The sequence below is a fragment of the Pyrus communis genome, chromosome 3, assembly GCF_963583255.1.
Source record: "Pyrus communis chromosome 3, drPyrComm1.1, whole genome shotgun sequence".
Classification (NCBI taxonomy): domain Eukaryota; kingdom Viridiplantae; phylum Streptophyta; class Magnoliopsida; order Rosales; family Rosaceae; genus Pyrus; species Pyrus communis.
The window spans coordinates 5,584,078-5,645,025 of NC_084805.1; the positions used below are offsets into that span (position 1 = coordinate 5,584,078).

General features: G+C 35.3%; 2 protein-coding genes and 1 long non-coding RNA gene across 4 annotated transcripts; 2 read left to right on the forward strand and 1 right to left on the reverse strand.

Annotated features, from left to right (window-relative positions):
- The first annotated feature begins 25,645 nt into the window (after positions 1–25,645).
- Positions 25,646–26,574, forward strand: LOC137727618 (uncharacterized). Its single transcript, XR_011067829.1, has 3 exons — positions 25,646–26,000; positions 26,311–26,391; positions 26,499–26,574. It is a non-coding gene; the product is annotated as an uncharacterized lncRNA (long non-coding RNA).
- Positions 26,575–27,478: 904 nt separating this feature from the next.
- LOC137729938 (probable fatty acyl-CoA reductase 5) lies at positions 27,479–35,521 on the reverse strand. The gene is made up of 10 exons (XM_068468988.1): positions 35,266–35,521; positions 35,057–35,160; positions 34,744–34,946; positions 32,559–32,659; positions 32,069–32,258; positions 31,689–31,850; positions 31,408–31,489; positions 28,151–28,417; positions 27,822–27,949; positions 27,479–27,724 (listed from the first exon to the last, which is right to left on the reverse strand). Exons 1-10 carry the CDS (start codon positions 35,342–35,344, stop codon positions 27,568–27,570), a joined length of 1,473 nt encoding a protein of 490 aa, XP_068325089.1. The 5' UTR covers positions 35,345–35,521; the 3' UTR covers positions 27,479–27,567.
- A 5,457-nt stretch (positions 35,522–40,978) lies between these two features.
- On the forward strand, positions 40,979–42,575 carry LOC137730160 (uncharacterized). 2 transcript variants are annotated; one of them, XR_011068094.1, is made up of 2 exons: positions 40,979–41,484; positions 41,724–42,575. XR_011068094.1 is itself a non-coding variant. In XM_068469222.1 (2 exons), exons 1-2 carry the CDS (start codon positions 41,095–41,097, stop codon positions 42,289–42,291), a joined length of 1,020 nt encoding a protein of 339 aa, XP_068325323.1. In that variant the 5' UTR covers positions 41,019–41,094; the 3' UTR covers positions 42,292–42,575. The 2 variants fall into 2 exon arrangements, 1 of the variants encoding a protein (XP_068325323.1); XM_068469222.1 differs by having other exon boundaries at positions 41,019–41,484; positions 41,662–42,575.
- Positions 42,576–60,948: the final 18,373 nt, after the last annotated feature.

Here is a 60,948-nt window from a genome sequence, read left to right on the forward strand (position 1 = left end):
ACTTATGCACTAAGTTACTTAAACTTCTTATTATCAAAGAATTGTCACATATGGGTTAAGTCTGCATTAAGTTCTTTTTCTTGCCTTGTAAACAAGGACTTTTAGTTCATAATCTTGTATGTCCAAAACGAAGGGAGTTGAAGGCCCTTCTAACCACTTCCTTGATCACAGTTTGTTTTTAATGAAAACAGATTGACTAATCTTAACCAAATTTGAATATAAGTGGAACTTTTAAGTAGAAAACAATTGATAATGACTTGAATACATGATGGAAAGTATATTAAGTGACAGATCTACTAAGTATAAGTACAAACAAAGAAACTCGGGCAAGATTTCACCTTGTCGGGCAATGTTGAACTTCTTGTAGCCACTGCTCTTTGAGTTTATAGAGGTTGTATGATAAAAAGGATGGAAGGTATAGGCTTTACATGAGGGAATCAATACTACAACACTAAGGGAAGGTAGCAGAGCTTTTACATTAGACAAAATATAGCTTTTCTAAGGGAACTATAGCTAAAAGGACTGAACATGGACAAGTTTCAGCTTTCTGGGTTCGAATTAGCTTGAGAGCAAAGTTTGTATGTCTTTTGATTGGTTGGTTAAGTGTCTGTGTCTCTGATGTCTCTTTCTCCTTTTATAGACAATTTGGCCTGACTGTTTTAGCTTTACTCTTGGCTGATGGCTTTCGAAGGGCAGTGAGTCATCACTTAATTACTTGTCATGCCTTCAAAAAGGTGTTTTTGGCTAGTGGTGAGTTGGTTTCTGTCATCCATCACTTCAATTATAGGCACATGGCCTATGCCTTGGCTGAAATGGCTTTAATTTGCTTCAGGCCTTTTGACTGGGCTTTGGGCAATTCTCCATTTACTTTGGCATCCTTATCATAAAGCTCAATGTTAAATATTAACCCAAACAGTGCCCCTTTTAATCATTGTTAAGTCTGCTAATCAAGACATTAATAATGATTAAACACTAGTCGCATGCTTTAACTCGGGACTTGCACCAATTAAATAGCTGTTTTCGAATAAATCTTTGCACTAACCCACGATCTCCAACGTTAACTAACTGCCTATTATATAACCTTCATTTAAATTTCTCGGCCAACACCTTTAGCAATCTTTATTCTCTAAGTTTCCAGAATTTTTAGAATTCTCTTACCTTTGCGGTTCTTTCTTGTTTTTTGCCTTTGATTTTCTTCACTTCCTTCCCAAAACTATCCATGGCACCCAAAACTCACCCTGTATGTGAGTCTGGTGAGGGGATTGTCAACTTACGCCCCCGACTCAACGACCTTCATTGCCCTCGAGCTGGCCTGAACTCATCAGTTTTCTTTGAAGAATGAGGTGTTCACTCCCTAGGGCTGAGCTGGATTACTTGAGTCTCAATTGCAGTGGAGAGCAACATGTCTGCTGACAATTGGTTCACCCCCAACCCTTACTTCGCCGATAATGGTATCTCAGCCTCCAAGTGGTCTAATTTCAGAAAAGGTTTTCCACTGATGAGGGATGAAGCCTGGTCACAATGGGTGGACGAGCTCGAGCCCAACTGGAAGCAGAAGTGGATGGCTAATGCGATCATACTTTCTAAGGTCACTGCTATCTCCAAGTTCGAGCTCCTAACAACATCTCTCATTTTCTAGAACAATGGGACTAACACATTCGATTTTAGAATGGGTCTCATGTTTCCTACAGTCCTCGATATGGCTCAAGTCTTTGGACTAAGGCCCTCAGGTAGTTGCGTGGATGTCATCCACGATTAGTCATCCCTTTTTTGCCCGACTGTTGAATGCTCGGGCGCATCTAAGTCCATCACTCGTTTGGAGCATAACTTCTCGACATTTAAGAGCTATGAGACGTCCTTTGTGGGCTTCATCCCATTTGTAAAGAAGACTTTCAGTCCGCCCTTCTCCACTGCATATAAGGCTCAGGAACACATGTACTTCCTCTTATATTGGTTGAACAAACATGTGTTCCCAAACAAATCCAAATGAGTGAAGCTGGAGTGGATCCCATTGGTGGAGGCCTTACCTTCTCTTCCGTGCTTTCTCTAGTTTAAGTATAAACTGATTCGCTAACTCGCTCTTTTCTTTGTTAAAAAAAAAAGAAGAAAAGGCTTATGGCGAGGGCTCGGGCAAGTCTCTTCGGCCCATGGCGCGCAAAGTGGTCATTTATATACCTTTTAAGGCCTCTGGAGTTACAGGGATTCCTATCCCTCAGCCCAAAAAAACTGTTGTTGCTGCCACCTTTACCTCTGGGTCTCCTCCTCACATCTCTACTAAAGCTGCATCCACCACTGCTGTCTCTGGGGGAGCTGAAGTGATGCCTCATCCCTTGGCCTTCATTCCAGCTATAACCTCCTTGCCCGAACTAGTCAAATAGTTTGGGCAAATCAGAACTAAATCTAGACAAGTTTCAACTTTCTGGGTACGAACTAGCTTGGGAGCAGAGTTTGTATGTATTTTGATTCGTTGGTTGAGTATCTTATTCTCTGATGTTTCTTTCTCCTTTTATAGACAATTTGGCCTGATTGCTTTGGCTTTACTCTTGACCGATGGCTTTCAGAGGGCAGTGAGTCATCACTTCATTAATTGTCATGCCCTCGAAAATGTGTTTTTGACTGGTGGTGAGTTGGTCTCTGTCACTCATCACTTCAATCATAAGCACATGGCCTATGCCTTGATTGAAATGGCTTCAATTTGCTTCAGGCCTTTCGATTGGGCTTCGAGCAATTCTCCATTTACTTTGGCATCCTTAGGCCTCCTTATCATAAAGCCCAATGTTAAATATTAACCCAAACAACTCCAGTAACCAAAATGGTCTTCTTTTTAAGATATCCTTGAATGGTCTTCGACTCCATTTGTGAAACTCAGAATTCTGTGAGGGTGAGAGAGAAGTATTTTGGTTTGTAGTTCAAATGCTTATGAATCATGAGTATTTATACTAAAATTTAGAATAATGAGGTTTTAGATTCGACTCTTATGAATGATGAGTTCGCCACTAAATTATTGTTAGCTAATATGCCTAATATATAACTCTGTTGCCTAGTTAATATGCCTAATTAATTTACCAATATAAATTAATTGTCTAATATGCCTAATATATACATGTTTTATGTCAATTTTTTTTAAATAAAGCGTGTGTAATATATTTAATAATACATACAATATAAGTTACCGACAAAATAAATGTGTTAAGAAAACATGCCTATAAACTACTGTCGAGGATATTGTGGTCTTGCTTGTTGTTTCAATTTTAGGAAAGCAAATTTTGTGACTGATGCTTTAGCTCACTATGGTCTCTCCCATAAGAATCCTCATGTTTGGGACCATTGCTTGCCTCCTATTGCTCATAATGTTTTTACTTTCGATTGTTCAGGAAATGGTTATGCAAGAGGTTATAGCCTTTAATACATTTTTCTTTCTTGATCAAAAAATAAAATAAAAATATAGGTCAATTATTTACACAAACTAATAATACTTGCAAATAATTTACCTAGAAAAATAAATAATGTGATAAAACATGTCTAATATATGTAATAAATTTATTAGGCATATTAGCCATGTTAGGCATAAGTCAAATATTAGGCACCTTATGCAATGAATAATATGCTAAAACATGCACATGAGTCAATAATAATAATTAGGCATATTTTTATATATATTAGGCAATGAATTTCTAACATTAATGTTATTTTCTTTTGTAAAGTCATTATTTCTCTTTTACAATTCCCATGGAATTAATTGTGTATATTACACATTCAAATAGGAGTGTTTTTGGCATCCATAAGATGTATAATTTGTAAAATTAACATAATTAATGAATTTGCTTATGTATAGTCTGGTCACTAAATTTTATTCGCGTAGAAAAACTATGTCAAGTTTTAAGTGACAAAAATTAAATTTCAGGAGCTAAATAACATTTTCAGTATAATCTAGGCTAGCTTAGAAGAAAGATAGTTTCTATTGTAAAACCTTATGATGAAAACATGGTGGGAAAAGTAGAAGCTAGCTAGAATTGCCCTAGTGAACATACATGACCTTGTATTATCTTGTCACTGAAGATACAATTCTAGTAAATCCTAACGACTTTACATTCGTTTTCATATATAATAGTATTGGGGGAATGTATGGACTATGCTACATAGTTGAACACGTATAGTTAAATAACAAACTCTCTATCTATGCCACCTATAGAAGTTGTGCATGAGTAGTCTCACTTACAATTAAAGAAGAATAACACTAAACAATAGTACTAGTGATATAAATCTACATCTTAGTATATATGTTATGTTTTGTATATTTTCAATTTGCATGTGAAATATTAAAGATAAATATTATGCGTACAAACCTATAATCATCAAGATGGGTCACCCTAAGAGCACTTCTAGTGTGTAAAGGCTCCCCTTGGGAATAAGCAATTCAATCCCCTTAAGTGAATAGTAATTGCCTTTAATGTACAGTAATTGCCTATTGCATCTCTACTCCTATACTGAATAGCCTAGGCAATTCGTATTAAAATTTTAGTATTTTTTATTTTATAAAATAATAATAATTAATTTTATTTTTAATTTCGAATAGGATTTTTAATCGATCTCGTCACGGCACGTGTCATTATTTGAAAGTACAATTTTTGTGGATAGATTTCAATAAGATTTTTAACCAATTCTGTCACGTGATGTTTGCTTATATATTCAGAATTGTTGAAAATATTGAAATGTGGTGTAAGGGGGGAGAAAATGGTAAAGTATTTATAGAATATATTTTTTTGAATTTTGAATTATTTTTATTAACTTAATTAATATGAACCTTTGGATTACAAAAAATTTGAAATCCAACAGTCCAGATTGTCGTAACATTTCTGATTTTTTTCCTTTTTTTTAATTTTCTTATTTTTTTTAAAGCTGAAAAACTTGGACCGTTGATATGGAAATCAAACGGTCTAAATTCACTTGTAACTGAGTGGGTTGACACATGGGCCCCACTGTCTGAAATTATGTTGAAGAAGCGCCCCCACGAGCATGTGTTGCCAACACGCCAAATTTTTTAGAACATGGCTGACGTCAGTTACCCCTCAGGCACTCGAGCCTTGGACTTTAGCTTAACCTTTCCCACAAGCTCCTCAGCCCAATTCCCTTATTAGGCTGGCGTAACTTTGGGGGCAATTTGATTGGATTTGCTGCAAATCCCCATGGCAAACTACCACAGTGGAGCTACTCTAAGGGTCTGTTTGATAAGTAATTGATTTTAAATTTTGAGTTTTTTTTATTTTTGTGTGAGAAGTGCTAAGGAGATTCTCTCAAAAGTAGAACTCTCCATGGACTCTCCACCACCTCATCTTTTTGGCAAAATTCTCGTGTCAACATTACTTTTTTTTTAATACATCGATATTTTTACACTAAGGGGAGGAAGAGTTCGGCTAAGCCACACAATGGGCAACCTAATTTGGTATCGAATTCGCCATCTATGAGATTCGAACTTAAAATCTCTCACTTCCAAGTGAAGAGAAATTAGATCGTAATATTGAGTGGTTTCATTCATTACTTTTTATTTCTTTACTATTCTCCCATCACCATTATTCATCCTTCATTTATTTCCATGTATTTTTTTTCATATCTAACCGGAAACAATTAAAATAAATAAAATGATTATCAAATCCTACAATATGTTTTTCTTGCTAAAAGTTTAGGATTTAGGCAAAAGACCAAACAAAATCCAAAAACTAAGGATGGGGGTAAAGTCGTAAAGGAGCGGGAACTCAATCTAGTGATCGTTTTGTCGATTTTGATTTTGTCAATCAACGTACCTTCTTTTTTTTTTTTTTTTTTTTTTGCCCTTTCTTTACTTACCTTATTTTTTTTATTATATATATATATATATATATATAATTGAATTAAATAAATCAAATAGCAATAATTCACATTTACGGAAAGAAAAAAAAGGTGAGATTATCATTTTCATTTGGTACTTGTGTTGTAACTTTGCTCATATGGGTAAACGTGTTGAAAAAAGAATGTGTTTGGGTCAATATTCTCATTAAAGTGGCTACGCTTTTCTATGAGTTTCATGTTTTTTTTTAGTGCATTGGGGTTGTGCATGTGAATTCCATCTACAACAACTACAAAAAGGCCTGGCCTCAGCTGACTTCAGAACAATCAAGGCCCACTTTGCTCCTCTTTTTTAATTCCTTCTCTTTAATAAAGGACGGTTCTATTCACATGTTCATTTTTACTTCTCACATATTTCTCTTATTTTTCAATCGTTTGATTGAATGAATTGAAAAAGATCATGAAAAAAATTAATAAGAGTATGTGGGAGGTAAAAAAGGGTATATGAATAGCACTACTCTAACTATATATTTATAACTCAACCCTCTATTTGTGAGTGTTACTAAACCCACCCAATTATTCTATATTTTTTTTTTCATCCACATTGTAACGAAAAGATTAATGGCATTTATCTTTAGGAAAAAGAGTTTTAGAACCTTGTGGGACCATGAATTTTACTGGGTTGGAGTAAGACAAATCGCAATACAAGTGCCTCAGAAGTCCGGTCATGGACTCAACGCCTTCAAATCGAACTAAGCAGTCTAAATGGACCAACGATGACACCCAACTATGTTGGACTCCAAAATGATAGGCAAGGTTCTCAAGCCTTACTGAGATCAACTATTCTTGCTCTGCAAGACACATATGCATGATCCAACTAGGGTTTTAGATTGGTTCCCTATATTCTTGAATATTCATACAATCTAGAAATTGACATGCCCTGCAAGGAATCATAATCCTAAAACTGTGGGGCCATGAAGTTTTGGCCCCCTAACATGTGGCACCCCGAGTGATGAGAATGATCAGAATGCACATATCACATGACACTTAGATGATCAGATGCTCCGGATCATAATGAGATGCTTAGTCTAATTGGAGCACTATTCTTTTGAGTTTAGTCGGATCATAGTAAGCTACTTTGATGCTAATTTATATCAGAATAAGCTACTCTGATGAGCTTAGTCAAGTTGAAGTAAGCTACTCTGTTCAGAGTAGTCCGACTTCTACGTCTAGATCAAAGGAAGCTAGTTAGATTGGGGTAAGTTGGTTAGATAAAAGTAGTCATGCTACTCCAATGAAGTGACTAGTATAAGACTAGTCAGACAAACTTAGTCAGTCAGACTAGGTTGAAGCACATTATAGATACTAGCATATGGGCACACACAAAGTGTGAGAAATTTTTTTATTTTTGTTTTTGAAATAGAAGGAGAGAGGAAGGGAGCGATAGAGAACGTGGGAGTGGGAATTTTTATTTTTTATAATTTTTTATAATTAGAGATATGTTAGGATTACATGTAGGTGAGGCTTTGAAAAAAAAAAAAAAACAGCAAAATTTGGTTGTGTGAAATTACATTTCTGCCCCATATATCTTATTCATGTTTTGTTTTAATTAGAGGGTTAAACTGGTAATTTCATAGGGTTTTGGTTGACAATGAGTGGTTTATTAATTAGTAGAGATTAAATGTCTCTGAAGTAAGAAAAACCTAATTCATGTCAAGTTGGGATATCTTGAGATTAGGCAACATAATCATAAGCCTACAAGGATTGGATATCTTATCCTAGATTCCCTCCTAGATACTCTTTCGATCTATTTTTTATTACTCTCATCCAAGGACTCTCAAGATCTTTATATAAACCCTAGCTTGGGTATTCTTTACAATCATCCAATGGTCTAATAATCTCTATGCACGCTTTTTCTACGAGGAACCACATATTCTCTACACGTCGTGGTCTACGCGTAGACATATACATGGAGACTCTTCTCTTCTACATGCCCCACCTTAGGCTTATGCACCAAGGATGGTTTATGGGAGATTTCAATCAACCATCGTCGCTTCCTCCAGTTGTGAAATTGGTTCCATTAAAAATGAAGCAATATCTTATGTAAAATCTCCACTAAGATTCTCCCGTTTTAATATGAGTTCTATTTCCTAAAAGAACTCTCTCCCAATTAGTATAAATACACCTATCTAGGGTAACACTATCATAACGCATACTTTGCTTTCTTGCTTGCTGCTTGAGTTCTAAGGCTTATAATCATTTGATGGTTGGAGAGCCTTTGACTGGTACTACACGGGTGCCTTAGGTTAATCATCATTGTTTGTTCTTGTTGGTAGGTGGTTGAAAAGAAAACAAACAAAAAAATCGAAAAGTTTCCAACATTCTTTCCCCTGCCCCCACCCTATTTTTCTCTCTCACCATTTCTCTCCATCCATTTTGCTCTCTGTCTCCTATTTCTCTTTCTCCCCCTACTTTTCTCTTTCCCTCTCCCTTATGTTTCTCTCTTGTGGACTTTTTCCCGAAGAAGATGAGATTGCCCTCATTAAATAGATAGGGCACACAAATATTCCCACATGTAGCTCAACATCCCTGGAGATTCAAGCAACTGACTTCGATTGCTCAAAGCTCATTTATTCGTGGCATGGAAAAGTCAAAGGCATTGAAGAGGATTAATCACCAAATCCTATCTTTAATACATTCTCAATTGAAGATTAACTCAAACAAGTAAGGAATCTTCGTCACAATCAATCAAGGATGCTTCCATCATCATACCAAGGTATTATCTCCTAATTAATATCTTGGGAATATTATTTTCCTCATCCATCCTGCGGATGACACAACCTGGCCAATGGGAAGATGCCATGTGTAGGGCAAAACCTACACTTAGGCCGGCTACCTCTTACAAATACTCCATCTACACCAAAAGCTTACTGCATTACTCGCATACAAGCCCTAAATACTCACTCTTTTCATAGATCCTGAGTTAGGCATCAAAGATCCATTGGCTATCCTCTTCCCCCTCATGGATGGGTGTGGCTTTGGTCTTAATCAAAGGTGTTGATTGTTTTGTAGGTACAAATTTGTCAAGACTGATGACTACAGATTGTTGCTACCACATTACTATCTCATGTGATTGCTATCTTTGACAAGCATAGTATTTATTTTTCCTGGAAATTAAGAACAACAATTGTTAGGCATAACAATGTTTTGATAGTAATGGTACCAGCAAGGTATCATGGACCTATTCTTTCCCATCTCAATGGAATCTCTTTCTAATAAGAGTTTGAGAATTTTTTTTAGTTACATTGAAAAAACAATAATCTGGAGCAAATCTCTACCCCATATTGAATTGACAAAAACTTAGCAAATTTACACACACAAAGAAACAGGACGATTGGAGTTAGACTAACACCGGTGTGTTGTTAGCCAAATCGCTTGGGATGCCTAAGTCATAAACACCATAAGAAGTAATAAGAGTGAGGTGAGAGTTTTTTATTACCATAATAAAGTGGTTGGCCTTAATTATATATAGAGAACTGAGAAGTTAACCCTAGCATCCATGTTCGTTAAATCTATTAGCAGAATTTTACCTAGTCGCTCACCGATGAAGGAATATTCCTCTAAGATTCCTAGGATACTATTTAGAGGGTCTTGCATGCTAAGAGACTGATAAGCAAGCCTATTATATGTTAGGGTGATCTGTGCAAGTTATGTGATGATCGACTTGGACTATTTGCAATTAATTGGGTTTAAGGACCTGTTGGTTATGAGCTTTAAGTGTCTTCGTAAAGAAAGTGGCACGTTAGCCCCTTATAATTTACTAAAAATCTGTGTATTCTGTCAAGGGCATAATAGTAATATGCTATACACATGGCGTGTTCTCATTGGTTGTAATATTTTAAGTTCCCACAAATGCCCTCCACACATGACGTGTAGTTTTGTCAACAACTGAAGTAGAGTGCATCAGAGGCAATTGTTCAAGCCACTTCGCTTAGGTTTGTTCTTGAAGATTTTGGTGCTTATACCTGAGGCAACTCCACTAAAATGTGACAACACTTCAGTAATTGCCATCACTAAAATTCTTACATTTCACCAGAAAACCCAGCATATCAACAGAAGGTGCCCAACAAAGGATTAAATATCAGACATATTTACAAAAGCTTTGGCAAAGGATTAGTTCAACTATATCAGGGAGCTTCATGGAGTGAAATCAGTTCACAATTTAAGGGGAAGTGTTGAATTATAAGTTGGGGATCTAATTTTTTGTTCACGAAGTCAATTATAATGTTGCAATTGGCTTGTGCTCATATTGCCAGGTGGATATTTATAATTCTATTTGTTTGTTATGACTTATAGGTTTAAGAAGAGCCACGTGTCTTAAGTTAAGTTGTAGAATGGATGGCTAGGGTTTCATGATGTAAAAGAGAATATATGCTCCCTCTACCATCTAATTGTTAGATAGCTGAGGTCATAAGGTTTTTAGTCTCTCTCTCATATACACTGAATGAATAAGATTTGCAGAGTCACATTCCCTGTATTGCAATCTATATTCTTCCTCTATATCATTCATCTCTGATTTTATTTTGTTCTTGTTCAGGTATATAAGGCTTTTTAGCCAAAATAGTTCCTAAGATTTGCATAATATATCACTTTGGTTCCTGAGATTGAAAATCAATAGAAATGGTTCTTGAGATTGTCTACCAACCATTATTTTGGTCCTTCCGTTAAAAACGCCGTTAAGTGTCTCGGAGCACTTGGCCTGAAGTTTGGGCAATTTTCAAAGCTTCGTAACTTAATCGTTTCTTAACCAAATTCGACCCATAATATATCAAAATAAAGATAGGAAAGTGTAGAACAATATTATACCTATTTGAAAGCTCAATGATTGCCGGAGATGGCCGGAAAATAGCTTGAAATGTGACTGGTCTGTGGGAAAATTGGAAAATCGCCGAAAACTGGGTAAAGTTTAAACGTTCATAACTTCTTCAATACTCAATGAAATTAAGTGATTCAAACACAAAAATCATACTTCTTGACGAGAAGAAGAGAATGGTACCTTTCTCGATGGCTAAATCACCGTGGTTTGGCTAGAAAACGGCTCGAAAGTGTTTGTCTTGGTCTCGAGTAAGCCACTTTCGAGCCGTTTTCCGGCCAAACCACGGTGAAATAGCCATCTCTAAAGGTACCATTCTCTTCGTCTCATTGAGAACTATGATTTTGTATCACTCGATTTTGTTGAGCATTGAAGAAGTTATGAACATTTAAAGTTTACCCAATTTTACCGCAGACTAGTCACTTTTCAGGCTATTTTTCGGGCATCTCCGGCAAACATTGGGCTTCCAAATAAGTGTAATCTTGTTCTACACTTTTCTATCTTCATTTTGATATATTATGGGTCGAATTTGGTTAAGAAACATTGAGTTACGAAACTTTAAAAATTACCCAAACTTCCGACCAAGAGCTCCTGGAAAGACCAAAATAATGGATGATGGACAATCTCAGAGACCATTTCTATTGATTTTCAATCTCAGGGACCAAAGTGATATGTTATGCAAATCTTAGGGACCATTTTGACTAAAAAGCCGGTATATAAATTACAAACACACATGTACACCATCAAATTCTAGCAATACTAACTTGGTATTCGACATATCAAAATATCATATCAAAAAAGTTTCTTATATATATGTTCCATCAAACCTCAAATCTATCTTTAAAAATCCATAATAATTTCAAATGTTAATGTTTCTTCGTCATTCTTGAGCCATTAGAAATTTCAGTATGCTTAGTTTCAATTCATCTGTCAAACTCTTCTTTAAAAATTTATAATAAATTTTAACTCATAATCGCTCTTCCACTACTAGAAAACAGGCCATAGGACACTGTTTTGGGGATACCAATCACTATCAGTGTCTTTTTGAGAGTCGGTTGCACCGTTATGTATGTTTGGTGTCCTTTAGGCTTTTCGACATCAATGATAGTATCATTCTTCAAATTTATAACCTATAACTACTATAAATTTTGACTTTACCGACAAAATTAGTTTGTCGGGAAAAGTCAAAATTTGTCAACAAATAGTCTTTCCCGACGAAAAAATTCATCGGCCATTATGTCACCTAAAGCATGTCGCCTAAGAGTTTTCCCGACGAATTGTGGTATTTCGTCGGCTAAGTTCAACTTTTCCCGACAAACTCTTTTTTGTCAGCACTTCCATCTTTCCCGACAAATACTTTTGTTGGTACAGTGCTTTTAAGTTGACAAATAAAACTTTTTAGCCACCAGAATGTGTTCGTCACCATGGATATTTCCTCGGTACAATCTTCTCTCTTGACAAAATTGGCTTCGTCAAGAAAAATTTAATTTATAAAAAAAAAAAAAAAGAAGCTTTATTACTCAAAAACTACATATGCATATCAAAATAAAATACACAAAATTGTTAGAAATAATATTTTATTTATTGATAAATTTCAAATGTACATCTACAGTGCTTATACAAAAGCATCTATCACACAATTAAATTATCCGTCATTCCTCCAAATTGACTGTCATTCCTCAAAATTGACTGCCATGTGGCATCACACCACATCTGCACCTGCAAATACACAGAAAGCTGAGCAATATACTAAATGATGAAAGCCTGCACTGATACAAAACAACGCTTAAAATGAATCAGTTGAATGGAAGAAAAAGTTATAATGCTCGAAAGGAATTAAGGAAGGCATTCGAACCCTATTTTGCAATTGCTCTTGGCGAATACGATTGTCTGCTGATTTTATCTGCATGAAAGGAATGGTTAAAGGATGAGTTCCACGACAATTGGAATGTACTGAGCAAATGTTATAGCCCCAAACACAGATGACAGCTAAAGTGATAGAAGTTTAGGAATGAAACATTACCCATTTTGTGTCGATAAAAAAACTGATATATAAAGCATACACTCACTCAAAAAACTGATACATAAAGAATGCACTCACTTCCAACTCAAATCCCTTCTCATTGTACTACTACTTATGAAGCGTCACCACTTTCTTTAATCCACTGTTCCAAAACCCTCATTTTCCTTCTCTTTTCATGGATATCACATTCCAAGTTCTAAATCTGTAAGCATGGATTGTTAATATAAACACACTTCCGCTGCTGCTCAAATGAAGCCGTAAAACTGTTAAACTACTTAGGATGTTGAGTGTTAAATGGAGATCATGAACTAGAAAGGCCTGTAAATTTTACATTATTGCTTGTAAAAACTGATTAGATTCAAATGAACATGATCTCATTTAAAGCCAGAGTAGCGCAGTAAGACAGATCCAAATGACAAACTCCACAGATATATTCAATTAGTTCCAAATGTCAATTAATATTGGGTTAAATAGGCCATACCCAAAGCCACTGTCCCTTCTTATTTTTTTGCTAACCAAGCATCACCCAATTCGACTTATCGAACACTAATTCTCAAGAAAAATAACATACCTGAAAATTGCTTCACCAGAAACTCAATGGAAGAAAACCTAACACCAACACATAATTAAGAGTCAGTTGAAAGATACTGAAAAGAAACCCAAACCCAAAATCCAATAGAGGTATTGTGCGAAAGAGGATCTGGCATGAGGGTCCTTGTTAGCAGTCAGAGCTTAGAGAGAGAGAGAGTCGGTCGTAGCTCATGTTAGCACCAAACCCTAGCAAGGCTCAAACCTAAACCTGCTTGCAAGGTCAGAAAGGGCGGGAGAAGTCGAAGAGAACTCTGAACAGAATTGGTTTTGTAAATTGTATATATGCCTTACTCAAAGAAACACAAATGGTTATATAGTAACCCAGTACAACAGAAAACCTGTAAACAAACTCCCTTACAACTACAAATAGGAAAATGACCCCCAAATCTATCTCACTTATTACATTTTGGTCCCTTCTTAGTAATTGTGATCGAAGACATTCCAGATCATAACAATGCCTTCCCCTTCAGAACAACCTTGTCCTCAAGGTTAAACTACAAAATCTGGAAATCGTTTCTGGAACTCATCAAAGTCTTCCCATGTGGCATCTGCAGCTTCCTTACCCTGCCAATGCACTAGGAGTTGAACTCCAGCCACACTTCCCTTTTTATACATCCTTCTCGACAGAATTGTTGCAGGTATGTCCTGAACCAAGCCATCCTCAGACACCAAAGGCAGTTCAATCTGAGGAATAGCATTGTCTCCAACCTGTTTTTTGAGACAGCTCACATGAAACACAGGATGGATTTTGGACCCCTCAGGAAGTTTCAACTTGTATGCCACAACACCAACCTTCTCAATAACTGCATAAGGACCATAGAACCGTGGTTGTAATTTATGATAACTATGATTCACCAATGAGTGTAGTTGATAGGGCACCAACTTCAAATAGACCATATCTCCAACATTAAAGTGTCTCTCAGTCCTTTTCTTATCTGCCTGCACTTTCATGCGATTTTGAGCTAGCTGCAAATTAGTCTTTAACACTGCCAGCAACCCATCTCTTTCGATCATGCATTGTTCCACAGAAGCGACTTTGGTAGAACCAACCTCATGTGGGGCAATGTAAGGTGGGGGAAAACCATACACCACTTCAAATGGAGTATACTTGGAAGAAGTATGGTATGCAATATTAAAACACCATTCTACCCATGGCAACCATTGAACCCATTTCCTCGGCTGTCCTCCCACAAAGCACCTTAAGTAGGTCTCCAAACATCGATTCATTACCTCTATCTGCCCATCAGTTTGCGGATGATATCCAGAACTCATGCAAAGTTTGGAACCTTGGAGTCTAAAGAGTTCCTTCCAAAAAGCACTTACAAACACTCGATCTCTATCACTCACAATGGAGTTAGGCATACCATGCAATCGGAAAACATGTTCTATGAATAGTTGAGCAACTATATAAGCATTGTAAGGATGAGCAAGTGCAATAAAGTGGCTGTACTTTGAAAGCTTGTCCACAATCACCATGATAACTGATTTTCCCTTGCAGTTAGGCAATCCAACTATAAAATCGATGCTAATATCAGACCACACCCTTTGTGGCAGAGGTAAGGGTTGAAGCAATCCAGGGGGTGCAATGGTTTCAAACTTGTTTTGTTGACATATGATACATTCAGCAATGAACTTCCTTATATCCCCTTTCATTCCCTGCCAATAAAACCCCTTCTTAATTCGTTGATAAGTTTTAGCTACCCCTTGATGACCTGCTGCTGGTGTACAATGATGCTCCTCCATGAGTTTGATTCTCCACTGAGACGTTGGACTAATTACTACCCTCTTCTTGTAGCATAAAAATCCATTATCAATAAAATATTTAGCTAAAGCAGGATTGGTGGTGCCTTTAAGTTTGTACTCAGTCACCTCCTTAATTTTGTCCATAATCCAAGTATCACTCTCATTATACCTTCTCAAGTCATCCATCCATCCAAAATACGGATAAGATATGGCAGTTAATTCCATATTGTCCCCTTCAACAATGTCCCGATGGTCTGGAATTCGGGATAAAGAATCTGCCACAGTATTTTCCTTCCCACTTCGATACTGAATTTCATAATCAAACCCGAGAAGCTTAGCCACCCATTTTTGTTGGAACTGAGTGTTAGTTCGCTGCCCCAAGAAATACTTCAAACTGCTATGGTCAGTTTTGATAACAAAGTGTCTCCCCTGCAAATAATTCTGCCATTTGCGTATGGCATGAACTATGGCAATAAGCTCCCTCTCATAAGTCGATAACGCCTGGTTTCTAGGCCCCAGTGCTTGACTGAAAAATGCAATAGGCCTGTGATTTTGTTGCAAGACAGCACCTATACCATTTCCCGAAGCATCACACTCAACTACAAATGTTTAAGAAAATCAGGAAGTGCTAAGACCTGTGGTGAAGACATAATGTTCTTGAGCTGTCCAAAAGCTTCACTAGCTGACTCATTCCAAGCAAATCCTTCTTTCTTGGTCAAATTGTACAAAGGTTGACAGACCTTCCCATATCCAGGAATAAATTTGCGATAATAGCCAGTAAGCCCCAAAAATCCCCTTAACTCCTTGACATTTCTGGGTTGAGGCCACTGCTGAATGGCTTTGAGCTTTGAGGGATCTGCAGCCACCCCATCCTGAGACACTATATGGCCCAGATACTCAACACTGCTTTGACCAAAAGAGCACTTAGATTTTTTGAGGTAGAGCTGATTTCTGTGAAGCACAGTTAGTACTTCCTTCAATGAACCAAGTGGTGCTGCCAAGAGGTGCTATAGATGAGTATATCATCAAAGAAGACAAGCACAAACTTCCTGAGGAATGGTTTAAACAGATCATTCATCACATTTTGAAATGTGGCAGGGGCATTAGTGAGCCCAAAAGGCATCACCAAGAACTCATTGTGACCTTCGTGGGTTCTAAATGCTGTCTTGCCCACATCCTCAGGTTTCATCAGAATTTGATGATATCCCGATCGCAAGTCTAGCTTAGAAAAATACTTGGAACCATGTAATTCATCCAACAAGTCATCAATAAGGGGAATTGGATACTTATCTTTAATTGTAAGTGCATTCAATTCCCTATAGTCAATGCACATTCTCCATGTGCCCTCCTTCTTCTTGACTAAAAGTACAGGGAAAGAAAAGGGGCTATGGCTAGCCCTGATAAATCCTGCATCCAGAAGCTCCTGCACAGCCTTCTCAATTTCTGTTTTTTGAAGAGGTCCATAGTGATAAGGTCGCAAGTTGGGTGGTTTAGCACCCGGAGCTAAAGGAATATAGTGATCCAGTGACCTGGATGGTGGCAGTTTAGTGGGTAACTCAAAAATATCCTCAAATTCGTCCAACAATGCTTGTAATTCCTGCAACTGTGAAGGGTTGAGAGTACTAGTCCCCAACTGAGTAGTGTCCAGAGAATAAAGACATAAACCCAGATTAGAACTGTTAAGTTCCTTATCAACGTTATGCAATGGAAGTTCCTGGATGAATGGAACTGTTGGAGGACTATGAAACAACTTAAACTTCTGAGCCCCCTTCGAAAATTCCATGGTTAAAAGTTGGAAATCCCACAGAACTGGACTCACAGAAGACAGCCATTGTACACCGAGCACTGCATCACATCCTCCCAATAGCAAAGCATAAAGGTCCACTGCACACTGGTAACCCCCCAACGACAGAGGCATATCCCTACAACACCCTGACCCTTGTACCTTGCCTCCATCTGCAATCATAACTTCGAAGGGCCGTGTAGATTGAACTGGAAATCCCCATTGTTTCAAAAGCTTGGAATCCACAAAATTGTGAGTACTCCCAGAATCCAAAAGAATCTTGACAGAATGGCCTTGCAACAGACCCTCAACCTTCATTGTTTGCAGTGTTTGGCTCGCAGTGGTACCATAAAAAGCGCATTCACTAAGTGCCATGTGATACAACTCCGAATTCTCTGGCATCTCCTCAGTAAGACACTCATCAACACCATCCAATAGATCTAACATAAGAAGTTGCTTTAATCCACATTTATGCCCCCGTGTCCACTTATCGGAACAAAACCAACACTCTCCTCGCTCTCTCTTCCTTTGAACTTCCTCAAGGGATAATCGCTTAACTGGCAGATTACTAGGGCGTGAGGCCACTGGAGGAGGAGTAGGGGCAGAGACCAACTGATGTTTCAACACAGGAGAAGGTTTAACCTGACTACTCTTAAACTCAGTAAATTTCGCATCCAGTTGGACTGCGATGGCAATTGCATCATGGACAGTAGCAGGTTTAAGCAATTTAACATCGAACCTCAGCTCTTTTTTTAAACCACCCAGGAAACAACTCTTAAGCAACACAGGACTAATATCAGAAGTACGCGTAGCCAAACGCCTAAATTCAGATATGTAATCCTTCAAAGTACCTGTATGGCGCAGCTTAAAAAGTGTCTCCGTTGTGTCCTCAAATTCTAGTGGTCCAAATTCTAAGCACAAAGCATGAGTGAACTCCTCCCAGGTTGGTGTAGTACGCAAACAATCGCGCCACTTAAACCACTGCAACACGTCACCATCGAAATGGAAGGAAGCAATAAGCACTCGAGAATCAGATGGAGTGTTGTAGTAAGAAAAGAATTGCTCGGCTTTGTAGATCCAAGCAAGCGGATCATCTCCATCGACAAAGCGAGGAAACTCAATGCGCTGGGTCCAGGGAGGCCGCGGCGGATGATCACCGCCAAAACGATTCGGACTCGGAGGTCGTAGATCAGATGCAGAGGCACGAGGATCAGAACAATCAGGAGCCATAAGCATAGGAGAACCACTACTGCCCGGACGAAAGTGCAGCTCACGACGGAATTGCTCGAAATAGATCTGCAATTTAGTGTCGAGAGTAGCAGCGACCGCATTGTCAATTAAGGAAGGAAGAGAAACCATGGAAGCATCGACAGAAGCTTTGAGCGACGCCATGGAATTCTCGAGCTCAGCAACTCGGCCGTCCATCACAGAGATACGATTGGTGGTAATAGCACGGGGCATGCGCGGAAGGGAACCAGGATCAAAGGCTGATACCAATGTTAGCACCAAACCCTAGCAAGGCTCAAACCTAAACCTGCTTGCAAGGTCAGAAAGGGCGGGAGAAGTCGAAGAGAACTCTGAACAGAATTGGTTTTGTAAATTGTATATATGCCTTACTCAAAGAAACACAAATGGTTATATAGTAACCCAGTACAACAGAAAACCTGTAAACAAACTCCCTTACAACTACAAATAGGAAAATGACCCCCAAATCTATCTCACTTATTACATTTTGGTCCCTTCTTAGTAATTGTGATCGAAGACATTCCAGATCATAACAGCTCAGAGAGAGAAACAAAAGGCACACCTAATCGTAGTGCGAGCGACTTAATCGATTTGGGGGTTAGGAATTAGGTCCGGGTTGGGAACTCAAGAGAACAAAAATTGAATTGATTTGGAGTGGAGCGACCGAAGAGCAAGTAACTAGGGAACAAAAATTAAATCGATTTGGAGTGTGAGCGACCAAAGAGCAGAGAACAAAAATTAAATCGATTTGGAGTGTGAGCGAATGAAGAGGGGATTGTTAATTACGATGTGTTTGAGAGAGAAGAGAGAGAACAGTGAACAAAAAGGTTTTCAGTTGACGGATAAACGTGAAATCTTTTTCATTTTGAAACAAGAGGGAGTTAATACTAATCTTTTTTTTTTTTTTTTTTTTTTTGTTGAACTTCTAACGACAAAAAAGAAATCGTCTGCAATTATTTTATCATGTAACGTCTGAATTTTCGTTAAGATTGACATTATAAATTAGTTCTGGCGTGAGTGTTCAGTCAATAAATTAAAATATTCATCGGAAGATAGCTTTTGTGCCGATATAATTTTTCTTTATCAGCTTAGAATTTGTCGGCAAAATAATATTTTCTAGTAGTATTCATTATTTTTCTTTATACATGCAAAATAATAATGATTATTGATTAGATTCTTTTAATGTCAAAATAATAATTATTAAGTTTTTGTTGTAAAATCGATGTTGTGTGCAGTGGAATAAATAAAACAAGACACAAAATTTATGAGGTTCTTCTACAGTCAGTGTGACTGTAGTACGTCCTCGGAGCAGCAGTGGTGCTTCCTTATAATTTAGAATAATAAGAGTACAAAATAACTCTCTCTATTATCCCCTCTCATCTTCCTCTCTCTTCTCTCTTCCTCTTCTTCTCTTTTTCTTCTCTTCCTTTTCTGTGAGCCTCATTCGTTTAGAAGCAAAGAGAACACTATTCACTTTACAAATTTTCCACAAATGAATAGTGAAAATACTGTGCATAAATAGTAATAGACTATTCATGTGGGCCATCCACATATTATTCACAACACTCCCCCTTGGATGGTCACAAGTCTTCGATTGACTCGTTAAAATCTTGATCTGTTTTGGATGCTCCCCCTGATGAGTATCTCCCTTTGATTTCAAATCATTTAGGCTAATCGTTGATCCTTCGGCTTCAGTCTCTTAGCAAGAAGAGTTGCCAAAAGAGGTGCTTTACTTGTTGTTAACTTTCCACAGGCTTGTTCTTGAATCCAAAGGTCTGAATTTACTCATTTTATCTGGAGCTGAATTTGATTTAAGGGTGGTGGACCCTTGATCTTGAATCGGACTTGTGATTTTTTCAAGGATTGTCTAGGCTTGATCTTGAATGAAATTGGACCATGAGGAGCTTCATGTGACAAGTGATCTTAGGCTTTGTCGGAGATGAACTGGCACGTGTTTTGTTGTGCTTGTCTCCACATGTTTTAATGTATCATTTTCACTTGCCTTATCTGTTCCCCTTGCAGAAGTGGTATTTACCCTATGCAGGTTTGACATCTTCTCTTGTAGTATTTTTCCTATGATGCAGGAGTAGAATGCAAACCTTACATATGAATGGTCCTTCACTTCTTGGTGACTCATCCATGCGTGGTAGCTTCAGTGTAAAAAGCCAACAACGGGCCAATTATTTTGACTAAACCCTTTGCGATGTTGATAACTTAAGACCCAGCTTCATCAACAGTTGAAGATGAGTACTCAAGAGCAATTTTACGTAAGCAATCAAGAAAAGTTCTAGGCAATCGGTTCCTTACCGAAAGTTTGAGTGAAGGTTCTGACATATTGCTTTCTTTATCCTTGTCTTTGCAAGTAAGAACAAGGACAAAGGAAATGATAGAGAGATTGCATGATATGAGATGCTCTTGCTCTCGTCCTTGATAATATGAGATAATCTTGCTCTAGTGTAACTGGTTTGAATAGGTATTCTAGGAGAGGAAGAAAACTGGGTATTTCGAGATGCTTTGTTGAATATGCATTCTCGGAGATGAGGAAGAGATAGGTATTCTTGCAAGTTTGCCTTGTTTTGGAGAACGAAGGTCGACATATATATAGATTTTTCAATAGCAAGTAGTGGTGATGTGCCTTTACTCTTGTCAGCAATTGTAGTGTAATTAGAACAGTAAGATTTACGCGTTTTCAACTTTGTCAGAGATCATTGACAAAGTTGTACTAGATATCCGAAAAAGCTGAGATTGCGTCTGAAAAATGCCAACGAACTTTCTTCAGGAAAATCTGGCTTTTGAAATTCGGAGAGCGGTGCCTCTTCGATCTCTGAACAAGTGGCTATATTACCTCTTCTTTTATAGAGACATCAATTGTGTTCAAGAGTATGCTCAGAAAGTTGTTGCCTGTAGAAATTTTCCCCTTCTTGCACTTCTGAGATTTTATTTGACCTCATTTTTCCTTCATCATTTCTGAAAATGGCTTGCCCATGTAACATTTGCATAGATTTAAGTCTTAGGAGTGATATAGACGAACAACATCAGGATAATATACGGCGCCCGTCCTTCTTATCTTCTAATAGTCCTCTTACGGTTGGGGACTCTGTGATGAAGAATAACATAACCGCTACTGTGGTAGCTAGGAATCTTCTCACTCCAAAGGATAACAGAATCCTTTCAAAACGGTATGATGAGTTGGCCGTTCAAGACTCATTGGCTCTCAGTGTTCAATGTGCAGGCTCTGTATCCAATATCAGCCAACGCCTACTTGCTCGAACTCACCAAGTTGAATCATTAATGGCTGAGGTGGCAAGTCTTAAACAAGATATCAGAGAACTCAAGCACGAGAATAGAGTGTTACATGTGCTTGCAAATAATTACTTGACGAGCATAAAAAAAAAGTTTGACCAGCTTCAAGAATCTGAAAGTCAAATTCAAAATGATCACCAAAGATTCGTGGCTAGATTCTAAAGACAACTGATGCCTTTCCCTTCTGGTGTTTTGCTAAGTACTGAGGTGCCACATGATCAATCTCCAGTGCCTCCCCCTTATGGGGTACTGCCAAGTACTGAGGCTTCACATGAGCAACCTTTGTGAAGGTTCCCTCCTGTTTCTTTGTTTTAACTCATGTGTATGTAATTTCTCGGAGATATTAACAGATAAGCTTTATTTCATTCAATGTATTGTGCCAAATATAATAAAGCATATACTTCACTAAGATGTGGTACTTTTGGACCAAATATCAATTTATCTTTACCCTCACGAAGATAAATGATCATTCTTAGTGTCGACATCCTTTGAGTATTCAACTCATAATCTTTAATCCATATGATTCTTTAATATCATAAACATCATGGATAAGATTCTTGTTGGCATATTGTTCGATCTGCAGTTCGAGATAATATTTCTCTCAACATTTTATAATCTTTCTAGACTCTTCAGGAGTCCCAATTTACTATCATCAACTCTTGCAAGAGATTTTAATATGTTGCAACAATATCATAATGATAGTACTCACTAAGAAAATTTATACCATCCATTGGTATTGAGTACATATTTTATGCTTTACCCTTCCAGGGCTTACTTCAGGCAATTTGAATCCTTCAGGAATTTTCTACACTTCATGACATATTTTTCTTTGGAATTTATACAGAGCAATTTGCTTCTATGTATATTTGAGGGATTTACTTATGGTGATATAATGTAGGCGACTCACAACCCTTCATATATAATTCTCCATTCATATGAACTCCTTTACAATCTTGTGTCATATCATGTGAGTGTATTTCACGGTATTACAAATGCCCACAAGTAACCTTATGGGTTCAACATCTTTTGGCTATTTGTATTGTATACACACACACACACACACACACACACACACACATACACACACACACACACACACACACATATATATATATATATATATATGTCCATTTTTCCACGTTCTTACAAGATTGTAATGGAATTGCCTTTCTCCATTTTTGGCAAATAATATTTTCTTTCGTCAACGAACAAAAGAACGTGACTCAATATCAACACAGCTCATTGATGAATTTAGTAACTACTTATAAAAACCAAAATTACCATTGGTTATCATCAATTTGTGATCCCATATTCTCATGGGCATGTACATGCATAAATTTTTTTTATTATTATTTTTTATTTCTTTTGGATATCCATTGCCTCTTCAAGGGCATTACATTGTCTTTTACAGGACAATCATACTTTAGAGAATGTGGATCATAACCTCCTCTGGAGCGTTATAAAGCTTGTATTGTAATCTCCACTTCCGGGAGTTGAGTCATTGAAACCTATATGTCTATCATGCTTCATGCATGAGACATCAACATGCGGCGACTGTCATACTTCTGGCATGCAATAGTTATGCTTCGGGAATGCAATAGTTCAGTAATGCCATATTCTTTTTCTTTCAAATAACTAAATCTTTTGATTCTGAAGGTCTGCCACGCTTCAGGCGTGCAACAGATGAATCATTTGCTGCCTCACTATATTGTCCAAAGAGGACATCAATTCTTATAGTCACACTCTCAGCAAGTATATGTGATTTCATCACTTTCGTTGCATCATTAAATGCATCTGGCATTTGATATGTATATCATTGCATCATTCAATTATTCTTACTTCGTTTTTATATTGATTGCTTCATGAATCAAAATAAGACAAATTCTATTTGTTCTTCTGGAACGGTCTTTTCTCATCATTCTTCTGGAATGATATTTGCTTATCGTTCTTCTAGAACGAAGTTATTTTCTCCCCCTAACGGTGGGAAAACTGTCTTATTAAAATCATAGTCTACAAGCCGCGTGGTAAACATATCCCCAGTCAAAGGTTCCAAATGTTGAATGGTGAATCAAATTCAACATAAATTCCCAGTTTGTGTTGATGCCTCATTTTAATATATTGTGGCAATGCAATAGGCACATAGATAACACGACCAAAAACTCATAAATGTGTAATGTTTGGCTTGTGCCCAAACACGAGTTGTACTGAAAAGTATTGATGGTTGGCAACAGGTCTCAACCGAATTAATATTGCATCATGTAAAATGACATGTCCCCATGTAGAAACTTGGCAATTTCATTTTCATGAGCAGAGCGTGAGTAAACAATTTCATCCGCTTAATAAATACTTCTGCTAAACCATTTTGAGTATGGATATAAGGAACTTCTGGTCCTTATTTAATAGTCTGTGGACTGAGACTCTTATGACTTAAGTTGAGGCATTGCGGCACTTCAAACTTACTGTACTCATCAAGGAACTTTATGTCCTAATCTTGAGGATCAAGGGACTTCATGCTCGATCTTTTTATATGATGAAACTTCAGGTCCAATCATTTTTATATGATGAGGATCAAGAAACTGCAGGTTCTAATTTATCAAGGAACTTCAGGTCCTGTATTTACTCATCGTAACAAAAGATAAGTACAATAAATAAATTAACGCAATTGGCGGTAGTTCCAGCCATAGTAAATAAATTGCATTTAAGTAAATAAAGCTCGTGACAAGGGCTTTAATTCAGCACCATTCACATAAATTAAAACTTAAACCAGCAGGCGGTAAAACCGTCCATGATAAATAAATTGTTTTAAAATAAATAGAACTTGTGAAAAGATTTTAAACCAACACTATTCACATAAATAAATATGTATATATATTTTTTTCTTTCTTTTCAGATGGTGCAACACCATCTAAAAACCTTTACTCCTTTTTTATTATTATTTTTTTTTTTATTCATTCACATGTTGTACAATTCCTTTGCTTTTTTTTTTTTTTTTTTATTTTTGTTTTCATTTCACAACTCTAAGTCCTTTTAGTTATTTAGGAAGTAATAGTAACAATAAGTTCCAATTGGTGTTCCTCCTCCAGTGAGTTTCGAAAAAGTCGAAACGGTTCTTATAAGTTTTGGAGTCTGTAACTTATGAGAAGATCAAACCGTTAGATTTAGTTCAAATTTTAGTATGATATGGATAAGAGGATACCGAACAACTTTCGTGAAGAAACAATTTCAATCTGAGCAACTGAAATGGAGTTTTGGTACTCATAAGGTGCCTGTCCAATTTTCTGCGGAAATAGGAAACTGGTTTGGTATTTCAGGCATCTGCGATGATCGCACCGTTGGAATTTTCTGAAAATTTGATATGTTGTAGATACTGGGCAGATGAACAACTTTGAAGAAGAAAATATTTCAATCCGATGTCTGCAAGTTGGAGTTCCGAAGCTGTTTACATGGTTGTCAGATTCTCTACGAATTTTGGGTCTGTACTCTTTTGCTTCTGCAAAGGATGATATGCAGTCATACAACAACATATATATATATATATATATATATATATTTGCTTTTTAAGATGAAATGAAAAGATTTTCTTATCTGTGAGATTCCAGGCAACAGAGGTGAACATGATTTGTAGCGTTGTGCTTTCCATTGACACGAGAGCTTCTCGTGCTGATAACGTGTTGTAAAATCGATGGTGTGTGCAGTGGAATAAATAAAACAAGACACAAAATTTACGAGGTTTCTCTACAGTCAGTGTGATTAGAGTACGTCCTCGGAGCAACAGTGGTGCTTCCATTATAATTTAGAATAATAAGAGTACAAAATAACTCTCTATTATCCCCTTTCCTCTTCCTCTCTTTTCTCTCTTCCTCTTCTTCTCTTTTTCTTCTCTTCCTCTTATGTGAGTCTCATTTGTTTTATAAGCAAAGAGAACACTATTCACTTTACAAATTTTCCACAAATAAATAATGAAAATACTGTGCATAAATAGTAACAGACTATTCATAAGGGCCATCCATGTATTATTCACAACAGTTTTTTATTTGTTATTATATTGTGCCAAAATCTAATTAGTTCTCTATCTTCATTTTCCAATTTCTCCTCTGTTTTCCCCCCATCTCTCTCTTTCTTTTACTTTCCTCGCTCTCTTTGTTTTCACCGTCACATCTCTCTTCGTTTTTTCCTCTTCCTCTTGTGTTTTTCCTTTCAGAGATAAAGTTCTCTCCCATTTGTTTTATTTTGGATTACAGAGGAGTTGGTGAGAGTTTTTCTCTCCTGTTTGTGAGAGCCCTTCTCTTCCTTTGTGGAAGCCTTTCTCTCTCTCTCTCTCTCTCTCTCTCTCTTTGTGAGAGCTCTTTCCTTTTCCTCAATTTCAGATCTGATTTTGCTTTCATTTAGTTTGCCGTTTTGAGAGTCGGCAGCTTGGGCATCTGGCATCCATTGCCGGCTTTTCTATTCTGTTTTGTTTTTTTCATTGGGCTTTTAGCTTTCTTTTCAAACCTCAATCTCAACCTTGAAGCTCCGTTCTTTCAACCCCATCTTTTCCATGTTCCTATCAGTTACCCACCATTGCCAACACTACTCATGCATCATGGTCTCTCTCTCCCCTCTTTGTGTCATATCAGGTCCAACTTCTTTCCCACTTTGAGTTCATATCTTCTAATGTATATTTTCAGATCTTGCCTGGGTCTCCTCTGCATGCAATTTTTTGTTAATTCATACAATGGATTGTTGTTCTGCAGTGAATAGTGTTGAGTACAAAAAGGTTTGGCATTGAGGAGGATGCACAGAGAGGCATAACTATTCCGTTTTCGCTATAATAATTTTCCTTTTATTTTTTCATTTTGACTAAAAATTTAATTTTCGTTGCTCTTTTAAGTAAGTAAATTATGATGTATATTTGTGGTTTTTTAGCGTTGTTAACTTTTTTGACAGAAAGAAAGAAGTGCAGAAGATGATTTAACAATCGGATCTTAAGTGATTTATTCAGATATGAACTATGAAGTTCTTATGGAGGTAGATTTTAATTAGTTTTAGTTGTTTTTATACTACTTTAAATTTAGTATGATTATGTGATAGTATCTTATATGTTCTTATTATTTTTAAATTACAATTGTGCCCAGGTTGCTCAAGAACGCTACCAATGGAAGACGGATGGAATTATACTATGAAATTGTAGGACTTGACTGCAAGTCTGTCTTGGAGGACTTGATTGCAAAATATTTAATTTTATCAAAAGCCACTGACATCAATAATGGGATTAGAGTTAGACACTGCAATGGGTGCTCAGTGGGCGCCCTTTTGATAAAATAAAAAAAAATAAAAAAAGGCTATCTGGACACTATGCGAAAATGATATTTTTTTCATGCAATGTTTTTCATATTATGTTTTAATACTATATTTCTATATCATCTTAAGTGACATATGATGTGAACAACCACATTATTTAAAAAATTTGCAAAACCAAAGAAAAGAAAGGAGAAACACTTATTGTATACCATAATCATCATTTAATTAGCTAGTTTTTTTTTTTATTATTAATTTATTAAATAATGAACTAAATTTAAAAATCTGATTAATTCAAATGATATGGCTGTCCACATCAAATGCCACCTAAGTTGGTATGAAAATGTAGTACAAAAACATGGTATGAATAACATTACTTTATTTTCTCTAAAAAGATTTACTTACTATTTTTAATTATAAATAAATAAACCAAAGATTGAATATAATGAGACTTGTACTATTCCTTTTTACACAGATATAGAAATAGTGGCGTTTGTTACAACAGAGATGTTTACATAGGACATGGATTCTTATTCGGTGGCTGCTTGGTGGCTACTGATAATTGCCACCGAAGTCTGCGCTTTCATCTTAATCCACACCAGTGCAAAGCTAAAATTCTTGTAGTGTTCGCAATTCTCTCTCTCTCAAGAAAGATAAACAAAGTCACAAACCAAAATGTATAAAATTTGATATAATTTATTCAATACTACAGTTGAATTATTTCATCACCATTCGTAAATTATCCGCAAACTAAAGACATAAACTTTGATAGAGTTTCTTCAACACTATTGTTGAATTGTTTCATCTCTATCAATATCGCTAATGAGAAAAAGGATGCAAACTTGACACTTTCCTAAAGATACACTTTAATTGCAATGACAATGTATCGATTCATCGGGTTATCGATCATTTGACGATAACATGCTTTTCGAGGCCAGGAGTGTGAGTTTTCGTAATGTAGTCTTCCCAATCAATGCTGTTGGGATCAAAGTTAAATTCTTTTGCGTCTATGTAACTCTCATTTGTCATCCTTTGCAGCACCCCCGAATTGCTGTCATCAAATCTACAAGGAAAAACATGTTAAATCATTATCAAAACATATATGCATAATTACAATTAATGATAAAACTTTGTCTAATCACCAAATAAAGCATACGTACATGCCCTTGAATAACACGTAGGGTTTGTATAGCTCTACCATGCGCATTACCAATTTGAGTTTTCGACTGTAATTAGCATATAGGTCCTTGAAATATTGGCATGGTGCTTTACTTACGAACTTCAATACCTTCAAAGATGCAAAGAGGAATATATGAAAGAAACTAATAAAAAGAGAAGAAACAGACGTGGATATCAAGAATAATGAAATATAATATTAAAGGAACATTAAGTAATTTAAACTCAACAATCATGAGATGATATTGTCAAACGTTTTAATCCCAATTATATTATGATTTTTTATACTAGCAAGGGAATAGGTTGAACAAACCTGCAAAGGTATCATGAAGCGAATTTGCATGTACATGCGGAAAGAAGCCATGGTTCTAAGCATTCTAAACTTCGCAACCTTAATAGGCTTTCCGTCCTTCGTCACCCAGGGAAATTTGGTGAAGTATCGAAACATAATATCTTGAATATCACAAAATGTTATAGGGTTGCGAAATGAAGATCCCACATGGTAAATGTGAATAGAAGATTGATTGGCATTCACCACTATCGCTGAAATTATTGAATTTACCACCATGTCAACAGGAATCTGTGTAATTTACAATTCGATCTTCAGTTATACATATCTAAAAGAAAAAAAAAAATCACAAATACAATTGAACTTTAGGGTGTAAGCAATTACCAAGTAGAAAAAAAAAATTCAGCAATATTATATCCCAAATTTGTACTTCAACAAATATTCCTTCAAGTTTATTAAATAATGTTACAAACAAACTGTAATTGTTTTTAGATATCCTTCTATTATTATAAATCCGAAAGGAAGAATAAGAAGAAGAAAAAGTAGAAATTAAAGAAACAAACTAGTTAGTAAAAAAAAAAAAAAAAACAAATAAAGAAGAAATGAACCCACTCACCAAACCTTTCCCCTCCCTCCATCCTTGGAAAATTAACCAAAATTTTGGGCTTGTATAGAATTTTATCTAAAATTTGAACTTTTTGATAATTGTAATCAACAGTTGATCTAAAAGCACTAAAATTACGACCCTTATAATAACAAGAAGTTTGGAATGCTATATTATGTTCTTAGGGTATCATTTGACCATCTGAATTATCACTTTTGAAAATTAACCCTCTAAACTATTGGGTAATTGACACTTAAATTTTAAAAATTGCCAATTTATCCCTTATCGTCCGATTCTATCCATACTTATGTTAAATTTATGGGCAAACTAGTTTTCTTATCATTCATTTCAACATGTCATCATCTACCACTAGTAAAAATATGTCACATGGAAATTTGTATTGTTTTTTTTTTTTTGGTTAATCTTAGTTTCCTACTCTGAAGTTTCTTGATTTTTAACATTTGGTACATCAAGTTTTTTTCGTCCCAGTCTGATACCTAAAGTCATATATTGTCAATTGCTTTTACAGTGGAACCCAATTTTTTTCATGGTATTAGACCAGGTTGTCCCACCTATTAAGCTAAATGGCTGTACACGTTCCACGTCACCTCATTGTATTTCCACGTCTTAGGCTTAAAAATTCGCCACACGTGAGAATGTGTATTGAGAATAAGTCTCATATTGATGGGAAGAAAAACCTTATAAGCTACCTCCCATATTACCATTGGTTTTACGTTAAAACTCCAACTTTCTTCATTCATGAAGCCCAGACCCGAGTTAACTCGGGTCGAGTTCGTCTCCGCCTTGGATAACCTGCAGTTTAACCCGCACCACCATCTCCAATGCTATATCCACCCGCATTGCTGCTGCAATCAGAAATCCAGAACCCGACAACCGTTTCCCGCCGACGAATCTCTACTTTAACCACGTGCACTCAACCCACACCATTGCACCTGTAGCTTAACGCGCTTCCACAACCCGTTGTCCCTCGTTGTCATGTGCATAAGCCCATAAACCTCCGCACCTACTCAACCCGAACCCCGTACTCACCCTACCCGCACCGACTCCTACGAGTTGGATCTGTCGCAACCCGTATGAAGTCCCTTTCTGCAGTTTGACTTTGCACTAAGTTGTTTTGTTTGCCGCAATCCCATAGGTTTGCGCGACTTGTTTGGTGCAATTGGTTTTGCACGAATTGAAGAAAGGCAGAGAGAAGGAAGGAAGAAAACAAAAAAAAAGGAAAACAAAAAATGAAAGAGAAAACAAAAAAATTTTGCCGTTTGTTTTCGGCCCACACGAGCAAGTAAAATTGGTTTAGTATTTTTGAGGCCCACACGTGTTTCTAGACTATTTGAAGTTTGCTGTGAATGTCACTCAAGTGCTTGTGCTGGTGGGCATTCGAGTGATTAGATAATTGTTACTGGCACTGCCACATGAATCTCGGACTGGCACCTATGGAGTTTCGTATGGGAATTGGTATATGAAGTTAGCATAACGGAACTTGCATCCACATCTATTTGTTGACAAATTTATGTTATGTATCGTCATTAGTTTGACAGGGAGGGGTGTTAGAAAATATTAGTATTTTATGTTTATTTAATTATTTGGGGTTTTCTTATTAGTTTAGAATTTGAGTCCATCCTATCTGAGTTCGGGTTTCATAAGTTCTTTTTTTTTTTTTTTTTTTTTTTTTTTTGAACAGATGATAAGGGGGAAGGGGTGGGCTTCAATAATGTGATTCATATTCGCCTTTGGTGAGAACCGAATCTAAGACCTCTCACTTACAAGTGAAGAGGAATATCACTACACTATAGTACTAAGTGGCATGGTTTCTTTAGTTTTGTTCCCTATAATATAGTTTGTAGTTTAGTATGATTAACAAGACAATCAAGATATAGTCATTCGGTTGTAGCCGTCTCAGCAACCTTATTTTGTAAAATAATGTTTATAGTTACTAGTATATGCCCACACACATGGTTTGTGAGAGAGTGAGAGAATGTGGGAGTGGGGAGAGGGAGAAAGGTTTGCTTGTTTGTTTGTTTGTTTTTTTTTTTTTTTTTTTTTTTATTTTATTTTATTTTAAAGTGATGATAAAATGACTTGTAAGTGAAGCTTAAACAAAAAGTAGCAAAATTTTGTTTTATAAAATTACATTACTGTCCTTAACTTTTTTGTTGTGATAAAAGATAAAATTTTTTTTTTTTACCCTTTTTTGATTGACAAAGAAAATTTCGTTAATATATATTTTAGATATTTCGTTTGTTCGTCAGTTTATTTTCTAATTTTCTTTTATGGTATGCTTGTTTTTGCAAAAAGTCTCTATCATGTTTTGTTTGTTCTCGAATTCCTTCATTTTTAAAATTTTGAGTCCTATTATATCTAAACATGCACCTGTCATATGTTCTCATTTATTTTATAACTAAATTGTAGATGACAAACTAATATATATGGTGGTAGAAAAAATATGCCAGGTGGATGCGCATATCGACACTCGTAATTTTCTTTTAATATAGAAGATTTAATTACGAAATTGCCCCCAACAAAGTTTATGTGCATGGCACCCTGCTAAGAAGCTTACCCCGTAGACACATTTTACGCACATGCATGATCTACATAATATGCATAATGTATGTATGCGTTGGGGAGGGGTTTGGTGATTGATTGACTTTGAACTCACCATATCAAATACTGACATAGGATCACCAAGTAAGCATTTCAACTTTCCTTTACCATAACCAGCAATTATGCTATCAATGGTTCTGTAATCATACAAAAAAGAACACAGATATGAGTTTAGCTGTCACCTTGTCAAAGGAGGATCATATATTCTAAATGAAAACCAGATCATACAGTTTTTACATTCTCACGTTTAGTTCTAAAGAGGACCATACTAATTGTACTAGATAAATATATGTTTGAAATAAAGATTTTAGGGTACAGGCAAAGCAAGCTCATTACCTCAAACCTTGAGTCCAACCTGGAAACGGCTCCTTATAAGTACTAGTAACAACGGTTGGGCGGATGATAACTAGAGGTAGATTATCCTTTGAGTGATGCAGAAATATTTCTCCTATCGCCTTTGTAAATACGTAGGTGTTTGGCCATCCGTAAAGTTTAGCCCTAATAATTGTATCAAAGAAAAACAAATAAATTAACAGAAGTCTAGAACTTAATTTGAATGGCACAATATACGTTGAATTGTCAAGAGTTTCAAAAACAATTCTACCAACACTTTCACTTTTTTTTTCCTTTTGATTTAGTAATCCACGGTATAAAATTCATATGTGAAGAGTAATATAGGGCACAATTAGATTAGATAATGATGCTCTGATTAAAACCTTTCAATGCCAAAATCCTTCATGGTACGGGTAATAGTTTCTTCAGAAGCACCTTGTGCTTTTCTTTCATTCAATTTCTCCCCCACCAACTTCTTTTCATGTAATTCGAAATTATTGTTTATTACGTCGTCAATTAATGAAGATGATAAGTCCTCTGCTATGAGTCCTGCCCTTTCACCACACACATAAGCTGGAAAAAGGTTCACCAATTAATCACCATCAATTAAGCAAAAACTATATATCCATTCAAGGAGTAAGACTTCAAAAAAGTTTTATTATGTCAACAAAAAAAAAAAAAAAGGAGAAAATTTGAAATAGGTCTAATTTTATAGGCCACATTTTGAAATAGGTCTAATTTTTAGTAACTTTTGATTTTTGAAATAGGTCCAATTTTTAGTTACTTTGGACCCATATCAAAAGACAAAAAAAAAAAGGGATAAATAAATAAAGGTTGTACCAAATTAAGGACAAACAAACACAGAGAACTGACCGGTTGATACATGGAGAAGCATCTCCAGTTTTAAACATTTCTTCGCAAAACTCAACACATGAAGAACTCCGAATGTATTCACGTCCAGCGCAATATCATACCTGCACACAAATATCCAGTCTACTGTGTATATATTTTGGGCGTGGTTATATAAATATATAGCAAATTTCACTTTTGGTCATGTGTTAACTGGCTACGAGTTTAGCAAAAGTTGCAATTGAAGGACAAAGATTGTATTTATTTTCTTGAGTTAGCAATCACATAACCCTGCAGATATTGCATATTGGGAGAAGAGAAGGAGACGCTGACACCCCTTAGAGCACTTCCACCCTATGAATATATCGGCTATTGGGCAATCTAATCCCTCCCTTCGTTTCCCAAATTAAATCATTCCAGCCGAGCCCGACAAACAACCCAGGCTTGAATTGCCAGCCCATAGACTGGTGGATCTGTCGTCAGGCTAACGTCTGCCTAGCATCAACCTTTTTATAATTTTCTTTTTTGCCAGGTGCGTGCATTACATGTAGGAGAATAATGAGTGGCCCAACAAGAAAACAGGGTTGGGCCAGCCGGGCAAGTGCACTCACTGGGGGCGAAGTGGCATTTTCTGGTCTGTTGGATTTTTCGATTAACGGTCCAGATATTTTGACAAAAATAAAATATAAAAAAGGAAAAATTAAACAAAGTCCAATTGTTACCGTTGGCTTACGTGTCAAAATCTGGGCTGTTGGATTATAGTTTTTTTGTAATCTAATGGTCCATATAAATTAGGTTAATAAAAATTATTAAAACATATTGAAAAATACAAATATATATATATATATATATATATATAAATTTTTTTTTTCTATAAATACCTACCATGTTTTCGGGTAATACACGTGGAGTGACGAGATTAGTTAAAAATCGTATCCGAAATTAATAATTAAATTTCCTTCTAATATTTTAATAAAAATATTTTAATACCAACAACTTGGACAATTCTTTTTAGGGATGGAGATGCACTTGGGTAATTACTATTCATTGAAGGCAGTAATTGCCTAGCTCAATTGCCTAGGCAGTAATTGCTTGGGCAATCTGATAGGGGTGGAAGTGCTTTTATAATAAGGACCGATGAGATGACCTCCATGCGATCGTGGAGTGCTCTGTCAAGAAATTAAATAGAAAGTGAGATTTGTCCATGAATTGCAATGTACAGTTAACTACAATGGTTACCATTGTAAGGTTTAGCTCACTTCTTTCATATTATAGACAATGTCATATGTATTCCAAAAGATTTTACTTAAAAAACTTTATTTTAGTCCTTGAAAAAAATCGCTTTTAGACTAAAATCTTGCGTAAGATTAACAACTAATTGTAGTCCGTTGACTCAACGTCCATATCATACTACATTTAATCACCTCATATATTTAACACACCCCTTTTTTACCTGTCACACACCCCTTGTTAATTTCTGTGCTTTCATCTTCGTCAATTCATTCGATCTAAAGGTCAAAAATTGAGAGGAATGTGTGAGAAGTAAAAAAAGGTGTGTGCCTATATTTATTATATTTTCATGTTTTATTTCTCTTTTTCTTCATCATAGTATATTTTCTTGTAGACATAGGCTAAATTATAACAAAGGTCCTTAAACTATAGCATAAGTTTAGTTTTGGTCTCCGAACTCTACTAATAGTTGCTCTCGTTCTCGAATTATGCCCTGGCTTGCACTTATGGTCCTTTCATTAACTCACTCACCTTTGCTACAATTTAGCCTTTTTTTATATATAATATATTCTTACACATTTTAATATATTTTGGTATATCCATCGTACATGATCTCAATATAATACATTTTGGTCTACATAAATTTCGCTACTAATTTACACACACACACACACACACACACACACACACACACACACACACACACACACAAGGACTGAGCTAACCCACATAATAAGTTATATCAATAATTTAATATCGAATTCCCCATTCATGAGAGTAGACTCTTAGAACTCCTACGCACAAGTGAAGAAAAATATCACTAAATCATAGTACAAGTGGCTTGTAAACTAAGACTAAAGTGGAACTTAGAGTAAATAGTATGATCCATATAACTGAAACTTTGTTTATACAAGCGGTAGTTGGAGATGGCGAAATGAGAACGCATGCATTACCTCAATTGTATGGTGAATACTTTTACCTTTCATCAAATTTGGTCGTTGCTGCAGAGTTGAGTATGATTTGTATTTCATTGAACATTTCTTCCCTAAATTTGGAGTCTTTAACTCCCAGGTTTTCCGAACTTACATCTCCTGGGATAGCCACAACTTTTTCCGATATAAAGGAATCAAAATATGCACCCATTTTCTCCCTTAGAACCTTGAACAACTCCTTTCCTATGATCTTAATATATCAAAACATTAAAATAAGGTGCACGTCAGAATTGAAAAGAAATCTATTATATGAGTTATATAATCTGTATGGAAGTTGTAAATTTCTATATTTAGGTAAACCTCATTATGCATGCGATCCCTGGCTGAGTTGATATCCGGAGCTCTTAAAAGAAGATAGACCTTTTTCACATCTGGTTGAACCCTTAGTATTTTTTCCAAAAATACTGCATGCCGATTTCAAATAAAGTCAGAGAGAGAGAGAGAGAGAGAGAGAGAGAGAGAGAGAGAGAGAGAGAGAGAGAGAGAGAGAGAGAGAGAGGACAGTGTACCCATTGCAAGGAAGCCTGTGACTCCAGTAACCAAAACGGTCTTTTTTTTAAGATATTCTTGAATGGTCTTCGACTCCATTTGTGAAACTCAGAATTATATTGTGAGAGAGAAGTATTTTGGTCTGAGTAAAGTTCAGATGCTTTCTTGGATTGAGAGTGGTGGAGGGAACTAAGTCGTGGTTGGATAGTATTTATACTAAAATTTAGAATGGTTTCAAAGGGATAATGGGAATTTTGGCACTATTGCATGTAATTTACTGATATTTGTTTCGATTTGCAAATATGAGGTTTTGTGTTCGATTTTCATAAATGATGAATTCGGCACTAAATTATTGTTGGTTACTATTTGTCCCTCCCATTCCCCTTTGCCCCAGTATCATTCTATCAATAAAAAAGAACTCTTAATCAAGTTGGTTAGAGTTTTTTCTATATGCACTCAAGTCCGACTCACCTACCACATAATTTAAATAAATTTAATATAAAATGTCGCTGGTATAAATAAATAAAAAATTCAGATGTTTTTCGTGGTAAATTAAAAATGTCGAGTAAACTAAGTATCATTTGAGGTTTCAATGTTTTTCAAAGAATGAAACCCTTTCCTGAGCTATTAGGGGAGGTACTGTTCAATAAGAAAATGTTGAAAACCCTTTAATTAAACAAACATAAAACCCAAACCCTTTTTTCCAATCTCACAATGCCATAAAAAAAACCAGGTGACCTAGAAGATTAATGCTGAATTATTTGTGTGTACAAAAGTAAAAGCACAAACCAAACTAGAAAATATACCAATAAATAAAGAAAACTTTCATGAAAAGGGTTTGGGTTAAGTTTATCTTAACAAAAAATCATGCTATAATTTTATCTAATGAGAAAGACTTAAATTAATGAAAAACTCTTAAATTTTGATAAAAATGACAAAGGAACTTAAATTTTAGTGAAAAAGACATAATTTTAATATTAAAAAAAAATTTAAAAATGAAACTTACCACACTGTTTATGAAACTTATTACACTGTTGATGAAACTTACTACACTGTTTATGAAACTTAATGGTACTGCACTGTTTATGAAACTTAACAGTACTATACTGTGTATATATGTATATTATTTTTTTTGCCTTTAGTAGGTACGAGTGAAATCTAAATATATCACTTTATATAAATTATTTATTATATACATGAAAATATAGTATCGGATGTATGTTTGTGTTATCTTGCTTTGTCAAATGCCTAAAAATGGGTGTCATCGTTGTTACAGTTAGCTAATTCATGCATAATATAATATGTATATGTATTTTCATGTATTTTTTCTTATTTAATTATATTTGTTTTTTTTTTGGGGGGGGGGGGGGGGGGGTGTTGGAGGGACGCGTGCTGCGTACACATGTTTATATTTTATGTTTTTTTTTTGTTCTTATCATTAAATAAAGCTATTAGATGGTTTTTGGTTAAAATGCAAAGTTTTGAAGCCCTTTTAATTAATTTTCCTATAAATAAATGAAAAATACTTAAACCTATTTATCTATTCATTGGTAATAAATGTACTTTTACAATATGAATATTATAATTAAAATTGTTTATTCTCTATCACTGAGTACTATGATCTAGTGATATTCCTCTTTTCTTATGAGTGAGAGGTTTTAGATTTGATTCTTTAGAAAGTTGTTTATTCTCTTTATTTTTATCTAAATATTATTTTTGTAAAAAAAAATTATTCAAACTATCGATTTGTTCAACTGTGGATTGCTAAAAGGTCTTTGAATTGATTTAAATTGAATGATTTTTTTTTTTTATAGAGATGATACTTAAATGATGACGATAAAGAGAATGAACTATTCAAATTATTAGTGTTTGTAAAGTAAACATTTTGTAGTCACAAGTGAGTAGACAAGTAGATTCCCTTATGGGATGGACAAAGGTATTATCTTAAAAAAAAAAAAGAAAAAAAAAAAGGGTTTTTATAAAAAATGATCTCTGAGATTGATTAAACTTATTATTTTAGTCTCTCACTTTCAAAATCAATTAATGTTGTCTTTAACATTCATTATCGCATATCAATTTGGTCCTTTCGCATATCAATGTGGGACTCACAAATCCAATAAAATCGTGACACATGGATTACATAAAATAAGGGTTTTTTTTTGGAAAATGGTCCTAGACATTAATCAAATTCCTCATTTTGGTCCTTAAGTTTCAAAATTGATAAATTTGGTCCTTGACTTTCGTTACCACTCATCAATTTAATTCTTTTGTTAAAATTTCGTCAATATTTTTTGTTAGTGTGCTGATGTGGTCCCACTAATCCAACCATATGGTGCAACATGGATTAACTATAAGTAATTATTTTTTTAAGAGCAAAACAACTGACAAGTATTCTGCGTTGGTATTTCTCTCACATCCCACAACCCCAACTGGAAAAAAAAAATCAATCTGAATTCGATAAAATTGAATCCAGATTCATTTCAAATTTAATAGGATTATAATCAACTAGAGAGAATGAGGAGTAAGTTCAAAGAGGCTAAGTGCTTTAGTGGTGTCATGGTGCCTTCCTTTTATTTTTGAGCATACACAGATGAAGACGATGATGTCCCTTTTTTTTTCTTTTAGATTTGGTCTTTAGTTTCTTATTTTACTTTTAGTTTTAAATCTCAAAGAAATAGTTTCTTATAATTAATCTATGTGGCACCATATGATTGAATTAGCGGGACCACATTGGCTCACTAACAAAAAATATTGACGAAATTTTAACGGAATGGCAAAATTGATGTGCATTAGTGAAAATCAAGAACCAGATTTATCGATCTTGAAACTTATGGACCAAAATGAGTAGTTATATCAATGTCAAAGACCATTTTACATAAAAACTAACATAATAGTTGACGAAATCTTAACAGAATGATCAAATTGACGTGTGATAATGAATGTCTGGGACGACATTGATTGATTTTAAAAGTAAGGAACCAAAATTATGACTTTGATCAATCTCAAGAATCATTTATGATAAAAACCCAAAAAAGTTATGGTAGGAGGTCCGAAGGGAGCGTGATACTAATTTAAATTTTGGTTTTCTCTTTTTAGTAACTCCTGTTCCTTATTTTTAACAATAGGTTAGCAAATTAATGTGTACAAACTTTTGTGGTTTTTGTAGTTTCTGGTTGTTTGATTATGGGGCAAAAGGATGGATACTCTTTCGGCTTTTTTGATGAAATCTACCTATACCACGTGGATGAAACGTAGTTAGGGCAACTTTTGTATAGATCTGAAATCCTTTCAGTAATCAAATTTTGAGGACAGGTACCTACACCCATTATATATTGGGTCCCTTAAATGGACACATCCTTGAATAGTTGAATTAGAACCACACGGCTCACAGCGTATTGGAATAAGCAAAAAAGATTTTTATGGAACGGGATCAAAATTACTGTGGCATTCCGAATTTTAATACAATCCACCCCTCTTAGGGGCCCGACGTCCTCGTTGGCACACACAAGGCCAGAGTTAGGCTTTGATACCAAACTGTCACATCTCGACTCAGGCCCCCACCACAACCCAGGCTCGACTCTACCGTAGCACGATATTGTCTGCTTTGGGCTCATACCACACCCTCACGGTTTTGTTTCTGGGAACTCACACGAGAACTTCCCAGTGGGTCACCCATCCTGGGAATGTTCTCGCGTGAACTCGCTTAACTTCAGAGTTCCAATGGAACCCGAAGCCAGTAAGCTCCCAAAAGGATCACTCCCTTGGGCGATGTGGGATCTTACAATCCACCCCCCTTAGGGGCCCGACGTCCTCGTCGGCACACACGAGGCCAGGATTAGGCTTTGATACCAAATTGTCACATCTCAACTCGGGCCCCCACCACAATCCAGAATCGACTCTACCGTAGCACGATATTATCCGCTTTGGGCTCATACCACACCCTCACAGTTTTGTTTCTGGGAACTTACACGAGAACTTCCCAGTGGGTCACCCATCGTGGGAATGCTCTTGCGCGAACTCGCTTAACTTCGGAGTTCCAATGGAACCCGAAGCCAGTGAGCTCGCAAAAGGCCTCGTGCTAGGTAGAGATGAAAATATACATATAAGGATCACTCCCCTGGGCGATGTGGGATCTTACAATCACTCTGATACCAAATTGTCACATCCCGACCCGAGCCCCCACCACAACCCGGGCTCAACTCCACCGTAACACAATATTGTCCGCTTTGGAAAAAACCCTGTAATTTCAAGGAGACTAAGTGTGAACTCACCCGTTGCCAAGCTTGTCACATTAACCACTTGACATGAAAAATGATGCATCAAGGAGCCGGGTTTATTTTATTATTTCATACCATGAGTTAGTTCAACTAAATTTTTAATTTGGAATGACTTTGAACATCTTTAATGACGTTATTGTAAAGTTAAATTTTAACGAAAAATAATACAAAATTATATTAGGAGCTCCACATAAATGCTAAAAACACTTAATAACAACCTTCACCACCTCCTTCCTCCAGCCCGCCCTTCCCTTCGCTTCTCTTCCTTCATCCATAGTTCCATACCACCCCTTCCATCCCTTCGCTTCTCTTTCCCAACGAAGGCATAATCTAATCTCAACATATTAGCCACAATTAAAAAAAAGCCCCCTTTTGATGTGTCACTAGCGGCAACCACAAATCACAATTTACTGAGCATTGGCAGTATAACTCAATTTGGGATTGAGATCCACTTCGATCTCTGCGTCCTCTTTAGAAGTTGCACATATCACCAAAGTTAAAGGTCTTTGCTTGGTTGTTCACCTGAGATAAAATTCTAACCAACCAACAAAGATTTAAAAGGAAAATGACGTTGGTTCAGTTAAAAATTTAATTCACTTTTTGAGAGAGTGTACTAAAGTTAAGAGTTGTCATAGAATTAATTCTATAATTAATGATAATTTAATGAGTCAACCAACAATAAATTTTGGCAGGAGAATACAATTAAGTTGGTGTGGGTAACACGTCACTCCACCGAACCCAACAGTGAAATAAAAGAAACTACCTAACAATGACTGGCAAAATTAAACTTAAATTTAGTTTTCTCAATATAGGCCCCAACTGACTCACCAAAAAAGACAAATAATTGCATCTTCCGAAATTGATGAAGAAATCTGGTTGTTCCTATGTTGGTTGGGCATTAACAAGGGGTGGTGTGTAGCAATTTGATGGAGACATAAACCAAATAAACAAACATAATTCAAACATAGATTAGCCCTAAAAAGTTAAACTCCACACAGATTGTTCTCATCCCTAAGGTGCCGAACCTGGAGACTATGACACAATTTAGGCCTATTAGCCTGTGTAACTTCTCTTATAAGGTACTCTAAAAAATCCTTGCTAATCGTCTTAAACCTCTCTTACCAAATTTAATCTCTCCTATGCATAATGCTTTTGTAGCAGCCATGCAAATTCAAGATAATATATTGATTGCCCATGAGATCTTCCACTCCATGAAACTCAGGAGAACAAAAAGAAAATTTGAGTTGGGTATTAAGCTAGATATGAATAAAGCTTATAATCGGATGGAGTGGGACTTCCTGGATGTGGTTATGATTACAATGGGGTTTGGTAGGAGATGGGTAAATTTAATCATGAAGTGTGTGGTGACTATTGACTTCTCTATTTTAATTAATGGCAAATAGAAATATAAGGCTGTGGATGGATCGTTGGATTCCTTCTTTACCGAAGAGACATCCTTATCCTTCAGAGTCTTCGAATATAAACTGGAGCCAGAATTTTGCTTCCATAATTAGGCCATATTCTCATGAATGGGACCTCCAACCCATTAGCTCTTGTCTGTCTCAACGTGAGATGGAACAGATAAAAAAGGTACAAATTGGAGACCCTTCCTGTGATGATCGATTCATTTGGCCTTTAGAAAAAAGATGTAAGTATACGGTTAAGTCTGGTTATCATTGGATTCGTAGCATGGAGGCTCCTATTCGGCATAGGAGATCATCTTTACTTGTTTCGATAAACAAACAAGTTTGGAAAAGTATTTGGAAGCTGGAGGTTCATCCAAAGATCATAATTTTCATGTGGCAAATCCTTCATAGAGCTCTGGCAACCAGGTTGGATCTCTTTAAAAGACATGTTGCTGTCTCCCCTATATGTAATGAGGAAGAGGAATCGGTGGAGCATTTGTTCTCGTTGTGTCCATGGGTTCAGCATATCTGGTTTGGAGGTCAACTTAATTACAAGGTGAATCGAAATGAAATTGATACTTTTGAAAATTGGTTATGTTCTTTAATTAATGCTAATATGGGAAGTAAGCAAGATAAGAACCGAATTTTATCATAAGTGGCTTTCACATGTTGGAATATCTGGAAGGAGAGATGTAATGGTATTTTCAATCAGAAAACTGTGTTGCCTCTGTAGGTAATTCATAAAATTAATTATGGCCATGCTGCTTTCATGGAGGCTAACAAAATGTCGAACAGGGTTGCTGTGGGATCGAGAACTTCTCCAGGTAATCAAGCAAATTTGATTCGAGATTCTCAATCAATCTCGGTTTGGTCTCCACCAGAGATTTCATGGTACAAAGTAAATGTTGATGCAAGTTGGATGTCGATAACGAAAAAAGGATATGTGGCCACGGTGATCAACAACTCTAATGGCAAATTTATTGCTACTAAAAAGCAAAGTATTTTGGCGGAGGGAGTGCAAGAAGCTGAGGCAAAAGCTATTTTGGAAGGGTGCAAGCTTGCTAATCATTTGGAGTTAGGGAAGGTTATAATTGAATCAGATTCAAAGGAAGTTGTCTCTAGCTTATGTAATTCCATTTATCAGGGAAGGTGGGAGGCAGTTCCGGTGCTTTGGAAAGCTATGCAGCTGAAGGGGTCATTCCAACAGTGTAGATGGTCTTGGGTTCCTCGATCCGCCAATATGGTGGCTCATAGATTAGCTTCTGCGAAGTACTCGGAGATGAGCAATTATACTTGGATCGAAAGACCCCCATCTTCGATTGTACATATTTTGAACAAAGATGGTCTACCTTGCCCACATTAATCGGAGTCGGTGTTGGAGTGATTTAGGGTGACATGTAGTTGTTGACTGTGTTGGTCTTTAACCCTGTATCACTCTGTTGTATGTTGTTTCTCTGGTTTGTAGCATTGTTTATCCTCTGTGTGGGCTTTTTTGGTGTATTTTGGCTTTGCCCTAGAGTAATTCCAGTTTAACCAAAAAAAAAAAAATCAATCATAGATATACACGTAGGGATCAGTCTTAGTACGACAAACGTAAAGCTTATAGCGACCTTCCTTTGTTCTTTCGTTTTCAAATTTTAAATTTCTGCGGCCCCCCTTCAAAGACAAAAAGATTCAATCAAATTGAGCTCGTATAGTCGTTTGATTAAGAGCGATAACTAAGTATTTCATGTTTTGATTGAGAGTGATGATTAAGTATTCAATCAAAACATTGATTTCTATTTCTTAAAGATGGTTTCCGATTTTGTTAATTTTTTGTACATATAATTTTGTGTTATTTATATAGGCCCCTATTATTCTGGTTTCCTAAACATAAACCCAACTATCTTTAACATCCAAATAAAACCCAAAATTCTAATTTTTTTGACATGTAGGCAAGGAAGTAACCTATTACTACAAATTATTTACAGCTTATGCCACTAGACACTAATTATGTTAATGAGTCATATTATTATCTACAATAATGGTGAGTGAATTTCGTTGAGTTTTAATAGGCATGATTTCAGGGTTTTTTAATCTTCCCGTTAAATCCTTATTTCATCTTCCTTTTTTTTTTTTTAAGCAATCTAACATTTTAAATTTCAAAGCAAGTGGCATTTTACCACAGTTGTGGAAAAATGTTGAGCTCTTGTATGACGGCGTAGGTTCAAACCCCGTCTATGGCTAATTTAGCATAATTTATCGTTTGACTAAAAAAGAAAATTTTCAAATTCAAATAATAGGTGCACTATTTGTTGGTTGAAAACAATAGTTTTTCTTTCCAGAGTTGACTAAGACAACTATAAATTTACTTATACTTTTCCGTAAGTATAAGTAAATTAACTTTAAATCATATAACATATTGATCCTATATATAAATTTATTTATGATTAGTTAATTTTCCTAATATAAATTCATTGCCTAATTAATATACCTATAAATTTCATAACATGCTTAATGTATACATTTCTTTTAATAATAAAAAAAAAAAGTAAAACATGCCTAATATATGTAATAATACGTTTTGCTTGCGAAGTACCTCACGTGTTTAATGTGCAGCCTCCTTTTCATTGGCTCCCTCCCCCAGCGCGCTGGAACAAGATTAATGTGGTTGGCTCTTTTAGTTCATCTACAAATTCTGGGGGCGTCAGTGTGGTGTTCAGTGACGAAGCCAGTAGTTATACTGGAAGTTTTGCTTGCAAAGTAACTCACGTGACTAGACCTAACACGGTTGAGATTCTTGCTGTTCGAGGAGGGCCTTAGTTGGCTGCACAGAAAAATTGGCAGCTTGTTATCTTGGAGTTTGATGCGCTACTGGTTGTCCAAGCTAAAGGCAGTTTACATAGTGGTTCTCCTGCAACTGATTTACTGAATGATGATATTAAAACCCGCCTGCAGGGATTTGAATAGTCCAAAGTTTGCCATGTTCACTGATCTGCCAATGATGCGGCACATAGAATAGCCAAATTGACATTTTTGTCTAATTTCACCAGTTGCTGGTTTGAGGAGCCTCTAGATTTTCTTCTGCATGCTCTCCTTGATGATTGTATGTGTTCTTAATATTTTGAATAAAACCACTATCGTTTCTCCTAAAAAAAAAAGTTAGTCAGCTTTAATGAAAAGGCTTTGGGTTAAGTGTATTTTAACAAAAAAAACCATCTAATATCTTTATTTAATGAAAAGGACTTAAACTTTAATTAAAAAAAAAACACTTAAATTTTAATGAAAAATGACAAAAGTTTAATATAATAAAAAAATAATTAAAAAAAAATTGATGTGTAGGACCTGGCCGTGCATCCACCATATCTCAATACTCTTTTTGTGATTCCAAAATGCTTCTTTGTAGGCTTGTGCATGAACCTTGAAAGTAAACTTGCTACAAACATAATCTAGTCTAATGGCAGTTAAATATAGCAAACTTCCCACAATTCTCCTATAGATCATCTGCATGTTCACTTCAATCTATACACAACTTATCATTTGCAGATAATGAAATACTCACAAGTTTGAGTTCTTGACTTTAAACTTATCAACAGTGTCAAAGCATACTTTTTTTGGTGAATGAAGATGTTTCTACCTGTTTTCACAATCCCTAAGCAAAGGCAATGATGAAGTAGACCTACTCTGTCATCTTATACCTCCTCATCATTTTTGCCTTGAATTTTTTAGCATTGATTTATCACTTCCTATGTAGACAATATCATCTACATAAATGTACACAATGAGAGTTTCAGCACCCTTTCACTTTGTGTACACAATGTTGCTTCACTTGAGCTTCTCTCCATATCAAACTTTTAGAGCTTATTTCAAACCATACATTTATTTTTTAAGCTTGTAGACCTTGTCTTTTGCATTTAGCACAGTAAATCCCTCAGTTTGATCTACATATGCTTTTTCTTGTAAGACAATTTAGGAATGCAGAATTGACATTTAACTTAAATAACTTCCAACATTTCTGAGTTGGGAATGCAGTGAGAAATCTAATTGTATCAAACCGAGTAACGGGTGCAAAGGTTCAATAAAGTCTATACTTTTGTAACTAGTCTAGCTTTATGCTTTTGGAATGTGCTATCCAAGTTTTACTTGGTCTTGTACACCTATTTGACTCCTATAAATGGCATGTAGGCCTTCAGCTCACCATAACGATTTTACCCTTAATGTCGTGAGCATTCCACAGAGTACCCCAAGGAGCGTGGCACCTGCTTGCCCTATGAGTATAAGGCCTTCGAGCTGCCATGGTGCTCGTTGGGCCCATAGTGTCCTACCACCTACCCATACCCGACCAAGCTGGTTGGAAGCCAATTCTTTGGAGTCTTCCCTTGGGAGTCTAACGCTCTTGCGCTTCTACCAACAGAGACCTCTTGGACTACTTGTGAGCGATCTGAGGAGACTGGTACGCACCATTTCTAGCAAAACTTTAAGGTCTATTTAGTATTGCCTGCAACCTCCCCTCCCAGCTGCCTGCGAGGGTTTGGGTCTATAAATAGCCAAGTCAAACAGGAAAATCGATAATCGCCACTTATTGTTCGGAACTCTATCAAGTTCATTGTAATAACTCGAATATACAAATTTTAAATATATTTAGTAATTTCTTTACTGAATATGTTTATGAGGGTTTTATTAGGATTGGAATAGGTTAGTGAGCTTTGCAAAAAAAAAGAAAAAAAAAAAAAAAAAGATGAGAACCAACCTTCACTTTAAAACAAAGAAGTCATATTTTCTCTTCTTTTATTTTGAACTTGCAAACAAGGGCCTAGGATTTTGATTTCGTTGAAGCTGTTAGAGGAAGAAAAGGGCTTAACAGAGTTTATGTACATTTAAAACGTTGTTTTGTGATTTGGATAATACAATAGAAGTTAAATTTGTAGACTAATTTTGTAAATTAAATGACATAGAAGTTGATGATTTGATTATTATTTAAGAGTAATGCAAGAGAGACTAAATGTGTAGACAAAATTTTGTAAACTAAATGACTTAGAAGTTAATGATTGAATTATTACTTACGAGTCGATCAACATGCTTATTTCTTATTGGTGGCATCTTTTAATTTGTAAATTTAGTCTACAATTTAGGCTAACTAGCATTACCCTTATTTAAATGTTGATTAACAAGTTTATTTCTTATAGGTAACAGATCATATAGTTTGCAAATATAGTTTACAAAGGACTAGAATTAAGGTTTGCTGTTAGTCTTGCTCTAATAAAAAAACTCTTCACAAACCCGTCACTTTAAGGGTCCATTCTTTTTTCGTACACGCATCTAATCCCAAAATAAGTACTTAGGATTGTAACTCCCTCCGAGTACCATGAAATCCACATATTGTATGTTCAATTCCGTTGAGTATAGGGTAAGTTAAAGCCACAATAAGTCAGTAACTTGAACTTGGAATTTCTGCGCAAAAATCAGCAGTTTTCTGGGTAAGAAGTGACATCAACGTGAAGTCATCACTCTTGACCTAACTTTGACCGGCACATTTGAACTAACCGGAACTCCGTTTTTTACACCGTTTTCACCGTTGCTGTGAAATCTCATACTCAAAGTTTTGCTGTTCGATTTTCGTAATTCGTATTTTATTAGAATTTATTTTTATATTTCATAAATTTGAGATTGTTAGTTAAGTAGTTTTTTTTTTTTTTTTTTTTTTTTTTTTTTTTTTTTTTTTTTTTTTTTAACAAACGATATTATCTACACTAAGGGAGTCGGAGGGGGGGGGGGGGAGAAAGGCTAGCCTCACAATAAGCTAGCAATAATATGGTTCAAATTTGCCTTTGGCGAGAATCGAACTTGAGACCTTTCACTTACAAGTGAAGAGGAATACCACTAGACCGTAGTACTCAATGATTGTTTGTTAGGTAGTTACTGAAAGGTCAATTTTCCATACTAGTCATTTAAAATCTGTAAACCTTTTGGGGTCACTCTTGAAATTTTTGGGTAGAAATCCCACGAAGGCGTTGGTGAAAACAGTTCGCGAATTGGAGTTGTAACAAAAGAGAAATAAGTGAACAAATTCAGGGGCAATTCGGTCATTTGGACCTTCTATATATAGAAAGGCCCATATTTTTAGAGGAGCCTTCCATTTTATGACTGGTCCATGTGACCTAGCCCTAGGTCTAGCAATTCCTAATACGACCCGATAACCCGACACGACACGATACGAAATTAACAAGTATTCGGGTTGACACGAGAACGAATTGAGTCGTTATCGGGTAACCTTATAAACACTTGTTAAGATAACTGGTTAGTTCAGGTCTACACGTGGGTAACACGATACACGATAAACAAAATATTAATTTTATAATTTTATAACCCTAAAAATTATTATAATAATTATATATATTAATTTAACAATTTTATACCCTTAAAAACTATAATAATTATATATATATATATTAAATTAAATATTAAAACTTGGTGACCATTGGGTCGACTTAAATATACATATCATTTAATTTTTTAAGTGTTATACGTGCAAAATAAATAAATTTAAATCTACTTAATAAATATATATACACACACACGCACACACCATTGAACTTGATGGGATACAAATACTACGAAACTAATTTCAATGATCCAACCGTCAAACTTGTTTGTATATGCTTCAAGATTGCATCAGCAAAAAATCGCAAAAAACAAACATTCAAAGATCAAGTAACGGGACAAAACTTTTCGACAGCTATCAACGAAAAATCTCGATTTAACGGTTATTTTAACTCCGATTTTGATGTTTTTTTACAACTACACTCCTTGACCCTATACAAATACAATGAATGAACTTGATCTTTAATTTAAAATATTTACACTAGTAGATACCGCAAAATCTTATGTTATACTTAATGAAATTATGAATAAACTCTTAAGTGTTAGTGAATCTATTGTTTTGATGGGATACGCATTCTACAAAACTAGTTTCAACAATCCAACCGTCAAACATGTTTGTATATACTTCAAGATCACATACGCCAAAAATTGCAAAAAAATAAACATTTAGAGATCAAGTAACGGGACAAAACATTTCGATGGTTATCAATGAAAAATCATGATTTTGATGATTTTTTACAGCTACACTCCTTAGCCCTATATGAATACAATGAATGAACTCAATCTTCAATTTAAAATATTTACACTAATGGACACCACAAAATCTTATGTTATACTTAATGAAAGCATGAATAAACTCTTCAGTGTTAGTGAATCTATCGTTTTGATAGGATACACATTCTACTTACACTAATGGACACCACAAAATCTTATGTTATACTTAATGAAAGTATGAATAAACTCTTCAGTGTTAGTGAATCTATCGTTTTGATGGGATACACATTCTACGAAACTAATTTCAACAATCCAACCGTCAAACTTGTTTGTATATGCTTCGTGCTTCGAGATCGCATACGCTAAAAATCGTAAAAAACAAACATTCAAAGATCAAGTAACGGAATAAAACTTTTTTACGGTTATCAACAAAAAATCACGATTTAATGGTTGTTTTAAATCCAATTTTGATGATTTTTTACAGCTACACTCCTTGACCCTATATGAATACAATAAATGAACACGATCTTCAATTTAAAATATTTACACTACTGGATACTACAAAATCTTATGTTATACTTAATGAAAGTACGAATAAACTCTTAAGTGTTAGTGAATCCATTGTTTTGATGAGATACGCATTCTACGAAACTAGTTTCAACGATCCAACTGTCAAACATGTTTGTATATACTTCGAGATCGCATACGCCAAAAATTGCAAAAAACAAATATTCAGATATCAAGTAACAGGACAAAACTTTTTTACTGTGATCAATTTAAAATCACGATTTAATGGTTATTTTAACTCCGATTTTGATGATTTCTTACAGCTACACTCCTTGACCCTATTTGAATACAATGAATGAATTCGATCTTCAATTAAAATATTTACACTAGTAGATACCACAAAATCTTATGTCATGGTGATCGATGAAAATTGATGATTTTTGTAAAAGGAATAACATGCAAGCTTTGAGTTCCATTGGCAAGATTTAAACTTTTGAGAAAGGCTTCACAACCTTAAAAACAAAAACTCTTTCATTTTACATATCCTTGCACATTTAATATTTTGTAATAGACTAGTAGTGTATGGATGTTTGTTTATTAGGCTCTTATTTTCGAGTGTAGATGTAGTACTTAAACGACAAATGTGTTTTAATGTTTTGAAGTAATATTTATGTGGCAATGTGTGTGGTATGTGCAAATTTAAGGAAAAAAAAATATTTTTCTTAACGAGTCATAATGGGTTGGATCACTTTACTCGTTGGGTAAAGTGACCCGACCTATTAAGGACTTGTTAAGATAACGGGTGTGACACGACACAACCCGTTAAGATAACAGGTGTTACACGAAAACGACATGAACACGACAGACACGACCCGTTTGCCAAGCCTACCTGGCCCTCTTAATTCGACCTGCAAATGACTCTTGTGATGTAAACTAAACCCTGAAATCAACACAGCAAAACGACTAAGTACCATTCCACGATCATTCCCCAGCCACAGTTCTCGACGTTTGGCCATATTTTTCGTTGAGACGAAGTTTGACGGTTTCGAGCTTTTACGATAGTGAAACAACCGTTTCGTCCACTTCGAGATTCACCATCACCACCAGTTAACAGTTCAGGATCCCAGGAGAAGATCCCTAAGTGCTGATCATTAGTCGGTGTGGCCACAGCTTTGACGGTCATTTTGGCCGTCATCCGATCAAAACCAAGCTCTGGTGAAGGTATGAAAAATGGTCTACTCATCATGATCTTCATGTTGGTAAAATTTGAATTATAGTTAAAAAGTCCGGCGAGTTGAGGCTACCGACTGTTGCATGCAGTGGTGCGTGGCCAGTGACCCGACCTTGCCTTCCTAGACTAATTTCAATCTTCGTTTGATTAGATTTCGTTGCTTGAGCCTAGTTCCTAAATGACCGCCACTTGACCTTTGTAGTAGATGAAGAACCAACCGTTGGATCGTCACAAATATATGATATGATGTTGTACATAATATTTGAGGACCTTCGAAATTTACGGATCGAAAATCTGACATATAAATCTTCCAGATTAAATTACTAGGATTGTTGATTATACGATCTGACCGTTCGATCGTCACGAAATAGTATGTAGTTGTACATAATATTTGAGGACTTTAGAGATTTACGAAATGGAAATCCGACGTAAGGATCTTCTAGTATGGATTACTAGAGTTATTGATCATACTATTGACCACATTGAGCGAGGGTTGACTTTTAGTAAAATGATCCAAATTGTTCTCAAATACTAAATTGGTATTAATAGAGACCAATACAGTTTAGCATGCTTACTCCAATCAGCGGGCCATAATGGAGATGTGCACCTCGTGTTATGTGCAAGTGACACCTTACTGTGACCTACATGTTTATTAAACTTCTAGATGATATAAGTGATATCTATGACTACTAGTATGAAAATATGAGCCTGGAACCCCATTAGAAGTATTATGTAGACCTTGTATATCTATATGACAAGATATTTAGTTATGTGAAATTGATAGTGTATACGCTCACGTTGTAAATCATAGGTGTTGTGTAGAAGGTAGGATGTGTGATGATGTGATTGAGAAGAAAATTGTTGTTTGAATATATCAACCTATAGGGAACTGCAAATTATATAAATCATATATAGTTTCGTTTTGATACTAGGAAAAGGAATAAAACTCCCTTTAATACAATAACTACGATTAGATGAGGGAAGTATTATTGGCACTCCAAAAATCTCATTCTATACTTCTCACAAGTGTATTTTTCTTCCCAAATATAGAAAGTTTGGAGTGTAGAATGAGATTTTTGGAGTGTCAATAATAATTCCCTTAGATGAAATCATCCGCTAAAAACAAGTGAAAAAGCTCCAAACAATTCCTATGAATGACATGTATTGAATCCAACATATAAAAATATTTATAAGAAAGGTTCTGCTAATTTATTTAGATTACAAAGATTTGGGTTAGAGTACCGAATTCTTTCAATCCTCCACTTTATGAACTTGAGGTAGTAACTGTTATTATTAGTGTTCTTCACATTTATACGGTGATGAAACTATCCAGTGAAATCTACTTTCTGGGAGTCAAAATTAGTTCATTTTTTATTTTTTATGAGATAAGCCAATAGTCCTTTTGTATTATTACATGCACTAGTAGAAAAAACTATTTGCACGACCAAACTTTACGTGATGCAACACATTTCGTCATGTAATGGGACATTATGTCATGAAACGAGGGTCTCATAGCACAAAACATGTTGACCAAAAAAATTATTAAAAGCCTTATATGACAAAAATGATTAGTCGCGCAACAGGCCTTTGCACGATGACATCAACTGTTCGTCGTGCAAAGGCCGAGGAAAAACGCAAGTAGGTGGACACTTGGTGCCAACATCTGAAATTGGTACCAGCTAGAATACCGTACAATAAAAACTTAGAAGCAACTGTACTGACTAGCCAAACGTACTAGTCAACTGAGTACAAATTGTTAGAATCCCATAAGCATATAAATCAGACAAACTTAAAAGGTTAAAACTTAACAATGTGAACTTCAGTTAAGTTTTAGTCTTACACTATGTTTGGATGAAGAAATTTAATATTACTAAAGAACTTTAAAATGACAGAAATTGAAATGACGGGATTTTATTTGCTAGAATTTGTGAATTTTTTTTGTTTGGTTAACCTAAAAGAACAATGAAATTGAATACAAAATTTATTATTTTTAAATTATCAATCATAAAAATTGGGAAATGACACCTATTTACATGGAATTTAAATTTGGGAATTGGAGGTCCCAAATTCCAAGTTTTTTTCCATGCGGAAATTCTAAATTTCTATGTTTATGAATTCAAACAAAGGAATTAGTACATGTCAATTTATAAATTCAGACTTTTAACCGAATTCCAAGTTTATTTCTCTCATCCAAACATAGTGTTAGTACTTGAGTTAAGTTCACTTGATTAATAAAGTGTCAATACTAGCAAACCCTACAATATTTAATTCCAACTAGGTTATAAATAAGGCTTTGTAAAGTAATGAACACAAGGAAGTTTTTGGCCAGAAAAACCCACCTCTAGGTTTAAAAACCGGGGACTCTCCATTGAGTCCAATCCACTAGTGTAAACAAAGGCTCATACAAAGACCACACAAGCTCAATTCCTAGATCCCTATCTATAGAGTAGCTTTACCTTTGTGCACCCTTACCTTACACGAGACGAACTCATTCGATCTTCACAAAGTGGCAGCTCCTTCTAAGATCATCACCTTGTGGCACCGAGATTAACACGATGAATGATGTGTTGATTTTATGATATGCACAACAGATTTAGATTCAACTGACCAATCAGATTCTTCAGTCAAACAGTTGAAGAAGAACTTAACATGAATCTGTGAGATTTGTCTATGAAGGATATGAAAAACATAGATTTAGACCAAAAGCTTAATGCAAAACCATTAAAACCATGCAACCCTAATATGCAGTGATTTGGTGTTTATGCATGAAATGGTTTTGTGGCTAAGGTTTTGGTGTAGAAGCTTAAGAGGTAGCTGTAGGCTAAATGCACTATTTTTCTAAAAATCTGAAAATCCTAACCAAGAGACAAATGAACCTTTAGAACCTCTTTTAATGGAAGAGCTGGATGTTTCAGACAAACGGAAGAAGGGGACAAGTGTCATAAGCCAAAGAAACCTTTTCAAATCAAGGGTGAGAAATTCACGCACATGAAAATGTGCTAGATGGCCCGTTTGGGCTGCCTTATTTTGCATGCCAAGACAACTGGAAAACAGACGAAAACTGTGACTAGACAACTACACTTGACAAAAGGAATCTGGAAAAATAAGTTTACATGTATATGCAAATGTATAATTCAAACTTTTTGTAATAAAGATGGCTTGTGCTTTGACAAGTTCAATCCCCTGTAGTAATTCTAGATTAGCATTGCACCCTAACTCTAAACTATGAGCATGTGTGGTAGCAAATACAAGATTTGACAAGGGAAGCCAAACAATAAAACTAGTATTTAACAACATCTCACATGATGAACAAATTCCCGCAAAGCCTTTGCGCGACGCGGTTTTGGTCGCGCAAGTGATCCTGAAACGGTCGGCGACCAAGTTAAGACAAAGTATTTACTGCAATGTATGATCGACGAATCCTTTGTCGCACAAAGTTTTGAGCGACAAATTCTTCATCGTGCAAAGTGAGTCAATCAGCATTTTAAGGCGAAATATTTATGGCGGACTTTGCGCAACGAAGATTTCGTCACGCAAAAGTCCCACTAGTTCTTTAAAATCATAAATTCACTCTCCTTTTTCCTCACATACTTTTTCCCAAAATCCTAAAGTTCCCCCTATTTTTTTTTCCTTCTCCAAACCACTCATATACCAATTCTTGTTTTACTTTTTCTGTACCATGGCCAATTTCGTTGCTCCTCCAACTAAGGGATGCTAGTGAAAAGGATCTTGGTAAGGCAATACTAAATTTTATGTGGATTTAATAGTTATTTTATTTCTTGAAAAAAATTATTGGATTAATTACTTAGTTTGATTATGAAATTTATATTTTTTCCATAGAAAAAAAAAAACCAATAGAATGTTGGTGCCGGCCCGAATGGTGATTGATGGTCGGCATAAGCGAATCATCTATGATGAATTCAGGGGATCTAAGATGGATGTGCACACCATGCGTAGGCACGACGTTGGGTTATTAGTGCAGAACAATTATTCTATGAAGTGGGCATGTTGGAAAATGGTGTCGAAGGAGCTGAAGAAGTCTATGTTGGATGACTTATCAGTAAGCGTGAATTAGTAAATTAATAATTTCTTTGTTAAATAGTATATTGTAATGTTTAATAGTTAATTATTTTTTGCATAACATGGTAAGTATATTATTGATGAAATGGACCCAAAATTGATGAAGTTCATCGATGGCATCTTCATGGGGTGTTTTCGGAGTGGAAGTATGACATCGAGTGATATGCAGAAGAATAGTGATTAAATTTTGAGTTTAAAGTAGTTATTTGGTTAATATTATTTGATTTAAGTTTTTATTTGGATGGCTTCTTTAATTTGTATTTGGATTAAATTTTGAGTTAAGGGAGTTATTTGGTTAATATTATTTGATTTAAGTTTTTATTTGGATGAATATTTAATTTGCATTTGGATTAAATTTTGAGTTTAAGTAGTTATTTGGTTAATATTATTTTATGAGAAAATTAGAATGCCCTACATCTTTTCTATAGTTGTTAGATTAAACATTCATTCTTTTTTAAGATTTGATTAAGGTGCTTTGATCAATTGCCACCTCAATAATTTTCTATTTATTTAATTTCTATGTCATTAATTTAAATGCATTTATATAGAAGCACAAGGTAGCTTAGCAACTAATTGCCTATAATATAGAAATTTAATTTCGTCAATCCCCTTCTACGCATTAAATGACATTTTTTTAATAAAATAAAATAAAAAATTAATTAACTAATTCCTCATTACCTTATTATCAGTATTTTTTAAAAAAACAAAATTCTCTTTCTATTAAAAATGTCTCAATAAAAAGTCTTCAGTACATATTTTTTTCACGTATAGATATATAAAAAAATATACTTAAAACTTATGGTACATTTGAGAACAAAAGTATCGACTTTTGGTATGTTAAGATTTCAAATGTAAAGAGAAACCAAATATACCAAAATTTCAAATGTATCATAAAACCAAATGTGCCCATTGTTAGGTAACCTTTTTGATACGTTTATATTCCAAATGTACCAAAAGACCAAATGAGCAAAAAAACACAAATGTGCCACAAAACCAAATGTCTGTATCAAATAACCATTTTGGTACATTTACATTCCAAATGTACCGAGAAATACAAAAAATCAAATTCACTATAAAACTAAATGTGTCCATCTTATAGGTAACTAGACGTAGCTATATAATCAAACAAATCTTTATTATGTGTTGGGTCTTCTAAATAATAAAATCTGACAATTTTTTTTATAAATATTCTACTATATTCACAAAAAAAAAGAGTAAAATTATAACAAACAATAAAAAAAATGCATAGAGATGGATAATAAATGCATAAATATAGGGATAAGAGGGAATAGGACATTAAAGAAAAAAAGAAAAAAGAAAAAGAAAAAGAAACAAAATGTCCAGGAAAAGTCGTGAAAAACTAAAATTCTAAACAAAATTGAACTTATGTGAAAAACTGAAATTAATAACCAAAATTTTAGGAAAATGTTTGTTCAAATTTTCTAAAGGGGTGTATGTTTAGTCTAAAAAATTAAAAAACGAGGCACCTATATCAAAACGCCCCTTATTTTATTTAAGTTTTTATTTGGATAAATATTGAATTCAAGTACTACACACCTTTTTCTCCATTCTCTACATATCAAATCTTCTACATCTAAAATGAGTGTGGCCTCTCTATGGTTCCAATCATTAACAGACACGTATTTATAAACTTAAGTTTTTTTAATTTTGTTGTCATAAACTTAATATATGTCAATCAATAATTGGAACCATGGAGAGGCCACACTTATTTTGGGTGCAAAAAATTGATCTCATTCTCTACACCCCCTCTTTATTTTTTTATTATTGAATTAAATAAATCAAACATAAACAATTGACATGATTAAACAAGGTTCTGTACCAAAAAAAGTGGGATTATCATTTTCATTTGGTAACTTGTGTTGTAACTTTGCTCATACAGCTAAGCATTGGAATAAGAATGCGTTTGGAAATACGCGCGCGCGCGCGCACACACAAACACACTAAAGTGGCTACTCTTTTCCATGAGCTTCATGACATTTTTGTATTGAGTTGGGGTTGTACTTGTGCACATGGATTCCCTCCACCACAACGGAAAAAAAAAAAAGGCCTGGCCTTGGATAAGAATAAGAATACTAAGAACAATAAGGCCTGGCCCTGGATAAGAATAAGAATAATAAGGCCTGGCCATGTAGCCGACTTCGGAACAATCAAGCAAAGGCCCACTTTGTTCATCTGTTCTTTTTTTCTTCTTTCACCTTAATAATATATTTACAGCTCAAACCTATTATTAGTGCTCCTAAACCAATCTCATCGTCCTATTATTTTCACCCGATTTCGTAATGAAAATATTAATGACATATTTATTATTTAAAAAAAAAAAAGATTTTTAGACCCCTTTGGGTCCATGAATTTTATAGGGCTGAAATAAGACTAATCTGAATACAAGTGCCCTAAAAATCTGGTCATGGACTAAATGACTCCCAATTGGACTAAGCCGTCTAAATGGACCAATGATACCACCACACCCTATTGGACTCCGAAATGTAGGCAAGGCCCGCATGCCTTGCTGAGATTGACCATTCTTGCTTCGAAAGACATGGGAGCTTGATTCAACTAAACCATAGTACTAAATGGCAATGGGTACATTTTAGATAAACAAATTAGGTACATTTTGGAAAAGATAATGGGTAAATTTCAGATTAAAAATGAGAAAGTTTTGTAAAATGAAAAAGGAAACCGATTTTTTAAACAGAAAAATAATTAAGAGATAATCTTGCTAAACAAATCTCTCAAAAAATTAATGAATTTTTAGTTTGAATATGAAATTAATGAATTTTCAGTCCTAAGACGAAGAAAATTGGTCATTTTTGTAATTTCCCCTTAAGATTTGTGACAAGCATAGCCTCAATCGTATGACATCGGTAACAGTCTTGAGTGTAAGAAATCATGTGAATTTACAAATTTGAATTCATGTGAGTTCATCAAACTATGAACTGCAACAATACCGAGTAAATGAGCTAGGCATAAACGAAAGACTATTAAGGGTTTTAGGACCGGACAAACTAAAATGTTATTAGAGGGAAAATGTCATGTAAATGACATTCAAATTTAAGGGAAGTTAACTTAAATGAATAACTGCCTTAATGATGAGATGAGGCAGTTACCAAACTATAGGGGATCTGGTCTCTCTTCTTCGTACATATACGGTGTTCATGACAATCAAAGGTTGTCCCATTATTGAAACTGAGAGAATCACCTTGTTGTCGTACAAGAGAAGAAAAGACATTTCTCTTTGCAAATCAAGGCTGGAAAGTTCAGGTTTGCATGCTTATGGCTTGTTTGAATATGTTTTTAAAATGATTGAAAGCTTTTTTAGAGAAAATATTTTTGGAATCCAAAAGCACTTTAAGTGTTTTTCATGATTTACTTGCATCTTTACTAAAGAATGGTTTTAAAATAATGTATTAAAAGCGTGAGGCCTAGGCGAGGCGTCCGACGGATAGCCCAGCCTAGGCATGAGGCGTGAGGCGAAGCCTCATGGGACCTAAATTTTTATATATATACCCTAAGCATACACATATATTATATTAAAAAAGAATTATCAATCAATAATCATCCTGAGCGCGCGCACACATATATATATACATATATTATATTTTATATATAAAATAGAGGATGAAAAGCACAATGAGCACACACATATAACAATGCACATAAACAGCACACACATCCATTATATAAAAAAAAAATTAAAATAAAAAATAAAAAAAAGAAGGGGCAAAGAGATGATAGTGCAAGGAAGAGGTATGAAGTAGTTAAAAGAGCCGATCAATTATAGTGCTAAACTCATGATCATAATGAACTTGAATTCAACTTGCTTCTGTGCATGCTATTCCGCTGCCTTCAAAAATTGTGAATTGATCAAATATGCATATAGTAGTGTTGATTAACCGTATGTTTCACAATTTTCAGTTTATGTATGTCTCTTAAACACCTTTGTATATTTTTGCGCACAATAGTGTTTCATATTCATCACATTTGTAGTAATGAATGACTGATGCTTATATCTCAATGAATTTATGTTCTATATGTTGAAAACAAATTTAAGTATTGAGTGTTGATACATTATGCCTAATTAGTTATTACACCAAAGTGTATGAACTAATCTTATGATGGAAGTATCCTTATGAACACTTGATAAAGCAGTTTATGAGACTAACAAGTAAAAATATTTCCAAAAAAATTGATTACTGGGATTACTTATTCACTGAGGTATGGTGAGTGACGATGAAACATGACATTTCTGTAAAGTTTGCTTGCCTAAAGGTGAAGCTTTACATGTATTCATGAATATTTACATTTGGCTATGCAAAAATAAAGGAATTCATGATTTTACAGGGATAATGTCCTGCCTAAAGGTGATGTTGGTTCTATGTTTCACTATGACAAGAATATTATGCTACATTCTTGATTACAAACTTATGAATTCAATGATTGTAATTTATTTTTTCAGGATTTAACATGTTAAATCTTGTGAACATTGAGAAACTCAATCGTAACAATTTCAATGCATGGAAACACCAAATTGAGATGAAATGAACTTGGGAATGCTAGAGTTCAGTATGGCTTTCAAAACTCCACAACCTGCTGCTCTCACAATCAAGTACTACATCTAAAAGGGAGAATTTTGCAAAATGGGAGAGGGCTAATCAAAAGTCACTTCTCATCATGCATAATGCTATGGAAGAACACATAAAGGGTGGCATACCAACATGTGATTTAGCTAAGGACTATTTAGCAAGAATCAAGGAAAAGTTTAAGAGGTCTGATAAGGATGAAATTGGAGGTTATCTCTCAACACTCATCAATTCCAAGCATGATGGTACCAGTAGTGTTCGAGAGCATCTGCTTAAATTGGTCAACATTTCCAACAAATTGAATGCATTGGAAGTGGGAATCACATATCATTTTTTGGTGCATATGGCTCTCTATTCACTTTCAAGTGATTATGATCAAATTAAAGTGAATTATAACACTCAGAAGGAAACTTAGACCATCAATGAACTCATTTCCATTTGCTGTCAAGAGGATGAGAGGATGAAGAAATCCAAGGCTGAGAGATTGGAGTTGGCCAACCTTGTTAGTTCCAACAAAGGCAAGGGTAAAATGACTGCTGGTATGAAAAATGAGAATTATAAAGGGAAGAAGTTGTCTGGTCACAAAAATCAATCTAGTGCAGACTTTGGTTCCAAGAAATCCTTTAAAAACACTACATTTACTGCTAAGAATAATGGTGCCTCCTCCCCCACAAATTTGAAAGTCAATAAGGTCCATCTTAAAAAGTGTTTTCATTGTTAATCCACTGAGCATTTAAGGAAAAAATGTCATGCATTCAAAATCTAGTTGATCAAGAAAGGTAAAACTGAAATTAATGTTTTTGTCACAGTAGAGTCTAACATGATTTTCATTCCTTAAAACTCATGGTGGTTTGACACTGGTTGTTCAATCCGTATTACAAATTTATTGCAGGGACTTGAAAACCAGAAAGGACAAGTAAGGAGGTCTACAATGTGTTTGTTGGAAATGGAAATAAAGTGGTATTTGAAGAATAGGTAGGATACTATTGAAACTGTCAATTGGTTATGTATTAACTTTAAATAATGTACTCTATGTTCCTTTAGAAGGAACCTGTTTTCTGTCACTCAGTTTGTAAGAAAGGGTTTTTCATATGTTGGTGATGTTAATAAAGTTCAATTTTTTCTTAACAACCAGTTTGATAATTCCATTGGTGATGCATTTCCGAAGATCTTTGGCCAATTAAATGCTCATATTATAAGGACTGTCTCAATCTTGAACATTTTGTCTCAAAACGTGTACTTTTTAATGATAACTCTTCTATGTTATGGCATAGAAGACTCGGACACATATCAAGAGACAAAATGTTGAGACTTCAAAAGAATGGGATATTGTCAAACATCAACTTTGATGATTTTGAGGAATGTATAAAATGAAATGCTATAAATGCAAAACTACCAATCTCAATAACAAAACTCAAGCCACTAGAAGTAATGGTTTGTTGCATATCATTCACATTGATGTATGTGGCCCATTTCCAATAAGAACCATATGTGGAAACTCATATTTTGTCCTCTTTATAGATGATTTCTCAAGATACACTTATTTGTATTTAATTTCAGAAAAATCTCAATCTTTCAATTGTTTTAAAATTTTCAAAACTGAAGTTGAAAAACAATTGGGAAAACAAATTAAGATAGTAAGATCCGATCGTGGAGGGGAGTTCTATGGTAAGTATACTAAAAGTGGACAACATATAGGACCATTTGCCTTGTATTTGCAGCAAAATGAGATTGTAGCTCAGTACACAACCCTAGGGACACCATCTCAGAATGGTGTTGCTTAGAGAAGAAATAAAACACTTAAAGACATGGTGAGGAGTATGATGTCACATTCACACTTGCCTGAATTCTTGTGGGGAGAAGCCATCAAATTGAGTACCTACAAAAGATGTCATTGTCACTCATTTTGAAGCTTGGATAGGCAGGAAAACTAGCTTGTCACACTTTCACACATGGGGGTGTCAATGTGAGGCTAAGCTTTACAATTAAATGAAAAGAAAATGAATTTAAAAACAACCAGTTGTTACTTTGTTGGTTATGCAGAGAAGTCCAAAGGTTTTAGATTTTATTGCCCTCATCATCACACCAGAATTACAGAGAGTCACAATGCCAAATTCATTGAAAACTATACATAAACTTGTATATCAAGTAAAAAGTCCTATGATTTTTAGGAAAGAACTGAAGATGTATCAGAAATTAGAAATTCTCCACAGTTGAATCAGTCCATTTTGTTACCATTGGTTCCTACACAAATTGGATCAAGTTCAATTTCAACTCAACTAGTTACTGCAGCAACTAAAAATGGTAATGTAGGAGCTTCTGTCAATTTGCAAGCATCTATGCAGCCTATTCTGCCATCACCAATTGTCACTCAGGACAATGTGTTGCACTCACAAACCACATTTCCTTATTCATTGTTACCAGACACAACTATTCCCTCAGAAGTTCCCAAAAAATCCACAAGAACAAGATAGTCAGCTATACCAGATGACTACATGGTTTATCTGCAAGAAATAAACTATGATCTTGG

Excerpts from the sequence above, each read along its gene's own strand:
- LOC137729938 (XM_068468988.1), bottom strand. The coding sequence starts at position 35,344 with ATGGAGTCGAAGACCATTCAAGAATATCTTAAAAAAAAGACCGTTTTG. Across the intron at positions 34,947-35,056 it reads GGGATCGCATGCATAATGAG|ATCATAGGAAAGGAGTTGTT; the intron begins GTTTACCTAAAT and ends TGATATATTAAG. Across the intron at positions 31,490-31,688 it reads GGTTGGACTCAAGGTTTGAG|AACCATTGATAGCATAATTG; the intron begins GTAATGAGCTTG and ends GTATGATTACAG.
- LOC137730160 (XM_068469222.1), top strand. The coding sequence starts at position 41,095 with ATGGAACAGATAAAAAAGGTACAAATTGGAGACCCTTCCTGTGATGAT. Across the intron at positions 41,485-41,661 it reads GAGGTCAACTTAATTACAAG|GTAATTCATAAAATTAATTA; the intron begins GTGAATCGAAAT and ends TTGCCTCTGTAG.